Source organism: Manis javanica, chromosome 13 (genome assembly GCF_040802235.1).
Source record: "Manis javanica isolate MJ-LG chromosome 13, MJ_LKY, whole genome shotgun sequence".
Lineage (NCBI taxonomy): Eukaryota > Metazoa > Chordata > Mammalia > Pholidota > Manidae > Manis > Manis javanica.
In genome coordinates, this window is record NC_133168.1 from 51,411,840 (window position 1) to 51,464,588 (window position 52,749).

The window sequence follows — 52,749 nt, forward strand, 5'->3', positions numbered from 1 at the left end:
AGTGTTTATCCCACACTTGGCACAAATTCTGAAGCCCTTATACTGGTTGGTATGGAAGGGCATCAGGTGGGACTGGGATGAGACATGTGCAGCTGCTGCCTTTACTGCTGCCAAGTGGGCAGTCAAGGTAGTACAGGCCTTGAATGTAATGAGCTCATCAAGGCCCTGTGAACTAGATGTTCATGTAACCAAAGATGGTTATGGATGGGGTCTTTGGCAGGGGCTGGAATGGACATAGTAACCTACTGGATTCTGGTCACAAATATGGAAAGGAGCAGAGGTCTGGTACACCTTGATAGAGAGAGTGTCCAAGTCCTAAGACTCGCTTACACCGAGTCCCAGAGCAATATGGGATAATAGTACCACACCATGCTGGCTACAGAGCCCATCACCAGAACAGCTCCGGCCAAGGTAATAACCACCTATCCCATTGTGGGGTGGGTGTGAGACTGGGCCCAAAGGCCACAGAGTGGCATGGCACAGACACCTATATTGGCCAAATGGGGTGCATATTTACAGCAGTGCAGTGCCCTCTCTACTAGCCCCTTAAGTGGAGAACTCCAACGCTTACTGGGGCCAGTGACCTATACCGGTGGAAAGCAGGAAGAATTTGCTTTTCTGCCCTTAGTAGCCCAGACTCCTTATCAGGAGGGAAAAGCCCTATACCTGAAGATGCTTGGTGCACCGATGGCTCCAGCTGTGGGCAGCCCCCAAAGTGGAGGGCTGTGGCTTTCTATCCTAAGGCTGAGACAATAAGGATGGAGGATGGAGAGGGGAAGAGCAGTCAGTGGGCTGAGTTGTGGCAGTATGGCTCATGATCACCCAGGAGCCTTCCTACATAGTTGTCTGTCCTGACAGCTGGGCTGTCTATCGGGGCTTGACCCTGTGGCTACCAACATGGTATCATGCCAACTGGATGATTGGTCACCGGCCCCTTTGGGGGCAAGAGTTGTGGCAAGACCTATGGGCCTCTGGTAAGACTAAGACTGTTACTGTATATCATGTGACTGGCCATTACCTTTGGCATCCCCAGGGAATGATGATGCAGACACATTGGCCCAGGTGTGCTGGCTAGAAGGAAAGCCTGCCTCTGATGTGGCTCAATGGCTACGCCAGCATTTGTTGCACACAGGGCAAAAAACAATGTGGGCTGTAGCCCATTGGTGGGGCTTGTCATTGACCTTTGAAGAAAGCAACAAAAAAACTAGAAGGAGTGCTTTGTGTACTCTAAGAGGGACTTACACCGAGTCCCACAGCAACATGGGACAATATTAAGGGGGCTGATACCCCTTGTCAGGTGGCAAATAGACTATATTGGGCCTCTGCCTATATCAGAAGGATACCAGTATGCCATGACTTGTGTGGACATGACCACTGGATTTTGTTTGCTTTCCTGCACATCTTGCAGATCAGCAAACCACCAAGAGGGGCCTGGGAGTCTCTTTGCAGCCTATGACTGGCTACAGATGATTGAGAGTGATCTAGGCACCCACTTTACTGGACATGCGTTACACAAATGGGTGCAGCAATTAGGAATAAAGTGGAAATTTAATGTACCATGTAATCCTACTGAGCAGGCATGATAGAGAGGTACACCGGTTTGTTGAAATCCTGCCTGAAGTCGGACACCAATAGTTTACAGGGTTGGTCAATTCGCCTATGTACGGTGCTGCAGGGTTTAAATGAGAACCCATAAAGGAGCTTTGAGCCCTGTGGATATGCTCACACACCTTGCTGCTTCTCCTATACAACTGTAAGTCCAAACCAAAGAAGAGCTATTGAAACCAGTATATGGCCAGCAGAGCAACATCCTGCTGCCAGCCCCTACTGCATTAAGCCCTGGAGGCACTGTTGAAGGGACCTGGCCCTGCACATTTAGACACATGGACCAGCGATGGCTGGCCCTTCTGGCACCTTGGGGGAAAGGCCTGGATCTGGCCTCATGTGTATTAGTGGAGTAACAGCTAAATGGCCCCCACAGGTCATGGGAGTGTACCCAAAATGTCCAGGAGGTAAGAGCATCTTGCGGGGAAGTTTTGTTTTATTTTTATGGCCAGTGCATGTACCTCCCAGAGCCCTCTATATCGACTCATCTGTAACTCCTACAGGGAGGGGTGTGAAAGTCTGGTATACTAGACCAGGATGAGATCCCATTCCTGCCAGTATTTTAACACAAGACCACTCTCTTGCATGCATCCTACCTGATGGACAAGATTTGCCTATGCTGGTGTCATTAAAACATCTTATTGTCCTTAAGGTTATTTTCTCCTACAGTCCTTGTGGCCTGAATGCACTCCCTGGCTGCAGCCACCACATGATGATTGCTCTGAACCCTCGGCTCCTGCCTGCCTGTGGAATGGACGAGCTATGGACTTAATCTGCATAGGACTTTGAACCTAGCTGAATCCTCTGGCTTAATGATTGTTATGATTTTATTGCTGTTACTATTGTTATGTCAATAGTCAGGTCACAATGCTCCAGTGAAGGAAGGGTAATAAATAGTTAGGAGAGATTTCTGGAGGGGTGGCCTGTGGGTAAAATTGTAACATTTCCAGAATATCTCTCCTGGCTTTGGTGCATTTGCATATCCTCAGGGGTAGAGAGATGTTCATCTCCATGTCAATGGGTAATTACTTGGGCAACCAAGGGTGTGTCTGAACCTGAGAAGTTAAGGGGAGGGGCTTGCTTGCTTTCTTGCTTCTTCTGGAGCAGGGGAGATAGATAGCACTGGGCTGCAGTTTGTAAGTAATAAACTGGTTTTAAACTTTATTTCTCCCTTTAACTGATTTTCTCTTTTTAGAGGTATTTTGCCCCAGATTTCCTGTCCCTGGATGTACCATGATCCTTTTACAGACTGGTTAGAAGGATGGTTCAGAAAATGGAAAGGATAGTTGCTGCTGTGTTAACATCTCTTGTTATAGCTTCAGGAATTTTAACCACTGTAGGATGTTGTATCATCCCTTGTGTGAGAGGCCTGGCTCAGAGGCTTAAAAGGCAGCCACAAACAAACAAATTCCTATGGCACACACCCAAAACAATCTTGTTATTGGAATATAAATTTGACTATGAACAAGACAGCAAAAATATGTTAGAAAAGTTTGAAAAGAACTGGGCATAAACTGAGGTATATTACTGGGAATAAAATTAAAAATTCTTAAGTAAAAAGAGGGGGAACTGTTAGAAATGGCATTAAAACTAAATGTAATTTATTCCCAGAGAAATTAATGTTTAAATAAAAAGGCATTAACAAGAAACCTACATGTCAGAACTTGTACCAGGGAGTCATTCTGGCTGGGAGGTGGAGGGAGATTAAGAGCGGTCTGTGCTTCACTTCAAAAAAATGCAGAAGTTTTAAACCAGCCAATAAAATTAAGACAAATGTAAAAAAAAGCCTAATATAGAGATAACTTGCTTAGGTCACCTCTAGGAAAGAATGTGAACCCTGTAGTACGCAGCCAATGAGGAACCGGGGGAGGGACTCGCATGCTAAGGCATAAATAGTTGTTGTGACCACCCTGACTGCCTGCTCACCAGACACATAATCCTGCAAGACTGTCATTAAAGCCTCGCTCCGCTGTTCTCTTTGACTAAGTTCAGACCAGTGAGCGCATTTCTCACAGTATGGAATTGCCCTACTGATCTCCAGTGTTGAAATCTACTAGTGGTAAACTCAGTCTTTCCATCTGGCTTAGGCGCCTCCGCCTCTGAGTCTCTCACCACATCTTCCAGCTGGCCTTGAAATCTAATCCCATCCCCAAATTTGGGATTTCTTCCAATCAAGCTGGCCCTGAACTTGGGATCCATGCCACAGGGACACTGAGGAGCTTAGGAAGCTCTGCTCCGTGTCTCTATGATTGTGCCCTGCAGGGCAGCTTCCTCCCCAAGTTCAAACTGCAAGAACTGTTCTGTGCCTCCCTAAGTGATTTCCTCTTGAACCTTATGCGTGGGGCTGTAGCGCAGTGATGGAAAAAACCCATGCCCGTATCTCTTTCCCGCTCCTCTTGTTTTTCTTTCTGCCCACAGTTCACTGAGGCCAAAAAGGAGCAGCGGCCTTTTCTCCTTCTGGATCTTCCCCAGTCAAAACTCTTGTTTTGGCAATCAAGCCGGTCCCTGGATATGCTGAAGGCGAGATCGAGGAATTTAGATAATCATTTCCCCAAATAATAATTCTTGATAAAAGGCTAGTGTCTATGCAAAGTCCTATTTTTGAATATGAGAGCACCAGCATTTGATAAAAGGTATTAATTTGACAAAACATATTAATTTCGTCTTTTATGTTTATTTACTGTTGGGGAGAAAGAATTTTCCTCTACCTTCAAGGCTCTTCTCGTTGGTCTGAAGTCAAATTGACATGAGACAGATTAACCAGAGAAATAAACAAAGTTTAACTATGTGTGCACAGAGGTCCAATAATGCAGTTGCGATCCCCCACCACCACCACCACAAGATGGCCACGGCAGGCAGTTTTTACACATTTTTAGACAAAAGACAGTAAATCTGTAAGGACTTGAACAGGACAAAAAAGACTTATGTTTGGGGGCTTCAATTAATAAGGAATTCTAAATTGTGTTTGGGCTGGGATAGTAGATTAGTAAAAAAGTAACATAATTTATTTAGGCAAACTTCTCTACTCTCAGTTCCCTTAATGTAGTGATAAAAATGTTTTCTAACCTGCAGGTGCTGGGAGGGTACTTACCACAGGGGAGGTTACTTTTCTGGTTAGGGAGGGTAGCTGGGCAAGGGAAGGTCAGTCCTGCACTGCTCCTTCTCCGTCCTTTAATTCAAAATAATCCATATGCCATTGTGGCAGACCTTCGGGGAGCCTTCCCTGGGCCCCTACACAACATTTGGACAAGTCAGGTTGAATGGCTTGTGCTCAAAATAGAGAAAAATCCTATTAATGCTTACCAGAAAAAAAAAAAATTCCTTTTTGAACAGCAAAGATGTTTCTTGCTTAGTAAGTTGAGTTGGCAGAGTGGTTTTTAGTTACTTTAAAATGATGCACATAACACTTTGGGACATAAAAGATATTGGAAGTGAGGCACGTTAAATTTTAATCTTATTTAATATATTGTATCTTTCTAGGAAGACTTTAAAATCCTTTTTCACTTAAAATTTTTTTTTGAAATAAGTATAGACTCCCTGGAAGTTGAAAAAATAGTACAGAATTCAATGTACCCTTCATGCAACATCTCCAAAGGATAATGTATTATATGGCTATGGTAACATCAAAACTAAGAAATGTCACTGCATAGTACTGTTACATAGCCTATTGGCTTTATTCATATATCACGAGTTTTTATGAACTCACAAAATATTACTTATTCATATGCACACAATCTAATTTTTCTGCACAACTCTGAGCAGAGATGCAGATGCAAGTGAGGTGCAGGAAATTTAGAGCACTGTTCTAGTCCAGTGCGATGTCCCCCCACCCTGAGAGTATGGGATGGCCAAATGATTTAAGGGCCCTCCTCTGAAACATTTCCCTTTCTGGAGTCTTAATTATTCCTGTTAGAGATTTACTAAATTCATCTTAAATCTTTGTACATTTTTGGAATTGCATGTAACTCTAGGAGATTAACTTACACAATTCTTCATTTTTTTCTAGGATCTTGAGAGATAATAGCTTCTTGAGAGCTGTGGGTAACAAGTTGATAATGGGAGCAGGATCAGCAAAAGGGGAGCCTGGGGCTATCTAGGGAAGATGTTCCTCTTTAACACATTTGCTTCAGGAAAGCTGTACTCACTAGGCAGGTCTGGGATCACAGTGGAATGTGGCCACCTCAGGCAGGGTGGGTGACTTAGATTTTGAGACACAATGGTAAATAAAGAAGTCAAATATTAAAATCTAAAGTTGAAATTGTCTTTATTTTACAATCAGAATAACCTAGGCCATATATGAAAGCATGAATTTTGAAACCCCCAAACAGCAAGGATGAAAGTGGAAAAATTAAACTCCCTTGGTTTCAAAAAGCAGGGAAAAACAGCAAAGGCACCGTAAGGCTGGAAACCAGTTGTCTGGAGGTTTTAGCAGTGCCAACGAATAGAAAATTTTCCATATAATTTCAATAACCAAGTAGAGTCAGAGTGACTCAAAACATGTCTGGAGTTTATACTTAGTTGATGGAAACTTTGCAGGCTGGGTTTCCCTCCTTTTCCTACTCTGCATTTACAAGCCAGAGACGACCACATACTTGGAAACAGTAACTGGGCAATTACTAAATGGTTGCTGAGTGATGGTGTAAATAGTTGGAAAAAAGCTTGAATTTGGATTCATGACAGCTGTCAAGGTAAGTTTTCTTACTCTCATATTATAGATAATTTTATATAGTAATAGGACACATGACTATTAAAGGAAGATAGAAGTTTGCTATGTATCTCCAAGTAAGATTTATTTTGTTCAGCCAAATGGGTCACACAAAAGTATAGAGACGACTTTTTTTTTTTAGGTTTTCAAAAAAGATTTCTTAAAGAATACTTGCACTGGAGGATCTGGGTATCCTCAGAAGCCAGAGAGGACATGCAGGAGAAGGCTCCCCTGTGGAGGGAACTTAAGTCAAAGGGCCCCCAGTGCCATCACCAGGGGCTCCAGGGCTGGCCAGCTCATCTTTATCAGAAGCCAAAACTCAAGGCAAGGACAGGCTGAGAGCAGAATTGAAAGAGTCTTTGCCACTTTCATATTGTATATTTAGCCACATGTGTTTATGGATATATGACTAATTGTACATTTATCCATCTGGAAAAATAATATTCTCTTCGCTGCACAATTTCACTACCACCACCATCACCACCATCACAAATACACATGCACACACACACGCATACACACACACCTATTTTGTTGGGTGAATATTCTGGTAAACTGCTTGAGATGGAGCATAAGATTCCCATGAGCCAGACTTAACCAACACTAAATAGTTAGTGATCTGTTTTTCTATTGTGGTGATGATAACTGTTATTGGTGGAGGGCATTGTTGACTACCTTCCTTAGTTTCTTTTTGTTAAGGGAAGAATTCAAGCTGAAGACTAGATTCAAATGTTAGGACGATAGAAAGGATTTTGGGGGGGGGGTGAAAGATAAGAGCAGGGAGGTTGAGGCAAAAAGGGGAGGTGAATTTTATTAAGCTTTTCTAGGTGATATGTGATGCAATTTCTTTTCCTCCTTTTTCCTATAAATCTTCAATAAAATCAGTATTACTTATGATTGTGTTGTAGTGTTGGATTTGTTTTGGAGGCATGCCCAAAAGCTGAGTTTGGCTGCAGAGGAGGCCCAGGGTTAGGAGAGAAGTGACCATGGAATTTCAGGCACATCTGGATTACTTCCACTTTCAGGTAGTGAGCATCTCTCCTGAACTGAAAATGCTGTAATGATTATCAGATTATCTGCTGTCAATACTTCGCTTCCAAATTTAGAATGTTGAAGCAAAAAGATGGCCACTTTCTTAGGTGAGAGAATATTTTCTTTCATATACGCTTTATGATTATATTTGTACATCACTAACAAAAATGTAAACACATGTTAAATTCCTAATGTAGAAAAAGGCCTATTTTTCAAATGGGTATTTTCAACTATCCAATTAATAGGGAAGTTTCAGGTATGAAGAGATGGCTTATTAAATACTTGTGCTGAATTTAAAATATTTTAAAAGCTAAAATCACTTTTAAAATTTTACATGTTATAGGGCTATAAATGTTTACCACAGAGAAATACAGATAGAAAAAGAGAATAACACTCAAAATACTACCAAGCAGAGTATGTCTTCAGACCTGATGCATTTTCACACATGGAAGTGTTAGGATAGCCAAAGAAACTGAGCCATCCCAAATAAAATACTCAAAGCAGTTTGTGTTTGACCCTTCCATATTTTTGGTATATCTGTTAAAACAGCATTGCTGTAACTAATACAATTGCTGAAGATAGTTATGCTTAAAAAATGAATATGGAAGACAACATGAAGTGAAAATATGCTACAAAAAAGTATATAACACTCTCCAACTTTAACAAGCTATGTACTATTATATCTTGTTTAAATTTCTCCACAGACACACTGTATATTTGGGAAACATGAAAACTTTTTTCCAAATGAAATCACTAAAGGCAAAATCTATGAATTATGAGTCACCTGCCAGACTTCCAAGGCACAATATTCCAGGGTTTCCTTTCACATGGTGATTCACTCTTCCAGGATGTTTAAGCATGTGTCCTAGCAGGTAGGCGGCAAAGAGGAGAAGTTAAGAGCAAGTGTAAGAATTAAGGAATAGACGGAATGCATATTCCTGGTAATTTAACCCATTTTTGGGTATCTACTTGATGTGTTTTTTTTTTTAATTTCTACTCTATGATCTATATTCACTTGGAGATGGAAATTATCAGGAGCCATTGGGATCACTGCAGGGCTGATTCTTTTTAAATAACTCAAATTTTCATGTACATGGAGATTTACCTTTAAGAAGCAGTATTTAAAACCGTGTAACCCCATTTGAAGGACCACTTCATAAAAGTATTACAGTTTTTCCTACCCAGTTTTTAAATGGGCTATTCTAAACAAAGTAAATATTTCCCTAAAGACCCTGTTCATAATCATGAACAGTAGTGCACTCTGCTCTTTGGTTAGTCTCCTTTTTTTTTTGATATTTTATGCTTGTTCTTTATTGCGTTCCCTACTGCCTCCTGTCCACCACCCCAGCAACCACCATGTGCTCTCCTTTAGTTTCAGGTGGCTGGATATCTCTTCTTTCTGTTGTGTGTGTTTGTGTGACTGCTTTGACCAGCCCTGCCTGCCACTTTTCTCATTTGCATGACAGAGATTATATTATGGACTGAATTGTGTTCTCCCCCAAATTTCTTGAAGTCATAACCCCCAATACTTCAGAATGTGACTCTATTGGAAATAAGGTCTTCGCATGTGTAATCAAATTAAGATGAGGCCATTAGGGTGGACCTTATTCCAACATGACTAGTGTCTTTATAAGAAGAGAAAATTGGACATAGGCACAGAGGGAAGATTATATGAAGACCCAGGGAGAAGACAGCCGTCTACCAGCCAAGGAGGGAGACCTGGAATGGATCCCTCCCTCACACAACCCTGCCAACACCTCATCTCAGACTTCTATCCTCCAGAACTACGAGAAAACAAATTTCTGTCATTTAAGCCACCCATTTGTTAGGGCAGACCTCGCAAACTAATACAGTTTGGCTTAGAAATCATGTCACCAAATTAAGGAATACCATGAAAACTAACTATAAATAGACTTTGAGAGGGTCCAAGAAATACATCTCCTATAAGTAGCTGCTAGGAGTTTTATGGTATAAATATTGGCTACTCTAAGTCCCATTCATTTCATGTGGCCTTAGATGCTCATGTTAATTCATCTAATTATTTATTCAATCAATGAATATTTATTGATCCCTTTCTATGTACCAGACATTGTGCCAGATATGGCACAATGAAATGTAGGTACAGCCTTCAGAGAACTCAGTCTCAGAAGACACAAGTCATATAAGAAGTTAATTACAGTGAAGTACTACAGGTGCATAGGCTGGTGGTGAGGTTCAAAGGAAGAAGTGATTTATTTTATCTGGAATCTCTTTATAGAGGTGGGGATTCTTGAGCACACAGAAAAAAAAAGAGGGCATTACACTTAGGGTTATGCTATGGATTGAACTGTGTCCCCAAAATTCACACATTGAAACCCTTACTCCCATATGATGATGTTTGAAGATGGGTTTGTAACCAGAAACTGACCTTGCAAACACTTTGATTTCAAACACTTCTAGCTTTCAAAACTATGAGAAAATGCATTTCTATAGTTTAACCAAACTGCTAGGATATTTTGTTATGGAAACCTGGACTGACTAGGAGAAGCATGAAGCCCACAAAGTAGACAAAATCTCAAAAGGAACTCATGGCTATAAGCTTAATTATTCATTCATTTGTTCATTCACTTATTCATTTGTAAATATTTATTTAACTCTAAGTGCATGTCAAAAACTGTATTAAACCTTGGGAGTACAGTGGTTAAGATGCTAAGTCTTTCTCTCCCAGATTTACATTCTAATGAAAAGATAGATAACAGATTACTAAGCAAATAAGTAAGGTACTCTCAGATTGTGAAAGTGTTATCAAGAAAAGAAACAAGAATGAAATCTAGAGGAGTGATCAGGGCCTACTCTAGATAAATGCCCAGAGAAGGTTTCTCTGAGGAAGTGATATTAAGTTCTGAAAAATGAGTCAGGTAGCCATACAAAGATCTGAGGGAAAATGGTCTGGGTAGATAGACCTGCAAGTTCCAAGGCAGAAAAGAGCTCCATGTGTTCCAGGACCAAGAAGGCCTGTGTGTCTGGGACACAGTGAGTAAGGGAGAAATAGGTAAGAAAAATAGGAAGTATAGAGTGGCCAGGTTATTGAGGGTTTTGCATGCCATGCCAAAGACAATCTTGTGGACAGTGGGGATCCTTCAATAATATTAAGCTGGGAATACTATGGCAAATTCTTTTTATAATTTTGATGGCAATATTGAAGATGTATTTGTAGAGTTGCCAGACAAATTAAGGTTGCTGTGTGATCATAAATCCACACCCAGATGGGAAAGTTGTGATGGGAAATCACTCAAGGCCCAGAAGAAGAGACACAGAGAGGGTGAATGAGACATGAAGGTTTATTGGGACTTATGTACAAGGAGTCCAGGAGTGGCTGAACAAGGTTGCACACTGCTATCATGGACAGGAAGAGAACTGCTTAGACGGGGTGAGAAGACAGGCTATGTGCATGCCAAAAAGGATATGTGATTTATGACTATACTATGTGTTTTGCTAGAAGGAATCATTCTGGTGTGACTAGTTCTTCAAGGAAGACAACCTTGGTCAGAGGGTTCTGCTTCCCAACAACAATAATAAGGTGGGCCTGGATTGGGCCAGCCTCAGATCATCCACGTACCTATAGCTAGCATACCACCTGAAGGAGGAGGCCATGTCCCAATCATATGGTGATTCTGGGACAAAAGGTTACAAACAGGCAGTGCTTGTCCTCAAAGTTGCCCATCAATATTTGGGAAATATTAACACTAAAATAATACTCATTGTTCATCTGGAATTAAAACTTAACTGGTAATTCTGTATTTTTATTTGCTGGATTTAGCAGCCCTAGTTGCAAAGCGCAACAACAGAGGTGAGGTGGCTGTTGTGGTTGCTCAGAAGGAGATGACAAAGGTAAGAAAGTAGAGGATAGAGCAGAAGAGAGGGAAGGTAGCCTGAGTGGATGTGGTAGTTGATTACTATGGTGGGTTACAGGAAGCAGAAAGGGAGAGGGAAAGGGAGGGAAAGGGTGACTGTATGTTTTCTGACTTGAGAGAATGATACTGCCTGTCTCTTAGAGATATCAGAGAAAGAGAGGACTTGGGGGAAGGAATGATTTAGGTTTTAGAAATGCTGAATTTTAGGTGTTACTGACCCTCATTTAGGTGAAAATATTTTGGAGATAATTGGATAAACAGATCTGGAAGTCATGAAAATTTTGATTAGAGAATGCTGGGTTCCTGATTTGTGAGTCATGAGCACATTGTTATCAGTTATGTTTATGAAAATGACCACACAGGAAGTGCACATGAGAGTGAGAAAGAGTAAACATACAGAAAACACCTAACAAAAGTAACTCCAGAAAGACAACACCAAGACATATAACTAAAATAACAAAGATTGAAACAAATATATTGAAACAGAAGACCTTCAGACAAGACTTTATGATAATTCTGATATTTAAAGAGCAAGAAATGGGAAGAGGAGCAAAGAGGAAGAGAAGCAATAGAATGTGGTGACACCAAAGAAAAGGAAAGTTTAGAAAGGAAAGTGGTGCTTTGCCATTGCCCAGCTAACCAGAAAACATTCTTGCTAAGCAACAGATAGATATGTTGGATAAAATATGACAAAAATGTTTGAAATATGTACCTAAATTTGCAAAAGTAAGAGCTATCCCCAGGGCCACACAGAGAGAACCCAACACCTGAGAGGTGAGTGTTTACCAGTGCTTGGACCAGAGGATTAGTTTCCATGAAGGTGCAGGAGATGAGGTCTTGTAATTTTTTTAAAGTTAGAAATAACCTAAATATTCACAAAGAGGTAACTGTATAAACAATTGCGGTATGTACATACAAGAGCATACTACCAAAATGCAGTTACAATGAACTGATTACATGTGCCATCATGGTGAAATTTCAAAGGCAATGTTGGAAGAAGAAGGAAGGTTTCAAAATGATACTCCACTATTCCATTTAAAGGAAAGTTTAATACTATAAAAGATTAAATAGTGTTAATTAATACATGCATAGAAAATAAAAGAAATAATCCATATATAGTACAGTCATGTTAGTGGTTACCCCTTTTGAAGGAGAGGAAGAAAAAGGGTTAAGAAGAGGTATATAAAAGCTTCTATGGTATTTACAATGTATTCCTTTAATAAAAGAAGAAAATAAGGTAAAACATTAAGATTTATCAAAACTAGGTGGTTAGTATAAGTGGCTTTGGGGTATGCTTGATGTATCTTAATATAATGTTTAATGAATAGAAGAAGAAACTGAGATATTATCTGTAAGCTAAAGAAACCAGGGGCAAGACATCCAGCAAAAAAGATGGAGTAGGAAGGGAAGGCAGAAACCTACTCTCACATGCACACCAAAGAAGCAACTATAGCAGAAACAGCTAACCCTGAAAATGACCTGGAGACTGCAGAACAGACCATCGACACCTGCTGAAGAAAAGACCATACAGAGAAGGGTAAAGTGGCAGAGCCACATTCAAAAGGGGCCCAAGCCCTTCCCCATCCCAGCATATAAGCAGGAGGGAGAAGAACAGAGTGGAGAAGAACAAGTGTGCTCAGGAACTCTGCCCACTTGGCCCTGAATATCTGCTCTGGAAACATAAGTCCACATTGCACTGGGCCTTAATGATTAAGGGCCTTAGTGATTAATGGGGCTGGGCGTCAGGGAGAGTTGGAGCAGTCTGGGAGTCTGAGACTCCTGTCTCTAGTGGATGACAGGCACACTTCATCAGTCCCACTGAGACCCAAAAGAGAAGTGACAGTTTGTTTACTAGCATCAAGAAGGGTTCCAGAGAGGTTGGGGTTGGACAGAGCTCTCTCCACAGGAGAAAGAGTTGGTGGATGATGCTTCCCCAGCCCTCCCTCAGCCCAACTGGTTGGGTATTCATGGGAGTCAGTCCCAAATGTTCCATCCCCCTCAGTGGGAGCTCAACCCTAATGCACTTCTCTGTGCACCCACCCACACACCTGACTTCCTACCCACTAAGCCCAGTAGTGGACAGACTTTGCTGCCTGGCAGATGGAGGGAGAATTTTCTGCCTGGAAGGAATAGGAAGGCTTTCTCACCTTTCCTGGCCCTTTCTCACCCACAGTGGGGAGGTGCCTGCAGGTGCCAGCTTCAAATGCTCCTTCCTCCACACCACACAGTGCTCCCTATGCACCCACCCCACCCACACCATTGGCCCAGCAGCACCACCATTGCTGTTGGGCAGGCAGAGGGAGGCCTTACTCACAGAGATCCTGGCAAGAGCACTTCTGCATGGCTCACAAAGGGCCTCTGCTGACAGAGATCAGCCACTGCCAACAGACAGACATAAAGGCAGCCCTGCCCACAGCCCACCAACAACTGCAGCTGCACAGCAAAGAAGAAACAGGCTCAAGTGAGCAAGAGTTATTTGAGCTTCTGGGCACCACAGGACACCTTCTTCACAAAGTAATTGCTCACTAGACCAGAAAGCATATATCTATCTAAAACAAAGGAAAATACAGAGAACCTAGACAAAATGAGGAGGCAGAGGCATATGTTCCAAACAAAAATACAGGACAGAACACCAGAATGATGACTAAATGATGACTAAATGAAATCTTGATAAAGATTTCAAAATAACAGTCATAAATATGCTCACTGTTCTGTGGAAAAGTATTAATGATCTCAGGGAGGACTTCAACAGAGATAGAAGATTTGAAAAAGAGACACTCAGAGCTGAAGAAATCATTAACTTAAATGAGAAATACAACGGAGGGAATGGATAATAGATTACTTCAAGTAGAGAAGAAAATCAATGAGATGTAAACTAGAAAATAGGAAAACAATGAACCTGAGGAACAGAGAAATAAAAAAAATGTTTCAAAATGAGAGGAGGCTAAGAGCTGTGTGACAACTCTGAATGAAACAATATTTGCATAATAGGGATAGAAGGAGGAGAAGAGAGAGACAAAGGAGTAGAAAGTCTCTTCGAGGAAATAATTGCTGAATCTTACTATGCTGATGGACAGTGAATGCAATGGGGTGGGGGGAGGGACTTGATAATATGGGTGAATGTAGTAACCACGATGTTGATTGTTGATCTTGTGTGAAACCTTCATAAGATTGTATATCAATGATACATTAATAAAAAAAAATGTTACTAAGATAAAAAAAGAAAAGAAAGAATTGCTGAAAACTTCCCTAAGCCAGGGAAGGAAATAGACACCAGGTCCTGGACATGCAGAAAACACCTAACAAAAGTAACTCCAGAAAAACAACACCAAGACATATAACTAAAATAACAAAGATTGAGAATAAAGAGAGGGTATGGAAAGTAGCTACAGAGAGGCAAAAAATTACTCATAAGGGCCACCCCATCAGGCTATCAGCAGAAACTCTGCAGGCCAGAAGGGAGTGGAATGAAAAATGTAATATATTGAAACAGAAGACCTTCAACCAAGAATTCTCTACCCAGAAATGTTATCATTCAAAATTGAAGGAGAGATTAAAGGTTTTCCAGATAAATGAAAGTTAAAATAATTTACCACCCCTAAACTAGTCTTCCAGGATATTTTAATGTTAAAGGGACTCTGTAGATGGAAATGTTCTTAAGCCTAAATATTTTTCATCAGTGGAAATAAACCCACAGTAAAGGTAGTAGACCAATTACTTACTAACCAAGAATGAAGTTAAAAGCAAAACAAAACAAAAGGACTGAAATCAACTATATACAAAATCAGTCAAGGAATACACTAAAACTGCACATTATGACATCTAATACATAAAGTGTGGAGGAAGAAGAATGAAAAAGAAATACTTTTAGATTGTGTTCAAAATAGAGTGACCAAATAGACTATTATATATTTAGGAAACTATCAAAGAACCTTATGGTAACCACAAGGCTAAAGCCTATAATAGATGCACAAAAAATTAAACAAACAAACAAACAAAAAGAAATCTCAACACTAAAGAAAACCATCAAATAAGAAAAGAAGAGTATATAAGAGAGGAAGAAAGAATTAGAGAGAAACTACAAAAAACAACCAGAAAACAATTAATAAAATGGTAATAAGTACATACGTATCAATAACTACCTTAAAAGTAAATGGACTGAATGTACCAATCAAAAGACAGGGTGGAAGAATGGACAAAGAAACAAGACCCATCTATATGCCTCCTACAAAAGATTCATTTCAGACTTAAAGACACATATAGACTGAACGTGAAGGGATGGAAAAAGATATTTCATGCAAATAATAGTGAGAGAAAAGCAGGAGTAGCAGTACTTGTATCAGACAAAATAGATTTCAAACAAGGTAAGTAACAAGAGACAAAGAAGGACATTAACTAATGATAAAGGGGTCAGTCCAACAAGAGGATATAACAATTATGAATATCTATGTATCGAATATAGGAGCACCTGAATATATAAAACACATACTAACAGAACAAAAGGGAGAAATAAGCCACAACTCAATCATATTTGGGGACTTTAGTGCACCACTTACATCAATGGACAGAACAACCAGACAGAAAATAAATAAGAAAACAGAGGCACTGAAAAACTCACTAGACCAGATGGACTTAACATATATATACAGAACATTCCATCCAAAATCAGCAGGATACATATTTTTCTTAAGTGCACATGAACAGCTCTCCAGAATAGATCACATAATAGGACACAAAAAGAGCACCAACAAATTCAAAAAAGAATGAAATTCTATCAAGCATCTTTTCAGATCACAATGATATGAAACTAGGAATAAATTACATAAAGAAAACAAAAAACCCCACAAACACATGGAGGCTAAACAACATGCTTCTAAGTAATCAATGGATCAATGAACAAATCAAAGAAGAAATCAAGCAATACATGGAAACAAATGAAAATGAAAATACAACAGCCCAAAATATGTGGGATGCTGTAAAGGCAGTACTAAGAAGGAAGTACATAGCAAGACAGGCCTACCTCAAGAAACAAGAAAAATCCCAAATAAACAGTCTAAACTCACAACAAAAGAAACTAGAAAAATAAGAACAAATGAAACCCAAAGTTAGTAGAAGGAGGGACATAATAAAGATCAGAGTAGAAATAAATAAAATAGAGAAGAATTAAACAATAGAAAAAAATCAATGAAATGAAAATCTGATTCATTGAGAAGATGGACAAACCCCTAGCCAAGCTTATCAACAAAAAAAGAGAGATTACACAAATTAACAAAATCAGAAAGGAAAAAGGAATAATTTTAATGAATTATCACAGAAATACAAAGAATTATTAAAGAATTCTGTGAAATTTATATTCAAATGAATTGGACATCCTAGAAAAAAGGGCAAATTCCTAGAAGAGTACAACCTTCCAAGACTGACCCAGAAAATCTGAACAGACCAATTACTGTAACAAAACTGAATTGGTAATCAAAAACTCCCAACCAACAGAAGTAATGGACCAGATGGCTTCACAGCTGAATTCTATCAAACATGTAAAGAGCTAATACCCATCCTTCCTTCTTAAAAGTATTTCAGAAAGTAAAAGAGGATGAAATACTTCCAAACTCATTCTATGAGACCAGCATCACTCCAATACCAAAACTAGACAAAGGTACATAAAAAAGAAAATGATAGACCAATATCCTTGATAAACATAGATGCACAAATCATCAACAAATAGCAAATTAAGTTACAAATACACCAAAAGGATCATCCATCATGACCAAGTGGGATTTATTCCAGGGATGTAAGAATGGTATAATTTTAATTAATCAATCAATGATACACCACACTAAAATAAAAGGATAAAAACCATATATAATCATCTCAATAGATGATGAAAAGGCATTTGACAAAATTTAACATCCATTCATGATAAAAACTCTCAACAAAATGGGGATAGAGGGAATGTAACTCAACATAATAAAGGCCATAGACAACAAATCAAGAGCTAACATCAAGCTCAATGGTGAAAAGCTGAAAGCTTTTCCTCTAAGATCAGGGACAAGACAAGGATGTCCACTCTCACCATTTTCATTTAACATAGTACTGGAAATCCTAGCCATAGTAATCAGACAAGACAAAGAGATAAGAGGCATCCAAACTGGTAAGGAAGAAGTACAACTGTCACTATTTGCAGAAGATATGATATTAGATATAGGAAACCTTAAAAACTGCACCAAAAATTATTAGACCTATTAACTGGATTCAGCAAAGTTGCAGGATACAAAGTTAATACACAGAAATTTGTTGCATTCCTATATACTAACAACAAACTTGCAGAAAGAGATCGGGAAAATAACTCCATTTACAATTATGTCAAAAAGAATAAAATACCTAGGAATAAACCTAACCAAGGAGGTGAAAGACATTATACTCTGAAAACAATAAAGCACTCATGAGAGAAATTAAAAGAAGACACAAATAAATGGTAATCTATCCCATATTCATGGATAAGAAAAAAAGAAAAATTAATATTGTTAAAATGGCAATCCAGTCCTAAGCGCTTTACAGATTCAATGCAATCCTTATCAAAATATCAACAGTATTTTTCAATAAAGAAATAATCTTAAAATTCCATTAGAGAACAAAAGCCCTAAATAGCTAAAACAATCCTGAGAAAAAACAAAGCTAGGGGTGTTATGCTCCCTGACTTCAAGCTATACTACAAAGCTACAGTAATCAAAACAATATGATACTGACACAAGAACAGACCCATAGACCAATGGAACAGAAAAGAGAGGCCAGATATAAACTCATGTATCAATGGTCAGTTAATATATGATAAAGGAGCCATGAATATACAATGGGGAAAAGACAATCTTTTCAATAACTGGTGTTGAGAAAACTGGACAGCTACATGAAAGAAAATGAAAGTAGATTACTGTCTAATTCCATATACATAAGTAAACTGAAAATGGATTAAAGACCTAAATCTCTTAGAAGAAAATAGAGGCAAAAATTTCTTGAACATAAGCATGAGCATTTCTTTCTTGTCACTTTTCCCCAGGCAAGGTAAACAAAATAAAAAATGAACAAGTGGGACTACATCAAACTAAAAAGCTTCTGTACAGAAAAGGATACCATCAGCAGAACAAAAAGGCTACCTACAGTATGAGAGAATTATCCATAAATGACTTATCCAATAAGGGGCTAATATTCAAAATACATGAAGAACCAAAAAGCAAATAAGCTGATTAAAAATTGGGCAGAGGACCTGAACAGACATTTTTCCAAAGAAGAAATACAGATGGCTAACAGGAACATGAAAAGGTGCTCCACATCTCTGATCATCCAGGAAATGCAAATCAAAACCACAATGAAATATTACCTCATTCCAGTTGGAAATGACCACAGTCCAAAAGACAAGAAATAACAAGTGTTGGTAAGGATGTGGAGAAAAAGGGAACTCTCCTACATTGTAAATTAGTGCAGTTACTGTGGAAAGCAGTATTGTTTCCTCAAAAAACTAAAAATAGAAATACTATACAACTCAGTAACTGCACTTCTAGGAATTTACCTGATACAAACAAGATCCCTGATTTGAATATATGAATTCCTATGTTTATTGCCTCATTATTTATAATAACCAAGATATAGAAGCAACCATAATGTCCATCAATAGATGAATGGATAAGAAGATGTGGGTCATATACACAATGGAATATTATACAGCCATAAAAAGGAAAGAAATGATGTCTTTTGTGACAACATAGAAAGACCTAGTGGATATTACACTAAGTGAAATAAGCCCGGGCGAAGAAAGACAAATGCCATATAATTTCATTTATTTGTGGAATCTAAAAACAAAACACAATAAAATGAACAAAATAGCGGACACTGAGAAGTGACTGGTGGTTACTATGGGGGAGGGGCTGGAATGAGTGGATTGGGAAGTGAAGGGTGATAAAATGGCACAAAAATTTTCAATCATAATATAAATTGGTCACAAGGAGGCAGTACAGCATGGAGAATATAGACAATGATTCTGTAATGTATTTCGACGTTGACAGAAACTGTAGTAGTGGGGGTGAGGATTTAATAATAGGTAGCTGGTGAACCACTGTGTTGTATACTTGAAACTAACAAGAGACAGTATATCAAATATACTTCAATTTAAAAAGAAATAATGATTAAGTTAAAAAATAGAAGCCAGGGGGAATACAAGGTTGCAGAGTGTAAGAGTGTGCATATGTGTTCATGCATGTACATGCATATGTGTGTGTGTATCTGTGTGTGTGTGTGAGTATGTTGAGAGACAGGGGGTATTTTGGTAAGTTGTGTAGAAGATGCCAGGGCAGGTTCACTCATATGAATGAACATGTGAATAAATGAATGAAAGATGGATGGCCTTAACTTGCTCTGTCAATCACGGAGAGACAAGAAGCCAAAGGGCTTGAGATGTGAAATTTTATTTATTGATTGATTAATTGTTTTTATTGAGTATAGTCGATATACAATACTATATTTGTTCAAGTATACAATATAGTGAGTGATTCAACAAGTATCTACATTATTAAATGCTAAACTTAATGTAGTTACTATCTGTCAACATAGAAAGACTATATTCTCTATGCTGTACTTTCATCCCCATGACTAACTTATATTATCATTGAGATTTTATTCCTCTTCATTCCCTTCACCTCTTTCAGCCACCTACACCAACCCCTCCCCCATGGTAACTACCTCCCACATGGTAAGTCACTTCTCAGTGTCTATGAGTCTATTTCTATTTTGTTTGTTTTATTTTGCTTTTCTTTAAAGATTCTACACATAAGTGAAATCAAGTGTTGTCTTTCTCTACCTGGCTTAGTTCACTTAGCATAATACCCTCTAGGTCTACCCATGTTGTTGCAAATGGCATAATTTCTTTCTTTTTTATGGCCAAGTAATATTCCATTGTATATATGTACAATGTCTTCTTTATCCATTTATCTATTGATGGACATTTTAGTTGCCTCCATATCTTGGCTATTTTAAGTAATGCTGCAACAAATGTAAGGATGTATATATCTTTTCAAATCAGAGATTTTGTTTTCTTTAGGTAAATTCCCAAAACTGGAATTTATCTTTATCCCCTTCACCTCTATTTTTAGTTTTTTGAGGAAACAATACTGCTTTCCACAGTAACTGCACTAATTTTACATTCTGCACAACTTACATTCCTACCAACAATAGTAACTGCACAACTTACATTCCTACCAACAGTGTAGGAGGGTTCCTTTTGAGCTGTGGTAAATTTTAAGAATCAGTTTGTGGGGTATGGAAGAGGAGGCTGATTAGAGGTGAGCAAATAAATAAATAAATAAAATGATGAGGTGATCTTGAGTTCTAGAAGATGAGTTCACCAGATAGTTAAATTCAGAATACATGAAACATTATGGGGTATGTGTGTGTGTGTAGACATTTATTTATCAATCTAACTACTTACATGTTTCAACATATCAGCATACTCCCTCACATATCTGCTTGGTTTCAATGCCTATTGCAAATTCATGGAGGCCAGGCAATATGAATTAGTTTAAAGACTACTGTTATCCCAAATAAGTCACCTAGCCTTTCTAAGCCTCCGTACCTTCCAAACTGTTTGTCAGAGACTGAATGAGATGAAATATATCACAGGCTTTGGAAAGTATAAGGCTTTAAATGTAATTATAACATAATTAACATATTTATTGAAGACAATATATATCCAATTATAATTTTTAAAAGATGAATCTGCCAGGAAAAGAAACAGTTAAAATTAATGAATGGCAAAGGAAACCAGGGTTAAATCAGTTACAGGGAATGTGTTATTATTTAAATTATTTTAGTTATTTTAGGTATCAAGTGGCTTTGTGTGTACAAACTTCCTTTGTTATTGTGTTTGCTGTGCCAATACCACTTAAATGGTGCTTCCTGCTGTATTGAAAAAGTGAGTAACGGCTCCCCTACATAAGTGGGAACAGTTGGGGAGACTCTTAGTTGCATCAGGGACATTACCTGATGGACAACATTGTCTTGTGGCAAGATATGCAGACTCCAGAACTAAACCCAGTAAGTTACTTAACTTACAGGTAAAAATGAAGATAAAATGGTACCTGCCTTATTACAGGTTTGTTAAATGATTTGAGATTTATAAAGCTCTTGGAGTGCCTGGCACATAAAAAGTGTATTAGATTAATAAGTAAGTCCTGCACCTCTGAAGCATCAGCTTTTAGCATTAGCTTTTGCCAACTGCTGTACACGAGTTTTATACTTGATACTGGCTTTTGCTCTGTTTTCTTTACAACACTGTACACGACAGCAGTACCTTCTTAGAAGGCCTCCTGGACTTCCCTTTTCCTGGGATAATAATCTAACTCTGCTACTGTCTTGTTTTACAGGTTTGGGAGGGGGCCACAGAGTGACCATCATTTACAGTACCTCAGTGAAGTGTAAGAGCCCCAGAGGTGAGCCTCCTGGCAAGCAGTGAAACTTTCCTTCCTTCTTCTAGAATTATTTTGGGGCTCTTTGGTTTGTTATGCTAAGGGCTTTATTCATTGCTAGTGAAACTTGTGGAATGTCATCTTTCTGGAGGACAGTGACTCAGGAACCTTAATAAATGTGCCTGTTTCAGCTTTGGCAATATATTTTGAGGTAACAGTTGGCAAGTTCTCAGAAATGTATGAATGATGCTGTTGTGTGGTTGCTTAAAGAAAAGATAAAAAGTAAGAAACCACCTGACCATTGAACTGATTAATAAATATGCTCACATATTACAATATATAGGGCAATAAAATAACAGAAATTTTAATTTTTATGTGAAATATCCATGATATATTATTAAGTAAAAGTGTGTAGACCTTGATCTCGTTTTTTAAAATAGAGGTAATTTTTATATGTTTATATTTTAATGGATAAAGCTTGGAAGAATCTGCACAAAATTATTAATGACAATTATTTTTGGGTAGTAGTATTTTGTATAGTTTTAATTTACTGAATTTTTGTTTACATTTAAAAAATTTTCTTCAGTGGTCATGAATAGACTGAATAAGGATATAAAAGAAGAGAAATGTTTTTTAAAAGCATTTTATCTACTTGGCTAGTTTTTGTCATCAAGTTCTTTGGAAAAAGATTTTCCAGTCATTACAAGAAGGCTCTAGGGGAGGGATAACTTCCTTCAAGCCTCCTAGGTTTCATGGCTGGGCCTAAGAATTAAACCGACAGAAGACAAATTATGTAGAGAAAAGTGTACAAATTTTTAGAGAACTGTCTGTTCAGTTCCTCTGCCCATTTTTTAATTGGGTTATTTGTTTTTTGTTTGTTGAGGCATGTGAGCTCTTTATATATTCTGGATGTCAAGCCTTTATCGGATCTGTCATTTTCAAATATATTCTCCCATACTGTAGGGTTCCTTTTCGTTCTATTGATGGTGTCTTTTGCTGTACAGAAGCTTTTCAGCTTAATGTAGTCCCACTTGCTCATTTTTGCTGTTGTTTTCCTTGCCCGGGGAGATATGTTCAAGAAGAGGTCACTCATGTTTATGTCTAAGAGGTTTTTGCCTATGTTTTTTTCCAAGAGTTTAATGGTTTCATGACTTACATTCAGGTCTTTGATCCATTTTGAGTTTACCTTTGTATATGGTGTTAGACAATGGTCCAGTTTCATTCTCCTACATGTAGCTGTCCAGTTTTGCCAGCACCATCTGGTGAAGAGACTGTCATTTTGCCATTGTATGTCCATGGCTCCTTTATCAAATATTAATTGACCATATATGTTTGAGTTAATTTCTGGAGTCTCTAATCTGTTCCACTGGTCTGTGGCTCTGTTCTTGTGCCAGTACCAAATTGTCTTGATTACTATGGCTTTGTAGTAGAGCCTGAAGTTGGGGAGTGAGATCCCCCCCTACTTTATTCTTCATTTTCAGGATTACTTTGGCTATTCGGGGTCTTTGGTGTTTCCATATGAATTTTTGAATTATTTGTTCCAATTCTTTGAAGAATGTTGCTGGTAATTTGAGAGGGATTGCATCAAATCTGTATATTGCTTTGGGCAGGATGGCCATTTTGACGATATTAATTCTTCCTAGCCATGAGCATGGGATGAGTTTCCATTTATTAGTGTCCCCTTTAATTTCTCTTAAGAGTGACTTGTAGTTTTCAGAGTATAAGTCTTTCATTTCTTTGGTCAGGTTTATTCCTAGGTATTTTATTCTTTTTGATGCAATGGTGAATGAAATTGTTTTCCTGATTTCTCTTTCTATTGGTTCATTGTTAGTGTATAGGAAAGCTACAGATTTCTGTGTGTTAATTTTGTATCCTGCAACTTTGCTGTATTCCGATATCAGTTCTAGTAGTTTTGGAATGGAGTCTTTAGGGTTTTTTATGTACAGTATCATATCATCTGCAAACAGTGACAGTTTAACTTCTTCTTTACAAAAGTGTACAAATTTTATATAATATTTTCAGGTGTGCATGGGAATCTTCAAAAGGAAAATGACAACCAGAAGAAGCCATTAGGCCTGAGAGCGTATATATCTTTTTAAACAAAGAATGATAAATTGTGGGGATGTGATAGAAGGAAGGGATTTGGGCTCAAGGCAGTCAACTGTGAGTCAGTGACTAGAAAATATATGGAGGAAACGAATGGAACATGAGGGTCATTTTGGTAGGTCTGTTTGTACACAAGTGTCTGGTGATAAGAATGTGCTTCTCTTCCTGCGGCAGGGAGAGCACCTTTCTCATGGGAAATTTTATGATCTGCTTTTTGGCAGAAAGAGGGAGGTCAGAGAGCTCTTTCTGTATCTGCTGTTTCTCAAGCACCTTCAGCTCAAAATAATAAATATGCTAAAGCCACATATTTTGGGGTAGCATGTTCTGAACCCCTTCAGGGCTATCGCTGGCCTTAGGAATGTCATGGTTTTTTTCTCCTGACTCTAGAGGTGAGGGCCACATGCCTGTGGATTAAGTGACAGCCAATGGCATAAACACAAGTGTTGAAAAGTGTGTACAGGGGACATTTACTCCTTCCCACTTCCCTCCCCATGCCTCCACCTAACTCTCAATGGGAAGGAGGATCTCAATTGCACAAGGTCAACAGTACTTTACTATCTAAGGTCTCCGGAGGGAAAAAAAGGAGAGAAGAATCCTTATCTCGACCTAGTAATCAGTGGTGAGCAATAGAAACCAAAATGGCTCCCTTTTTGCTAAACTAATTATCTTGGTTGAAAGATACCTTTGTCAACAGACAAGTCTCAGTGATGAGGAGAGGAGCTTGAAGCTCCTGGCTACCAACTCCTAGGGTGCTGCCAACAGGTCTCCTAAGGCTGTGCTCAGGCTTTTCTGGCGGATTTCCAAAGCCCAGAAATCTGAACAAACAAAAATGAAAAACAGCAAAGCACTAGATTCTTTCCTCAGTGCTTACGCAGCAGCCTTGAATTTGGCTTCCGGGCTGAGGCTCTGGCCGTGGCTGTGGGGGAACCAGCCAGAGTGGCCGACCTCGCTCTGATGCTCCCTTGTACTCCTGCCAGATGTTCTTTTTTTTTGTTTCTAGTGATTCAAACAAGAATTCTCATTCCCACTAACTCAATTTCCTAGCTTTTTCATTGGAACACCTCAGATTCAGTTGAGGCATCTAGGGACCCAGCTTAGGTGGAAGGAACCTGGCTGCGAGAAGCATGTTAGTGTAAAAATGAAGAACCAGGGCGCTGGGCCTGAGTCACCCCAGGCAGCCAACTGTTGACGCAGAATTTCTAAGCTTCAGTATCTGCCTTTGCAGAATGAAATAATGAGAGTACCCACTTCCAGAAGTTACTGTGAAAATCCAATTGTGTACTTAAATGTCTGGCATAGAATGAGTATTTAATAAAAGCCAAGATGAGCAAAGAGCAGCTTTGGGGGAGCTAAGGATTGACCTGGTTCTGGTATGAGAGGTGGTGGAAGGACAGACTGGATGGAGCTTGTGACTAGAATCCACTGCTTTGGGGGATGTGACCCCCACCACTTGGAGTCATCTAGGCAGTTACTTCAGTAAAAGTGCTTCTTTGTATTCCAAACCCCCCAAACAGTATTTAAAAAAGCATGGCCGTTTCATGAAGGTGACGTTTTAGATGTCTGCTTTCTTGAACAGTTCTTAAGTTAGTGCCTATAAATTTATACCCTTTGACCACAGAACTTCAGATGTGCAGAAATCTGCCAGGAACCTTAGTAGGAAAAAAGAATACGTCTTCTTATGCTGTCAGATTCCCTGTCAGATTCCTTACTGCCCCTGTAAAGGAAACACCAGAAAGGTCAGAATATTGAGGTTATTTGAGAATAGTAGGAAAAAGTGAATATTAAATACTAAAAATAAAGAAAAGCCATTGAATCTACTTAAACTGATCATTGCAGCTGGCAGCAGCTCATTGAAAGTCAGTTTCAAAATGTGATAGCTTTCAAAGGACCTTTTCATATATTTTCTGAGATCTCCCTGAAAGGACTCTTTTCTTTGTGAGCATTGCTGTTAAGGAGGGCCTCTATGAACCAAAATGAATTAGAAGGTAAGCATGGTCCTTAAAGGAATAGAAGCCTGATTCAGAAATGTGGCTTGAACTGAGAAATCCAACTGGCTTTCCCATCCAGGTGTATCAATTTTTCTCATTTTCAAAGCAGACTCCACATTTTAAAGTCCTAAAGTCCCAAAGTCCCATTTTAGGAAATCAGTGAACAGCTCTGCACCCGCTGTTTTATGGGACTGGGCTGCTGCGAGTGACAGGCTAGGCTGCACTCCATGTGTCCTTTCAGATTACAAAATCCCTTGTGACCTCTGGAGTGGTTTCTCCACCTTCACCTCTTGGTTAAACATTTGCCCCAAAGGACAGTATATTTAGTTTTTTTCTTTCCCCTTTCTCTGAATCTTCACTAACCTTAACTGCTTAGGACTTTTATAAACAATGAGAATCAAGTTAATAGAAAAGCAGTAATTCCTTGGGGATTACTGCTTTTTGTGGTGTCAATAGAGGAGGGATTTTGAGCCTGGGAAGATGAGACTGGCCCTCTAGAAGAGATGCCTTTCCGCGTTCCTTTTGTGCCTGGGAAGAGTGAAAGGAAAGGAGCGACACACAGCAGCAATTCACTGGAGAATTCCGCTTTATTAGGGAAAGGTGCTGGGTTATATAGGAAGGGGCATGAATTGATTGAGGTGTCATTTCTACGGGGCTGGTGGCTGTTGGCTAGGTGCTGGGATTCCGAGGACCCCGAAGAGAAGCTGGAAGTTTGCCATCTTACTGGTGAGGGCCCTTCATTCCCCCCTTTCTCCTCTATGGGGTTGTGGACGTTGCTTTCTCTCTGGCTGCTTCCTGCTGAACAGGGGTGGAGACGGGAGTGAGGGCTTGAGGATTGGGAGGAAAGGGTTGATAGGACTCCCCACAGTAAGGATGAGTAGATGTGGACTTCTTCAGGTTTGGAAATCAATGAAGGTTCCCTGTAACCATAGGTCAAGGACCTGTTGATTCCAATGGTGCCAAGAGGATATTGGTGTCAGGAGCCAGGCGTCTGCAGCCATTGTTTCCAGGAACAGTTTCTAGTGGAGAGAGGGGTCCATCTCAGTGTGTGGTGAGGAGGTCACGTGAGGGTGAGGGATCTTCTGTGGCCAGAAGCTGGTAGTTCCTGAGTAAAAGCTGGTTGAAAGCTTGATTAGAGATTTTTCCGACTTGGCATTTGATGAACTTTATTATACAGGGTAAGAAGAGACAGGCGAGAAGAATGATTATTATGGGGCCTGCGATGGGCCAGAGCCAGGTGAGGAGGGGGTTTGTTAGTATTGATGAGAATGGGTTGGAATTGGAAGCAGAGTGGAGACTGGAGGCAAGGTCGGTGAGTTTGGTAATGTCAGTTACTACAATGCCAGATTCGTTGATGTAATAGCAGCACTCTTCCCGGAGGAAGACGCAGGTGCCGCCCTTCTCGGCTGTAAGCAGATCTAGGGCCCGCCGGTTTTGAAGGGTGACTTTAGCTAGTGAAGTGACCTGTCTTTGGAGAGAGGCTAGGGAATCGGCACTGGATGTCAGGACTCCCTCAAGTCTGGCGTTGAGATCTCTAACTGCCCATAGAGAGTGACCCAAGGCTTCTCCCAAAAACCCTGCTCCAATGGCTGAGGTGATCCAAGAGATACCGACCATGATGGGAAGGAAAGCAGCTCTTTTTGTGCAGGAGGGCAAGGGAGGTTGGAGCTCAAGAAATTCTGCCATGCTGTCAAGTGTAAGCTGTGGGATTAGGGTGACGAGAATGCAGGGTGTATCAGAGTTGAGAGGCAGTGAGTTGAAAAGACTGCCATTACACCAAAAGAAGTGTCCCGGTTGCATGAAAGTCTTAGAGCCGGAGGTAGGGGTGTAGATAGAGAGGCAGTGAAGTGCACTGGAGGGGGGTGGAGTTGGGCCTACACAGTGGTGGATGGTGAGATTATCTGCGTATTCTGGTTCCCATAGGGTTATGTCTGCCAGGGGGCAGAGGGGTTGTCTTTCTGCATGGAAGGAGTAGTTGGAAATATTAAGGGGCACGGCGGCCAGCAGTGGGTGCTGTAGTGGTGCACACAAGAAACAATTGGCGATGTTAAGGGTATGGTTGAGAAAGATGGTGGTGGCCTGAATGAGCTGTAATGAAGAGTAGGAGAAATGGGAAGAGGGGTGGGGAAAAGAAGATGAAGAGGCACCATCAAGAGTTTGGATAATGACTTTTTCGGAATGTCTGAAATCTGATGCAACTTGAGAGATCTGGGAATGAGAGGGAACATACTTTCGAGAGATATGAAGGGTACCGTGGGGGGTCAAGGACCCCCATAGTAAACTGAGGCTATGACTCTGGCAGCCTATCGAGAGTCCCAGGGATCTGGGATTGATAAGGAGAATGAGCCATTGGGATATTTCATGAAACGGTTGGAGGAGTAATACTGTGGGTACTGGAAGTTACTCATGTAGTGAATGGTGCAAGACTAGTAGGGACATCTCCTGTAGGTGTCTGGCCATCGCCTGCAATAGGCTTGTTTTTGGTCATAGAGGAAGCAGAGGTAGGGAGAATAAGGGTAGCTGCTAGTGAACACTTCAGTAGAGGGAGGAAAGTGGAGGTATAAAGGCTCAGAGCAGCTTTTCAGAGGGCAGTCTGGTGTGGCAATGAGGGCAGTAACTTTTGTTTGATGCTGTGTTTAAGTCTGTCTGACTTTGAATTGCCATACAAATGAGGCTGGAGTGGCGGGGAAGACAACAGGAATGAGGAAAAAGAGAGAGAGCAGTAAAGGAGGAAAAAGTCATGATTCGGGTATGGATGACAAAGGGGGTGATCGGGATTTTGGAGGAAAGAGGACAGTAAGGTGAGGAGTCTGGAGGGAGGGAGAGTCTGTAAACTTTTGTAGGTTAAGAGATCTTTTAGGTGATGTGGGGACAGAATGGTAAGGGGCGCCCTGAATGTCAGTTTATGAGCTTCTTTCTGCAAGACCTGTTTAGCGGCTAATACTTGTAGGCAGGGGGCCCATCCCTGAACTGTGGGGTCTAATTGCTTGGAGAGATAAGCTACTGGGGTAAAGGATGGGCCATAATATTGGCTTAGGACTCCTAGAGCTTGACTGGACCTCTCATGAATGTATAATGAGAAGGGCTTCGACAAATCAAGAAGATGGAGAGCTGGGGCTTCCACAAGGGCTTGACGGGGCTTAATGAAGGAGTGTCGGGGTGAGGATGATAATGGTTCTTTAGGGGGGCCCTTGCTGAGGTCGTATAGGGGTCTTGCCAACAGGGAGAAGTTAGGGATCTACACTCTAAAATATCTAGCCAGGCCTAGAAAGGAAAGGATTTCTGTCTTGGTTTTGGGAATGGGCAGGTCAGAGAGGAGCCATTTTCTGTCTAAGGTAATGGACTTTCTTTGTTGAGATAGAAGGAATCTGAGGTAAGAGACAGAAGGGGAAGAGATTTGAGCTTTGACGGGGGATACTGGGTAACCTCTGGAAGCTAGAAGGTTAAGTAGGGAGGCAGTGTCAAGTTGAGACTGTTCTCACGAGGGACTGCAGAGTAGAAGATTGTCCACGTATTGTAATAAGGTGGACTTGGAGTGATCATGATGAAACTGTTTGAGGTCCTGAGCTAGGACCTAAAAATATGGGGACTATCTCGGAAGCTTTGTGGCAAAACTGTCCAAGTGAGTTGTTCAGAATGTCTTGTGTTTGGGTCCATCTAGGTGAAGGCGAAAAAATCTTGGGAGGAGGGGTCCAGAGGTATAGGAAAAATGCGTCTTTGAGATCTAGGACTGAGAAGTGGGAGGCCGAGGCAGGGATCTGCGATTAAAGGGTGTATGGATTTGGAACTAAGGGATGGATAGGGACAATGGCCATGTTGATGAGGCGAAGGTCTTGGACAAGGCGGAAAGATCTGTTGGTTTTTTTAACAGCTAATATGGGGTATTAAACGGGGGGTGAGTGGATCTGAGGTAATTTTTGTTTAAGAGATCTTGAATGATGGGTTGGAGGCCTATGAGGGCTGAAGTGGTTAGTGGGTATTGGGCCTGACAGATATACTGAGAGGGGTCACGTAATTTGATAGAGGCAGGAGGACATAGGGCCACGGAGGGGCTTGTAATGTCCCAAACTTTGGGATTTACAGGGTGTATGAGGGCAGAACCAGAGCTTTTATTGGGTAGAGGGGGGTCGTTGGCTATGAGGGCTATCAGAAAGAGAGTACTGGGGGCTGTGGGAGTGGATATAGTTATGGAAACATGGAGGAGAGAAAGGATGTCCCGTCCTAGTAAAGGGATGGGACACTGGGGCATAACCAGGAAGGAGTGGGAGAAAGGTATGGGATTATCTTGGATTGTTGAAAAAAGGGTGGGGGGAGGTTTAATGGGAAAATCTGTTTACCTCTTACCCTGACTATAGGAGTAATGGCTGGCATGATAGGGCCCCGGTATTCTCGCAAGACTGAGAAGGTGGCTCCTGTATCTAGGAGGAAGGAGATGGGGCGACCGTCTACTGTTAAAGTAACCCTGGGCTCCTGTTTGGTGATGGAAATGGTTGGGCGAGATGCCCCCGGGCCCCATCAATCTTCTTCTGCCAGCCCCATTACGGCAGGCTTAGGATGGGGGTTGTTCGTCCAGACTCCCCTTCGGGTGGTTGGGCAATCAGACCCCCAGTGGCCCTTTTTGTGGCATCTGGGGCATGGGGTGGTAGGAGATCTGGGGGAGGGGCATGCCCTTGACCAATGTCCCTCTTTTCCACACTTGAAACAAGCTCCTGGGGGGGCTTGTTTGTAGAGGGGCGCCCAGGTTGTGGTTTTATCAGCTGGGCCAACATCTGGAAATTGGCCTGATCAGCCTTTTGTTTACGGCATTCTTTCTCCTCCTCCCAATTATGGAAGACTTTAAAGGCCACTGTTAGGATCTCAGTCTGTGGGGTAGCGAGGCCCTGTTCTAACTTTTTGAGTTTAGCTTTAATGTCGGGGTAGCTTTGAGCTAGGAAGTATGTCATAAGGACATGTCTTCCTTCAGGTGTTTCTGGGTCCAGGTTAGTATACTGTAATAGGGCTTGAGTGAGTCTGTCTAAGAACTCGGAGGGGGTTTCGTCTCTCTTTTGAATTATGTCTTGGAGCTTTTGAAAATTGACTACTTTACGAGCTGCCTTTTTCAGACCTGGTATTAAGCAGGAGGCAAAAATATCTTGAGAGTGGAGATATCCCAGTGTGGGTCTTGTTCGGGGACAGCAGTGGGGCCAGGGGAATAGGTGGGGTCAGTCCTGTGGGTTTCGGTAGTATGCGTTTGGGCGAAGTCCCAAACTCATCTATGCTCTTCAGGGAGTTGAGTATTGGCCAGGAGCATGAAAATGTCATGATGCGTGAGGCTGTAAGACTGGAGGGTCCATTGAATCTCCCTGATGTATGTCGTGGGATCAGTGGAAAAGGAACCTAGGCGTTTCTCTAGTTGGGCTAAATCTCCTAAGGAGAAAGGGACGTGAATGCGCACGATGCTTTTGGATCCCGCTACTTCCCTGAGGGGGGCGATAATTTTGGGAGGCCCTCGGGACCAAGTCTGAGGGGGACTGAAGGGTTCTGGCTCAGTCTGTGGGGGAGTGACGTGGTCTAGCCGTGCTTAGATGAGCAGGTCCTGAAGTGCAGAAGGGGGGCAAAGAAAATAAAGAAAGATAGAATCAGACCCACGTGTCACCAGCTAGCAGCCCAGCTGCTTGCCTCTGCCCCTCTAGTTGGGCTTGAACTCATGACTCTGAGGTTAAGAGTCCCATGCTCTACTAACTGAGTTACAGCAGGGCTCCAGTTAATTGCTTATGGAATGAGTAAACAGAATGTTCTTTGTTCTCCATTCCTGCCACATCGGCAAGTGGGGGAAGGGCATATCTAGAAGCAGGGGCGGTGTTTCTACACATCTTCAAGGTCTCCCTATTTTCAGAGTGAGGAGTCTTGTCAAGATATGTTTTTGTGGACAGATAACTTCTAAGGACTGCACCAGTTGTTCTCTAGCTTGTGCTTTCCCATGCTGCGTTCAGACATGGGGGAAGGTGCTTTCACATTCTCCCTACAAACATGTGAGAAGACAAAGGCGGTCCCTAACAGGGGAGAAACAGGTGATGAGGGCAAAGACGGAGGAGGCCCCTGGGACCTAGTTAAAGGGGGGGCTGAAAGGCTCAGGCTTAATCTGCGGGGGACGAAGGTGGAGGAGGTGAGATGGGGGAGGAGATGGTGGGTGAGGAAGGGAGAAAGTCTGTTGTAGGAGAAGAAGGGGAAGGGAGTGAACGGGAGGCTTCTGCGGGGGCAGTGGCTTGCAGGCTAGGAGAACTTGGGAGGGGGCGGGGGGGTGGAGGCGAAAAGCTTCGATATAGGGAATCTCCTTCCATTTTTTCATTTGCTGGCAGTAGTTAAAAAGATCGTGAGTGATGTTAGGATCAAGAGTTCCCCCTGCGGGCCATTGGTTGTTATTGTCTAGGGGGTGTGTCGGCCAATCTTGGGAGCAATATTTACAGAGAAGTTTTGGTTTTATATCAGGCGTCAGGGAGAAGGTAGCCAGATGCTTAAGCAGGCATTCAAGAGGTGAACTTTCAGGGAGGGATGAGGAGGCTCCCATGGCTAAAGGACAGAGAAGGAGACAAACAGGGGAAGATGAACGGAGATCCTCGGACTGGAAGCAGACCGCAAGGAGACAAAGGGCATCCCTGATGATCCTTGGTGGTCTGCGGAAACTCGTATATGAGTCGGAAAATCTTAGGAAGTGTGGGTCGTCACCCAGACTTCCCTAAGAAGGCAGTTTGCCGGAGTCACAAGGTACCTAGCGCTAGGAGTTTTCGGCAGACAGAACAGATTTCGGCGGACGGAGCAGAAGGAGGGGCGGGGGGAGGGAGCGTTCTCATCCGCAAAGCAGTCACCTCATTTATGGCTGTTGGAGGGGGGGGGCTGAGAGTCTGCCGCAGCCGTGAAGGCCTGAGGCAGGGAGAGTTCCCTCCTCGTCCCCGAGCGTCAGGGCCTTGCCGGACGATCATGGTCAATGGCACTGTGATAGCTCGGAGAAGAGTGTCCCACCCCGGGGAAATTTTGCTTAAAAAGTTTCAGCACTGATGGAAGGGACGGTGAATGCGTTTATAACTGTCGGAGGAGGGGCCTAAGTGTCCGCCACAGCTGTAAAGGCTTGAGGCAGGGATTTATGGCTGTTGGAGGAGGGGCCTAAGGGTCCGCCACAGCCGTAAAGGCTTGAGGCGGGGATTTATGGCTGTTGGAGGAGGGGCCTGAGGGTCCGCTGCAGCCGTGAAGGCCTGAGGCGGGGAGAGTTCCCTCCTTATCCCCGAGCGTCAGGGCCTTGCCAGACGATCACGGTCAATGGCACTGCAATAGCTTGGGGAAGAGTGGCCCACTGCAGGGGGAAAACTTACCTAAAGGCCAGAGAGGAGTGGTGAGTGTGATGAGCCAGCACCAGAAAAAGAGGACGAGGGCAAGCTGCTGCTGGTGTCAGGGGGAAGATGGAGCCCAGTTGGGGTGTCCCATCTCCCGGGTTTCGGCACCAATGAAAGGAAAGGAGCGACACACAGCAGCAATTCACCAGAGAATTCCGCTTTATTAGGGAAAGGTGCTGGTTTATATAGGAAGGGGCATGAATTCATTGAGGTGTTACTTCTACGGGGCTGGTGGCTGTTGTCTAGGTGCTGGGATTAGGAGGGGGGCGAGAGGTGATTGGGCTTCAGGTGGCGCCGGCGGGAACCGAGGACCCCGAAGAGAAGCCGGAAGTTTGCCATCTTACTGGTGGGGACCCTTCAGAGAGATGTTAGGTGTTTGTGTCCATCAGGCGCCAGGTACCTGAAAACTAAACATGAAGATCAAGTGAGATCGTGCACCAGAGGCATGCCTCACTGAGAGATGGGCCCTAAATGTGCCACTCTTTCCTCACCTTCTGTTGCACCCTGCTGCACCTTTTGATAGTGGAGGCAGCTGTTATGTGTCCCTGAATCTTCTTTTTGCTCAGGGGAAGCCCCTGGTTCTTCTCTGTTCAGTTACTTCTCATGTGACAGTCTGTGTAGCCCCACCCCCACCCCCACCCCCTCAGCATTTGTTTATTGTCCTCAGACTAACAATATCCCTTTTCATTTCAATTGTGGTCCATGGAACTGAACTCAATACCCCAGGCGAGGTGACCTCCACACAAGGGAGGGGACTTTTATTCTCTCTGAATAGGATTTCTCTCCCATTATGAGACCAAACTTACTTCCTTGGTTCTCTCTATAGTGCTATTGATCTGTAACATGTTGCCGAGTCTCCTACACCATTCATTGGTCAGGGACCTGTCATTCAATCAGTTGAGAAGACACATACTTCATTACTTGGACTATACAGCATTGCCTTAATTTACTCACCACCAAAACAGCACCCGGTGTTGTTTCCCATGAGGGTGGGGATTCTTCTTCATTCAAAAGACATTTAGTGAGTGTCTGGCCATGGTAGACACTCAGTGCCTTTTGAATGAATGAATGAATTTGTACTTCATGAATTAATTGGCTCCTCATGTCTCTTTAACTGGTTTTCCAAATGTGTTTTAAAATCAAACTATGGTTTGTTCAACTTACTTTAGAAAATTGTAGCTCTAGCGCTCTTAATTGTCATCATCTGTTCCTCAGCAAATATATTTCAGTTGGATTCTCAACAGCAATTGGAAATGGCAAAGGAATCTTAAGAGCAGTGTCTCTGGGTGCCCACCACTTTAATTTGTGGGTCAGAGTAGCATATCTTATGCTTCTATATCTTCTCACTAATGTTTGTGTTACCATTCTTCCTAAAAAAAAATCATAAAGCAAAATTGAACAAACTATTCCTGCTTTCTCTCTGTCATTTGTCAATAATATTACTCATTTTCTAATTTGCCACAAGAAATGAGCCTGTCTTCTCTAGTCTTCTAACTCTGAATACTATTAATGGGACCATTTTGTTGTCTATAGGTGTTTATGGCTTAAGAAATCCCGTCGTTAGACAACCGTGTCTTTCAGCATCCAACACCTTCCAGTAACTAACTGAACTGCTGAGTTTCTCACAAAGAAACCCAGAAAAACTTATACAATTGATGAGCTTTCAAATTTTGAGTAGTACTTAGGGTGTTAAACTGAGCAAATATTTTTAATTATGTAAGCTGTATTTATGACTTATAGAACATGGTTTGAAAAATATAGCACTGTATGTTTTATTTTATAGAAAAATATTGAGATGATATCAATAATAACTACACCTATAAAACCTAAATCACACAGGGTGCTTCATGTGTAGCTCTTACAATGACACCATTGTTTATATTTTCACAGCTGGGGTCTCTGAAGCTTCAGAGTATGTAGTAGCTCACCCAACCTCACCCAACTAGAAAGTGGAGAATTAGTATTTGAACTCAGAATTGCGTACTCAAAGCCTAAACTCTTCCACTGCATTACTTTACCTACTGACTTCTATTCATCTATTTGAAAAATATTTATTGAATGTATGCTGTATGTCAGACATTGTCCTAAATGCTTAGGATACATCAGTGAATAAAGGCAAAGCTTCCTACCTTTATGAGTTTTAGCTAATGTTGGAAAAGACAAAGAAAAAAACATAATTTTTTACATAAAATTACATACATGTTAACAAGTGCTAAGTAGGGGATACACAAAAAAGACAGCAGAATCAGGGAGACAAGGAATGCTGGGCAGCAGGGGCTGGGCAGTTTGCCATAGTGAATAGAAGGTGAGCCTCATTGGAAAGGTGCCCTTTGGGCAACGACTTGGAGGCAGTGGGGGAGGGAGGAAGCCATGCAGATCTCTGAGGACAAGCATTCCAGGCAGGAGGAACAGCAGGAGCAAAGGCTCCAAGGGGGAACATATCTGGCCAGTTCAAGGACCAGCAGGGAGGTGAGGACGGTGGAGTAGAGGGATGAGGAGCAGAGGGGCAGGAGATGAAATCAGAGGGGAAATGGGCCCCCATTGGGCTGTGAGTTTAATGGGTAGGTAGAGCAACCTGGAACATTTTGAGCAGAGGACTGTCATAACATACTATGACTTAGCTTTTAGTAGGGTCAGTACATCATCCATATTGAGAATAGACGGTTAACGGAAAGTGTAGAAGACAGGCCATTTAGGAGGTACTTGCACAGATCCAGGCAAGACTGAATGTTGTATCCTGATAATCCAGAGCTCAGTGGGTTCTGAGGAAAGAGTGAAAAGTGGTCACATTCTGCATGTATTTTGAAGGAAGAGCCACAGATATGCTGAAGGATTGGATAAAAGCATTGAAGGAGAAAGAGAAGTCAGGACGACTGAAAGGATAAAGTTGTCATCATATAAACCAGAAAAAGCTAGGAAGATGACAGGGGGGTAGTTTTGACATATTGAGATTTAGATGTTGATTAGACATTCACATGCAGTTGTTGAATAACAAGTTGGAAACTTCCCAATTTATATATATCCCAATAGAGTTCCTTGATAAAAAATTATTTACCATAGAAATGCTTTGAATTATCGGTAAACCCTGGATATCTTTCCTCCATAGTGTTTATTTGCTTATAATTACATTTGTTGGTGTGATTACTTGATTAGCATCTTCATTAAACTCTAACCTCCATGAAGGAGGGATCACCTTGTTGGTGCTCATTGTCTGGTAATGGTGCCTGGCAGGAGGAAGGTGTTCAAGGCACAAATCAAATGCCCAATAAATATTAATTTTATTTATTTGTTATTTGTTTAGAATAGATTTCTTTCTTTCATTTGAAATAGGGATATTGATTTGAAAATATTTAGAGAAAGAAAAATTTTTTTTGAATTTTTCAAATCTTGTTACTATGTTATTTTACCAGAAATATCAGCCAACTTTAATTCAGGATTAAAAAAATGATTTTATCAGAAATTGTATTCTTTTTAAATATGAGATTTCAAAATGTTTGAGGCATCCGGACATCTATATTAATATAGCTTGTAAAATAATTTTGCATGTTAAGTATATGTATATGTAAATGTGCAAATTAAAGACACATGATACATATGCATACATATAAATTGTTCTTTTCAAGTGACATGGCATGTCTGAAATGACAACGTTCAAGGAGAAGCATTAATAAGATTTATAAGTATTGCAAATAAGTAAATAAGAACTTTTCTAGAATGCTACAAACTCGTGAAGAGATACTTATGCAAATACTATGGATTTAAGTGGATGGCAATGAAATAAGAGAGCAAGGAAGACAGTGGGTGGGGGACCTTGATACAAAACTAAACTATGGGGAATTTGGATTTTGAGATACCATCCTGTGTGCTCCTGAGTGACTCAATCACAAGGAAAGTAACCAGTGTGTCCTTAGATTCATCAATGTTCCCACTGGGAAGATTTCCTGGACTCTCAGAACCACTTCTCTGCTGTGGTTGATGAAAGGAATGGCCAAGATCGTTAGTATGCATACTACTTATTTCATTCCTTGGAGACTTTTCTGAATTTCTCATCCTGAAATAAGGAAGAGACAACTAGGTCACAGGGGCAGTGCCACATGAACTCTATAGGGTCAACGGTGTTCATTTAGTATTGACATGATTTTCCATAAGCACACAATTCTGACCTTCTTGGTTGAAACTAGACACAGATAGGGAAAAAATGAGATAATGTGTCTATATTTAACATTATATGGTTATCGAGCCAATTGGCTGGTCTGTAAAATCTGAACAAGCCAAGATTTCCTGCAGCTTTTTTGACTCAAAGCCAGTTCCTGAATGGAGTGTATCACTCATTCCTCAGAGAAATCCATCAGGGAATAAACTGGATTAAATATCATAGGCAAATCTAATGACAGCAGTCTGCTTATTGCTTCTTAAGATCCAAATATGTTTTACCAATTCTCCATGACTTCCTCTGCAGACTAAAATGTGTGCTTGTCTGCTACACATAGCAAGAGCGCAAATTTCTTAAACTTGCTAAACATCAGTTTTTCATCTATAAAATGATTTAATAATAGAATCCATAAGAGATATTTTTATGCATTAGTACCTGTAAAGAGTTAGTATGTACTTATCACAGCATATCTGGTAAAGAATAAGTGTTCTAAATAATTGATTTTAATACAGAGAAGTTGTATGAAACATCATTTTGATTATAAAAAAAGTAAGGTGGAGTTAGAATCCAGAGTCAATTAATTTCTGTTCCAGGGGGATGTTCCCAATCCTTGGATTCAATCTTGAACTTTTCTCAAAAGGCTTCTCCTAATTAAAAAATTATAATGACATGTGGATACTACAAAATATAATATAGGATAGTTTAAAATAATTCATTAGATAACAAGTCTTAACTATCAATGTATTATCAGTTGAGAAGCACAAATTTATTCAATGGACAGAAAGATGATGAGCTGATCTAAATCTACACTTGGCAACAGATGGGGACAATCACATCCTTTCTGGCATTGGTGACAGCCTCCCTTGTGGTCTGTAAGTCATTATCTTATCTCAGCATTCTTAGGGACATGGCTGGAAAATGCCTGCATGTCTGATTGTGAGTCCTCCTGTCTATTGCCTCTGTTCTTGAATCAATTAGCTGAAACATTAACAGCAAACAAATCCTCACAAATTTATAACTGAGAGCAAACACAATTCCTGATGCAAACCTAACAACGTAGTTACCATTGAGCAATCCAAGAATACATGAGGATCTTGCCTAAATTGGCTGGGGTGTCAAGCAGAGGGCAGAACCTCTATCCTATCTGTGTACACTCTGGCTGCTCTCAGCTATAAAGGATACAAAGTCCTAGAGGAAGTCCTCGAGGAGCGTTCCACATGGTGCTCAGTGTTTGTGGGATTTGGGGATGCTCAGGGTTGTCTCTTACCTCCAAGGCCCAGTCTCTTGGCCTCTTCCACCTCGTCTGCTCTGACTTACTCTCACTAACTCTGCTCCAGCCCATTAGCCTCCTGGGCATTCCCGCGACGGGCCAGGCAGGCTCTGGCCTCAAAGCTGTGCACTGCTCAAAAGGCTTCTCTTTCTCTAACACTTGTTAGACTCAAATGTTCTCCCTCACCTCCTTCAGACCTTTTCTTAAATATCACCTCCTCAGTGAAGCATTCCTTGGCCACCATGATTAAAATTAAAAGTAAAATCTCCCTAACACTCCTTTTCTTCCTCCCCACATATTTTTCCCCATAGAACTTATCCCTTGCTAATATACTATATGTCTTATTTATTTACATTCCTCATTGCCTGCATCCTCCTACTAAACTGTACACGCCAGGAAGGCAGGGATTTGTGTCACTCTCAGACACTGCTACATTGCCTGTACCAGCCAGGTAGTAGGCTCCCTATATCTCTCTGTCTGAAACGTGGATGGATGCCCATAAAAAATGGGAATAAGGGTCTCCATGGTGGTAGCAATGGTGATAGTGGAGATTAAAATACTTCAAGAGTTAGCAGGGTGAACAGATTGAGGGACCAAGAGGACTGGATGGGTCTGGTGAGATTAAATTTATTCCTGACCTGTTAATTCAGCACTGGAGGTAGATTAGACCACTGGTGAGGTCTTGTGTGCAACCATGTCACTGATATTAAATAAGAGCTGTTTTCTGAAAATAGAACCCCAAGGAGGACAACTTAGGATCCCAAGGGTCACTGGGATGGAGAACGTTATAGGCTGTGAGAGAGTAGATGTGACAGCCTCAGGAGAGTAGGTGGACAGGGAGAACACTGGGATGCAGCAGGAACCAGGGCAGCCCGCATCCGTTGGGAGTATGGCACATCATTGTATACAGAGTTCATGTGTGTTCTTAGAGCCTTTCCACATGTCTTTCTGGAACACTCTTATCCAGGTGTACCTAGTCACTTATGGGTTTTGTCATCACCTATTAACCAAGGGATGTTCCATCTTGTTCCTCATTAGATGTGCAATCCTGGCTTATCTTGTTTGCTAGTTTCTGCTGCTTTCACTCAGATAACCTATGCTATCCTGAAGAGGGAATACTGTCCAGGGTAAGTTTCAATGAAACAAGGTGGAAAATAAATAAGCAAACAGACTCACTGTGCTCTCTGTGTGCACTCTCATTGTCATGTTTCAAATACCCAACGCCCTCATCGTTTCTCTCTTCTTTCCCTATTGGAACCAGCTGTCCGGCAAATTTTCAGAAGGAGAAGAAAGGAGGAAAAAGTCTGGACAGCATTTGACTGTTTCAAAACCTGTGCCCCCTTGGAAAAGCAAATTAACAATAAATTATTTGAAATTTCAAAATGAAGATTTTTATTTGTTTTTCCAGATATGGAATTGTTATCATAAAATTGATTTTTTTTTTTCAAAATACATATACCTTGATGAAACTCTAATACACCCACAGAAGATCTTTGGTCTGAAGTACAGGTGTTCTCATCAGGGGTCCTGTTCACCCTAGGCCTGGGGGTTAGGGGGTGCAGGATGGACAACCATGGAAACTGCCAGGTGCCCTGTTCCATAGCGGTTTCCACTCCTGCTATTCCGGTTCTATTAGGAGCACTGGCATGCCACCCAAGGGAATGGATTTGGCAGTTATCCTGGTGATTTGGTTAAGGTGAGCAGCCAACTGGAATAATTCAGTTGGATAAGCATATTTTCTTTCTTATCTTCTAGTTTGCCTGCTGTTTATGTAATAATGTGGATGATTCCCAAAATTAACATTTGTGCACAGATTGGTTCTAATGCTGATGCAAGTCTAGAAATATAGGACGCTATGCAAGCCATTATTTTTTATGAGCTTGATTATTTTTCACTGTAAGCTTGTTACATATGCAGGAGAATTACTTCAGAGTGCTGTTTCCTAGGATAGAGAACCCAGAAACATACACTTATATGATCAATTATCTTTCACAGGAGAGGCAAGAATATACATTGGGGATGAGACAGTCTCTTTAATTAATGGTGTTGGAAAACTGGGGGAGTCACATGCAAAAAAATAAAACTGGGCTACTGTCTTATACCAAATACAAAAATTAACTCAAAGTGAATTAAAGACTTGAAATGTAAAGCCTGAAGCCATAAGACTCCTAGAAAAAACATAGGTGGTAAGCTCTTTAACATTGGTCTTAGCAATATTTTTTTAGACCTGACTCCATAGGAAAGGGTAACAAAAATTTTAAAAATGATAAATATATCTATTTTTTAGCTTCTTACATCAAAGTGAAAAGCTTCTTCATGGTGAAGGAATCTATCAACAAAACAAAAAGGCAACCCATGGAATGGGAGAATATATTTTCAAAATCAAATATATCTGATTAGGGGCTAATATCCTAAATATTTAAAGAACTTACATGATTTAATAGCAAAAAAGATGAACAATCCTATTAAAAATGGACAGAAGATCTGAATAGATATTTCTCTAACAAAAATAGATGGCCAACAGGCACATGAAAATGCTTAACATCACTAATCATTGGGGAAATATAAGTCAAAACCACAATGATATATCACTTTATACCTGTCAGGATATCTATTATAAAAGAAAAGAAAAGTGTTGGTAAGGATATGGTGTAAAGGCAATCCTTATGCACAGTTTGTGTGGATGTAAAATTGGTGCAGCCACTAAGGAAAACTATACAAAGGTTCCTCAAAAAATGAAAAATAGAACTGCCATATGATCCAGCAATTTCACCTTTGAATATTTATCTGACAAAAAAGAAAACACTAACTCAAAAATATATATGCACCCCTACATTTATTGCACATTATTTACAATAGCCAAGATATGGAAGCTCCCCAAGTGTCCAACAGTGGATGAATGGATAAAGAAATTGGGAAGTGGGGTGGGGGAAATGGGTAAAGAGGATCAAAATGTACAGACTTACAGTTATAAAATAAGTAAGTCATGAGGACTTTACTGCACAGGGAATACAAACAATAATATTGTATTAATTGCATGGTGACAGATGTAACTAGACCTACTATGGTGATCATTTTATAGTGTATATAAATGTCAAATCATGTTGTATATTGGAAACATATGATATTGTATGTCAATTGTACTTAAGTAAAAAAATAAAAACAAAAACAAATTGCTGTTTCTGTAATAGGATGATATCTTTCAAAAACTTCTTTTTACTGTTAGCCAAACAATAATTTAAAAATCAGCATAACCTTTAGTTATTCATGATAAGAATAATAACACATCTTTAGGAAGAAAGAAACTGGTGATATTGAGGGTAAGGAAACAGGATCACAGTATATCTGGTATCTCCCTTTGAATGGTACTTATTACCTGAAAGTTGTTATCACCTTGGAATAACAGACTCACATGGAGTGACAATAGGCCAGGATAGGGTCAAAAAGAAGTAATATTGAGCAGCCAATATATTCTAAGATTCACTATAGTAGGGGGAGAGGTGGGGAGGGCAGGTCTGTATATCTCATCCCAGATCATATAAAGAAGCATACTGACTTTTCAAACTCATATTTTACCCTGAAATAAAGGGTAACTTTCTTACATGGACTCTATACATTTAGAAATTTACTTTGGATCCTCAGACATGTCTACAAATTTACACAATTATCACCTCAGGATAGAAAGTCCTTTGGGGCAAATTAGAAAAACCAGTTTACCTTCTCTGCGGTTATAACCTGTAGATATTTTTCAGGGTAAAAATAGTCATGATGTTGTCAAGCAGCTGCATCTGGGGAGGTCTCTTCCTGTGCACTAGGTGAAACCTCAACCTGAACTGGGAAGGGTTCATGACTCTGAGAAAGAATTCTTAAACAGGTCAGACAAATGTACGTAAGGAAGGAATTCATTAAAGCGAGAGTAGTGAATGACAGCCACTGTGCAGGCAGCAGAGAGCAAGGAAGAACAGAGGGAGGAAAGGGAAGCTCACTGAACTCCTGCTCGGCATGGGGCAGATCCCTTGCCAAATCCTAAAACCAGGGTCACCTGGTGTCCAGTCTCTGCTTGAATCTGCACAGCATGGGAACTAAGGCCCTGCCACCCCAGGATTTGGGGGAGCCATGGAGCACTAGATAGAGTGAGATTATGTTCTGAAAACTTGCCAAAGGCACAGAAAGGAGATTTTGGGGCAGACTACTAAAGAACACGATTGTACAGCTGCAGTCCTGTCTGGGTCACCCAGGCCGTAGAAATATGAAAGCCCTAATCAGAGATCTCAGTAGTTCTTCCCTATTTGTCTAAAATAGGACAGAGAGAATGAAGACTTGTGCTTAAGTCTAAAAAATTGAACAAAATAGCAACGTAACAAACACACTGACCACTGGAAAAGCAGAAACAAAACACTGTAAGTTGAGCAGAGAAAAGTCTTTATTTAATGCAAAAGTAACTCACTTGAAGAAAGGGGCGTGTGGGCAACCTCCGAGAAGAGGTGTACTTAGAGGCTTAGAATTCTGTCTTTTAAGGCTTTCAAGAATGAGGCAAAGGGTTAAGGGGGGCTATAGGCTTGACTTGTGGTCTCATGATGTATCTCTCTGGTGAAAGACATTATGTCATCATACACAGTCAGTCCTCTAGATATTCTGCAAGATAAACTTAACACAAGGAATTTATTGATCCTGTTCTTCTCCAAGATAGTGGTTACCCTCAAGCAGTGGGGTCAGATCATTTAGGGCTGCTTGCCCTGCCTTAAGATAGGGTAGTTTATTGGCTGATTATCATAAAATGTGTAGGGAACTTTACCTCCTGACTCCCTGGTTTTGAAAATGGAATCTCAGCCTTTAGATGAAATCCTTCCTGTTCTTACTATACTATTTATATCCTGGCATTTTTCATCATAGGCAAGAAAAATCAATCATGATGCTTGTTCCATGTCCCTGCCCTACCTCAACGGTATGAAATTAGAAATGAGCACTAATTTTAAAAATATAGTGTTTACAAGTTATGTTTACCAATACTTAGTTTGAAACTCAAAAAAATATCAATCCTAGAAGCTTTAGAAGAATCAAACCAGCATTCCAAAGCCGTGAACTCACACTTCAGGAATAAGCAGTTTGCCCTTAGTTTACAACTACTCTATAGTAATTACAAAAGAATATCAACACCAACCCTAATGGCCCTTTAAAATTTACAAAGGGCTTTCATATCCAGAACATGAAACCCAAATAGTCCTTCTGAGATTGACAGAGCTGATAATATTATTCTCATGTTCTCAAGTGTGGAAACCAAAGCAGAAAGAAGTTACATGACTTGACTAGAATCATGCAATTATTGAATAGAAAAACTAGGACTTCAGTAAATGTATCTGATTCCAAAGCCTTTTCTCACCATTACCTTTACAAACAGCTGTAGACCCTTGAGCATAATTAGATTTGGGTGCAGTCCAGTTGGGATTCAAGGATACTGAGCACGACTTGATGATGCATTTCCTTCTTTCCTGCCACCACCTATACCCTTTTCTTTGCCCTCTCTTCAAACAAAAATCTCCTATTAAAATAGCTGCAACCAAGGGAGGAAATGTATTGAGGAAGCAGATTTTTCAAACATATTGAGTCTGAGAAACAACTATTTTTTTAATAGATCTCATGACTACTTTGGGATCTCACATAAACAGATGGACACATGATTACTTAGGATGTCTTTAGCACATCATGAAAATTATATAATGGAAACAATGAAAAAAGTATGTGAAATACTTAAGCAGTAATTCAAGCATCTTGACTCAGCAATAACTTTCCCTGTTCTTGTTTCAAAAGGTCAAAACTATAGCTCCACCCTCTTCCCAGAAGTAACCAGAAAAATTCAACAACAATTTTTAATGTGATGTGTCTTTATTCGGTCTGGGTCCATGCTGGCTATTTCTGAAGAATTTATCTTACTACCCTTTAAAAGCTACCTATTCTCTGCAGAAAACAGGACTTTCAACCTGAAGAATGGGCTCACTGTTCTGCTTTAAATTCTAGAACTCCCACCTTAAAGATGATGCTATGGCTTTGCGAGAAAACACATGGCCACCCCAGGGTGTAACTTCCCCTACCACCTGCCCACTAGACTAAAAACCAGGGTCAAGTCACAACTTGGGGAAATGATACCCAGCTGGGGAAGTGCTGGGTCTACCAGGGAACAAAAGGGACTTTACACTAGAGGAGGCATGGAATCTAGCTGCTGTATACCAACAGTCTGTAGGAGAGAACTTCAGGAAGTGTGCCTAATCCAGTGAGATGGAATATAATATATAATATTTAATGTAACAAAATAAGAGTTTATTGATATAGGACCTCCCTCTCTTGACAGAATTTAACATTGGCAGAGCCCTCTAAGGGTGATGCTAATATATTGCTAGACTGTCTTTGGAAACTTTGGGGAAAATGATGGCTTGCATTCATTTGAAGTAGAAAGTTTGGAACTCCATGGTTAATGGTTAAGCAAGTGATCAAGAAGTCACAAAAGTGGACATGCTGGAGAGGATATGCTTTGCAAGTCCAGAAAGCCTACCCAGTGTCCTAGAAGAATGCAGTTTACCAAACATGCAAGAGATGTACTGCTGATGGGCCCCAGTGTTGTGAAACTCAGTGATGTTCTTTTCTGGAGGCCAGGGCTAAGGATAGGAGCAGCTTTACAGAATTGGAATCCCTGAAAGCCACGGTGATAATGAAAGCCAGATGAAGGCATTTAACCTTCAGAAGCAAAGTGGATGTGATTATCATAATGAGCAATACTGTAGGAGCGGCAAGTAGATAAGCATGAATCACCAAGAGCTATGGAGATAGTTAATGGAGCATGATGTTCCTACAGCAAGATAACTGGGCAGACAACAAGGGTTCAATGTAAACCACAAAAGAAATCAAGGATGGATAATTAGGAGGGTGTGGGCACACAGCCCAAAAAAATGTCACAATCCCTCACCAGAACTGAGCTAGTTTTCAAGCCATAGCATCTGTCCCAAGGTAAGGCTGGGTCTCCATGAGGACCGACCACTGTAATACTGTGGCAAGTGGATATGTTAACAATTCTTTCCAGTTCTTTCTCAAAGGAATCTATAGCCATACACCCAGTAACTATACTCTGGGAAAAAGGTATACCCAGACATTTTGAGAGAAGTTGAATCCAAGGTCTGACATTAACATTGGTAGTCAGGGACCTGAAACCTCATCCAGCCCTTTCGTAGAGTAGTGGTGAATGTGTGTCAACCAAAAACTGGAGTCCTGGCTCATGTCCAGTTCATATGGGGCCCATGGATTACTGAAGTGTTCAGTTACTCAGTCCTTTGCCTGTGCTGTTGTGGGGTAAATTGCAGAATTTCCAGAATCTTCCACCTGGCCTTAGTCCTTTTACATATCAATAGGTATTTACAGCTGGAGCCTCCAGAAGCCTCCAGGACAAAAGGTGGAGAGAGGACAGCCATTCTCTCCTCCCCTCTGTTCCTGGTATGTAACTGGTCTGGCACTTGACAGTTGCTGGGAACCTGCTGGAAGGGAGGAACGGAAAGGTAGGGAAGAGAACTCATGCTATGGCTGCAGAGACACAGAGCACCAAGCAGGCTTGGCTAGTGGGGACTGGGGAGAAAGGAGAGAGTGCAGTGAGGTGGCAGAATGTGAGCTGTGGTCGGAGAAGATGGATGGGGCTGGGCCTAGCTGGTGGATTAGAGAAAGCTGTGAGTGATAAAAAATGGTTTCTCCCAACCTTTCCTTTCCCTTGACTTACTTCGTTTTCACTGATTGACTAGGGGATTCACCCCAGGCTGGGAACAATACCCTTTTCCCTGGAGCTACAGTGGTTAAGAGCTATCACATCTTGGGAAGGCAGAATAGAAGCCTAAAACTTCCTCCCCGCAAACAAAATAGTAAAACCTAAAGCAAATTCACATTCCAGGGGAAATGGCAGAAATTTGTGCCACCCTTAAAGACCTAAAGGATTCTTGAGTGGTGGTCCCTTTCAGAAAATTGAATGTATGGCTCCTATATAAACCAGATAGATCCTGGCAGATGAAAGAGAACTACTGCAAACATTAGCAGGTCTGTGGGGAAAGTTGGGGTTCCTATGGTTAGGAGCCTCACCTGAACCTAAACTACTCGAGGATGTAACTGACCTGCTGGTAGGCTACTGCTTCCACACCTGTAGACAATAATCTATTATTGACTGAGCCACTACAGCAAGAGCTCTTCCCAATGCTCTGGGCAGAGGCAGAGACAAAGGAGGATTACAGACCTGCAGACTCTTGGATGCAGACATAATTTTAGTGCTCAACCTATTGCCAGAGTACAAGCTGGATAAGAAACCCTTTTACCCCAAGAATGTTCCATTGTTATTCCTCAGTCTCACTGAATCCATAGTGAACTTGCCTGGGGCTGAAACCCATTGACAAGACAAGGTCATAAACCCAATTACAGCTGCTGTTTATATATGGTCCTGAGCAATATGGTAGTGTCCTAAGTAGTGTGAAGGGAGTTGATAAACATTAGCAGCTATAGTTGAAAATGGGAGGACTAGAGATGTCTTTAAGTACAGCTGAATTATGTTAAAAACTAGCTAAAGTTGAAATCTATAAATTAATGGTGGCATCTGTTCTCTGATTATGTGACTTTTCATGCTCAGAAACTTAGACATAGGGTCTAAACTCTTATATTCATTTCCTGGCACTGTTGTAAAAATAAACCATAAACTGGGTGACTTAAAACAACAGGAATTTATCTTCCACAGTTCTGGGAGGCTAGGAGTTCTAAATCAGGGGTGTCAGCAGGGCCATGCCCTTTCTAACTGCTCTGCAGGAAGATCCTTCCTTGCCTACTCCTAGCTTCTGGTGGTTCCTGCAAACTGCCAGCATTCTTCAGCTCATTGTGTGCAATCCCAGCCTCATGGTGGTCTTCCCTCTGTGTCTTCACATTGCTTCCCTCTGTGCATATGAATAGGAAAAATCTAGGTGTCTCCTTTAGTCTCCCTGCTGCTATACTCACAGTACTTCTGACACCAGATGTGTAGGGGTTTTTCCACACCAAGCAATTTTGCAACACTAGCTGGGTGTCTTACAATTTAACTTGTTTCTGATGCCCTTTACTAAGAGAAGATAGTGTCAGATCCCACAGGTTAAGGGCTCAGTCCCACAAGACTTCTCCCACCCCACCAGATGCCAATTACAAGTAGAAGGACCCCAGCTTACCCACAATTTCTGTCCAATCTGGCTTCAAATCACAGGTTCCCAGGACCCCCTGAACTTGGGTTTGATGAAATTGCTAGAGTGTCTCACAGAACTTGGGAAAACATTTACTTACATTTACCAGTTTATTAAAGGTTGTGATCATAATTGATCTATAAGCAGAGGCTCATAGGGAGAAGTCTAGGAGGGTCTTGAACACAGGAGCTTCTGTCACTGTGGAATTGGGGTATACCACCCTCCCAGGCATTGATGTGTTCATCAACCTGGAAGTTCCTCATACCTGGAATTTTTACAGAGTCTTCCACATGTAGGGATGGTCAATTATTAACTTCATTTACATCCCCCCTCTCTTTGGAGAAGTAGGGAGAGGGGCTGAAAATCCAAACTTCTAATTATGTTTTAAGCTTTCTCGTTACCAGCACCCACCCAGGAGTCCACCCAGAGTCATCTCATTATGAACAAGAGAAGTTCCTAGTGTTCTTATCACTTAGGAATTTACAAGGGTTTTAGGAACCCTGTGCAGGAACCTGGAGCAGATATGTATATTCATATATGTATATATATATATATACAAAATCTCATAGACTGAAAGTTCCAAGCTTCCAATTGTGGGTTGGTCTTTCTGGTGACCAGTCCCCATCCAGGAGCCCACCCAGAGCTACCTCAGAACAAAGGACATTTCTATCACCCAGGAAATTTCAAGGGATTTAGGAACTTGGTATCAGAAATCAGTCAAAGGCCAAGCAGTAAACAAAATGTTGTTCTAGTGCTCTCATTATTTAGGAAATTACCAGGGTTTTAGTAGCCCTGTGCCAGGAACCAGGAATAGAGACCAACATATTTTTTCTATTATTTCACAGTGTTTCTCCTTTTGGTCTCTGTGTCTGTATCCTTATTTCCCTCCTTGTATAAGGACATCAGTCATTAGGTTGGAGACTGCCTTTTCATCATGACCTCAAACTGAAGTAATCATATCTGCCAAGACTCCCTTTCTAAATAAGGTCACATTCAGAGGTACCTGGGATTAGGGCTTCAACACATCTCTCTGGGGGACACAATTAAACCCATGACCACTGCATAGTTCATGAAGACAAAACACGAGGTATATGATAGACTGGGATCAAAGAAAAGGGGTTATGATAATGTCAAAGAACAGGTATAGTAGAAATGAGGGTGAGTTGAAATAATAAGTGGATTTAGTTGGAAAGAAGAGTACTGAAGTTGGTATTTCCAGAGGGTAGTCTGCTTGGGTAGATATTAGATCCAAAGAGCAGCCAGGAGCATGAACTACTGAAGCATGAGGGTGAAGGTTATCAGATTTAAGAAGTAGCGGAACATTATCCCTGTGAACATCAGCATTGCCTGTGATCTTGGCAGGAGTTGGGGAGGGAAGAAATTCTGTGAGTAAGATACCAGTGATATCTGAGCATGATGGAGAGTGAACAGGAGAGAACTGTTTTGAAAAGGGGGAGAGGGTGCATATTACTAAGTGAAATAAGCCAAACGAAAAAGGCTGCATACTCCATGACTCCAACTATATGACATTCTGGAAAAGACAAACCTATGAAGACAGTAAAAATTCCATGGAGACAGGGGATATATGGAGCTGGCTTGGTAGGGGGGCTGGAGAAGAAGGACTTGGGAGTGTGCTAGCAGAATTGAGTGAGAGGGAGGCAGAGAGTGCCTCAGGAGAGGGAGACTGAGCTGTGAGAAATAAAGCCCTTCCCTTTAACTCTCACCCATGTTGTCCTTCAGTCTTATTGCATTCATTGGGAACTTGCCCTGGGTGGGGGAGCCCCTTCCTCTAGCAGCTACAGGCACCTTGGGCAAATTTGCAAATCTGTTTGCCTCAGTTTCCTCATCTGTAAAATGGTAATGACATCCAGACTACTGATGTCTCAGGGTTTTGTGATGATTAAGTGACTTTATATATGTAACCTATTTAGAAAATCACCTGGAGTATAGTAGACACCAGTAAATTGGAATTGCTATTATTACTGCCTCATTAAGAGGCTGGGGTGGGGACAGGAGCACTCATGCATTGCTTGTGGGAGGGTAAATTCATTTACTCTATGTTGAGGGCCATTTGCCAGCCTTTAGAGACTAAAAAAAGTGACAGTCTAGCATTTCTTTGTGTAAGTATACGTCCTACAAAGGCAGCCACACATGTGGAAAACAGTGCATGCAAAGGTATTCATTGTAAACATTGTAGGAAAATTAGAATTAGTCTAATATTCCGCTCCATCCACAGGGAATTGGCTTCAAACTGTGACTGCTTGGTACAATGGAAAAGTGAAGCCACTGAAAACCTTTTCATCTTCATGAGTAAATAAAATAGGCTGAGACCTGCCTCTTGCATAGAGATGGTGGCAGCATAGCCTTCCAGCTGTTGCTGATTTGTCAACAGTGAGGAGAAGTGAGGTGACCACAAGCACAGAAAGCCCCATGAGAACATGCGACCCAAAGAAGTGGCCAAAACAGGCAGCTCTCATACCTTTTAGACAAAGAAATAATTTGTGAAGAATTAACAAGACAATGAAATTTAGGCTTGGACACTAATTAGCACAGAAACTAAGCAGAGTTTGTTTACATAGCCTTCTGGGCTTTGAATTCCCTATCTGTAAGGATTAGGATATCTCTGTGCACAAGGAAGCTATGGCTTCCCAGAAGTGTAGAGAAGGCACCTTTCAGAAGAGAGCTTTATTTCCTGCTTTCAGAGGGGCAGAGAAGAGGGTCAGAGTGTCCTTCTTGCACCAGCTGTTTCTCAGGTAACTTCAATTCAAATTAATCAGTATGCCAAAATGGCATTTTTAAGGCCGTCTGTCTTGAATTGCCATCAGCTCCCAAAGTGTTAACGAGCATTATTTTATTGTTATCATCATCACTTATTTTCTCCATATAAGTGAGTCACAAAGCAACAAGGTTCCACGAGGCACGGAAAGTTGTTTGTATCCATGCCTGTTGGAGATACCATTGGCTTTCAGCCTTTGCTCAAAAAAAGGAATTATCTCTCAGCTGCTCACCAGATGGGTCTGTCATCTGCAGCTGCTTCCCAGCCAGTCCCAGTTGTGGCTTACTGCTGGAGAGCAGGAGAGCATGCCTGAGTGAACCCTTCAAGTCCTTTCTGTCTCTTCTTGGGATTACTTCACTTGTGTTTCCAGCACAGCTAGAGCTAGAGAAAGGGGCTGCCCATTCTGCTCACGTGGCAGCCTCTGTTGCAAGCTGGGAAGCCATAGCTTCCTTGTGCACAGATAGACAGAGACCTAACCATTGTGACCCACAGAGTTATACGGAGAAAATAAGTGATGATGATAACAATAAAATAATGCTAGTTAACACTTTGGGAGCTGATGTATTCCCCTGCTTTGAAAGACACATAACAATTCACTAAAATAAGATTTTGATGCATTTTACAATTTGTACTTACAAGGTTCAAATATCTCATTTCTGAAGAAAGTGTAAAAATAACCAAAATGAGTCTTTATGCTGCATTTTTGTAGTTTGCCAAGCATTCATTCCTATGAATGCCTTTGCAAGTTTAATCTCATGTGATTAGGAGGAAAAGCACAAGACATTAAGTTACCTGTTACAATCTTCTCCTAGACACTCATTAGTGTCTCAGAACTCAGGTTAAATGGAAACAAAAAATATCATTCCTGATTTCTTTCCTCAATATCATTTTATGACTTGCTTTACTTTCAAATCTCCTTTCAGATTCATAGCTTTTCTTATTTACTGTGACTCCCTTTGTTTTCAAAATATATATTTGAGTCTATCTTGAAATGTGTATTTTAACTAATTTACTGTTTCTCTTCTGTTTTCCAAATGCATATACCTGAATAACATTTCAAATGTGTATTATTGTTATCATACCTTTGGAGTTTTTTTTTTTTACTTATAAATTCAAGTGGTCCCTCTAACCCCTCAACCTCCCTGTATCCAAAAACTATTTCTGGCAATGTTGGGGGAATCTTGCATTGTTCTTGTGTGTAAAAGGGACTCTACTGTAAAATTGGTGGATTAAGAACTGATGTGTGAACAGTCTCCAGTTTATGACTCATTGTCAATTTATCTTATTTTTTTCTGAGATACAGATCTTACACAGCCAATAAAATCTGTGTTTCAAAATCATTTGGGTCTGTGGTTTTATTTCCACTTCCTCTAGTTAAGCTCTATTTATCGCTCAAATCTTGGTCCAGGCATCACTTCCTCAGGGAATCCTACTCTGACCACATCCTCCTCCAGCACAGATTGCTTCAGATAACTCCAGTTATATATTCTAGCCTAGTACTTTTCCACCAGAGTGTTTGTTACAGTATTTTATCATTCTCAGCACTTGTTTGATTAATATCTATCTCCCTTCACTAGAGTCTTAAATTCCTTGATTTCTTTCTTTTGTATCCTGTGCCTAGAGCAATGCTTGGCTAATAGTGGGAATTCAACAGGCATTTAGTGAGTGAGTGAATAAATAAAAAAAATAAAATAAATATGTAAAAAAAAAATAAGTGGCTAAAGTACCCAGAACCATAACCAGTACATTATGGCACACAATAAAATAACACAGTAGTTAATGTAATTATTGTTAGTCTCCATTCCAGATCAAATCAATTTGCTGAGCATTTCTGTTTGTTGAAAGCCTGATTATAACTTCAGAAACCAAGAATTATGTGCTCCTTCAAATATATTGTTTCCTACAGTTGAATTGTTTCTTAAAGTTGTACAACAGATGGATATATAGAGATCCAAAGATATACATATGTGGCATCTTACCACACTGATGGACAGTGACTGCAATGGGGTTTGGGGAGGGACTTGATAATATGGGTGAATGTAGTAACCATATTGTTTTTCATGTGAAACCTTCATAAGAATATATATGAATAATACCTTAATAAAAAATAAAAAAAAGAAAGATACACATATGTGTGTATGTATATATGTGCTTGCATATTAGTAAAGAATAAAGCAATAGATTT

General features: G+C 40.9%; 1 long non-coding RNA gene across 1 annotated transcript; it reads left to right on the forward strand.

Moving 5' to 3' along the window:
- The first annotated feature begins 21,233 nt into the window (after window positions 1-21,233).
- LOC140845822 (uncharacterized) lies at window positions 21,234-39,926 on the forward strand. The gene is made up of 3 exons (XR_012124722.1): window positions 21,234-21,312; window positions 21,642-21,707; window positions 39,829-39,926. It is a non-coding gene; the product is annotated as an uncharacterized lncRNA (long non-coding RNA).
- The last annotated feature ends 12,823 nt before the right edge of the window (window positions 39,927-52,749 follow it).